This window comes from Cornus florida, unplaced genomic scaffold, assembly GCF_030987335.1.
Source record: "Cornus florida cultivar Cherokee Brave unplaced genomic scaffold, ASM3098733v1 CherokeeBrave_3.0.0_Hap2_Chr05, whole genome shotgun sequence".
NCBI classification, from domain to species: Eukaryota; Viridiplantae; Streptophyta; class Magnoliopsida; order Cornales; family Cornaceae; genus Cornus; species Cornus florida.
The window spans coordinates 96,251,024-96,310,789 of record NW_026775575.1 but is presented as its reverse complement, the minus strand read 5'-3'; the positions used below and the strand labels follow the sequence as shown (position 1 = coordinate 96,310,789).

The 59,766-nt window shown below is 32.6% G+C and overlaps 4 protein-coding genes and 1 pseudogene across 7 annotated transcripts; 3 read left to right on the top strand and 2 right to left on the bottom strand.

The window, feature by feature from the left end:
* The first annotated feature begins 10,451 nt into the window (after positions 1-10,451).
* On the top strand, positions 10,452-16,323 carry LOC132310372 (abietadienol/abietadienal oxidase). The gene is made up of 9 exons (XM_059808551.1): positions 10,452-10,761; positions 11,322-11,646; positions 11,797-11,946; positions 12,153-12,413; positions 12,558-12,644; positions 13,636-13,714; positions 15,105-15,226; positions 15,480-15,607; positions 15,933-16,323. Exons 1-9 carry the CDS (start codon positions 10,547-10,549, stop codon positions 16,039-16,041), a joined length of 1,476 nt encoding a protein of 491 aa, XP_059664534.1. The 5' UTR covers positions 10,452-10,546; the 3' UTR covers positions 16,042-16,323.
* A 3,707-nt stretch (positions 16,324-20,030) lies between these two features.
* Positions 20,031-28,562, bottom strand: LOC132307780 (uncharacterized). The gene is made up of 6 exons (XM_059805645.1): positions 28,412-28,562; positions 28,208-28,262; positions 26,336-26,495; positions 22,318-22,657; positions 21,046-21,239; positions 20,031-20,394 (listed from the first exon to the last, which is right to left on the bottom strand). The coding sequence occupies exons 2-6, from the start codon at positions 28,212-28,214 to the stop codon at positions 20,292-20,294; spliced, it is 804 nt and encodes a 267-aa protein (XP_059661628.1). The 5' UTR covers positions 28,215-28,262; positions 28,412-28,562; the 3' UTR covers positions 20,031-20,291.
* Positions 28,563-32,691: 4,129 nt separating this feature from the next.
* On the top strand, positions 32,692-37,168 carry LOC132307779 (alpha-galactosidase-like; annotated as a pseudogene).
* A 5,683-nt stretch (positions 37,169-42,851) lies between these two features.
* LOC132309786 (uncharacterized) lies at positions 42,852-43,652 on the bottom strand. The gene has a single exon (XM_059808062.1). It carries the CDS (start codon positions 43,650-43,652, stop codon positions 42,852-42,854), a length of 801 nt encoding a protein of 266 aa, XP_059664045.1.
* A 10,593-nt stretch (positions 43,653-54,245) lies between these two features.
* LOC132307777 (alpha-galactosidase-like) lies at positions 54,246-58,820 on the top strand. Of its 4 annotated transcripts, none has more exons than XM_059805641.1 (16): positions 54,249-54,494; positions 54,659-54,812; positions 54,947-55,005; positions 55,121-55,177; positions 55,274-55,308; positions 55,537-55,640; positions 55,801-55,876; positions 56,006-56,064; positions 56,199-56,264; positions 56,452-56,535; positions 56,717-56,781; positions 56,945-57,027; positions 57,164-57,254; positions 57,466-57,515; positions 58,295-58,435; positions 58,585-58,820. In XM_059805641.1, exons 1-16 carry the CDS (start codon positions 54,464-54,466, stop codon positions 58,669-58,671), a joined length of 1,242 nt encoding a protein of 413 aa, XP_059661624.1. In that variant the 5' UTR covers positions 54,249-54,463; the 3' UTR covers positions 58,672-58,820. The 4 variants fall into 4 exon arrangements, with proteins under 4 accessions (XP_059661626.1, XP_059661624.1, XP_059661623.1 ...); XM_059805640.1 differs by having other exon boundaries at positions 54,635-54,812; XM_059805642.1 differs by having other exon boundaries at positions 54,250-54,571.
* The last annotated feature ends 946 nt before the right edge of the window (positions 58,821-59,766 follow it).

Below are 59,766 nucleotides of genomic sequence, written 5' to 3'. Positions count from 1 at the left end.
AAAAATAATTCAGAATTTCCAATTATGAAAACATTGGCAGCCATGGTTTTATTTCGGAGCACTAAAGTAAATATATCATGTGTCACTAGGGTTACTGGTTGAAAGGAAAAAGACGAAGACGATACTGGTTTGTTTCTGTGTGATCTGTGTTGTATATGTTTTAAGTTTGAATCCAGCAAATCAAGCTTCCATAGGTGTTCTATTTGATCAAATCCAGTAAATTGAGGGCTCAACTTCGATCGGTGATGATGAATTTTTCTGAAATCACCCTTGAATGGCAGAGAGAGTATTGGGAGAAGAGAGAGAAAATTTTGCCCAAAATGACCTAAAATGTTTATATACCTGAAGTAAGTATGTTTTTGGTGTTTCAAGTTTTGAGGCTTTTTACAGAAATGTTTTACAACTGTGCAAAACAAAACATAATCAACCAAACATGTTTTGGGCTTCATTTGGGCTACTGTAGCGGGCCTGAAACAAAAACAACAAAAACAAAATAGATACCAAATAGGCCCGGAATTACTACTTAGTTGTTGTCATAGGGAAGGGGAAGGGGAAGGGAAAAGGGCAAGGTTTGGTACTGGGGCTCCCAAACACAGGCTATAACTCAACCTCCCGGGCAATACACACTTGCAAATGAAATATAATATAATTAAAATAAAGTAATGCTATTATCAGGTCTCCCTCACAAGGTTTCTCATGAGCTTTTTTTTTTTTTTTTTTTTTCGGTCATGATTATGTACAAATTTTGTAGCACGAACACTACTAGTTGAAATAGGACTAAATAAGGATTGTATAGTTAAAATTTCGTTCAAAATTTCATTAATGGTAGATCACACGAGTTGATCAAAATTAATAATGTAATTTAGACAAGAAAAAAGAGTGTAAAATTTTGACCAACTTGTGTGACGTACTGTTAATGAAATTTTGAACGAAATTTTAACTATACAATCCTCATTTAGTCCTCTTTCAAGTAGTAGTGTTCGTGCCTCAAAATTTATACATAATCATAGCCAAAAAAGGGAAAGCTCATAAGAAATCTTATGAGAGAGACCTCATAATAGCATTACTCATTAAAATAATTGACAATTTTGCAATACTTTTATTTATTTAACTCATCTCACTTTTATACATCAACTCACCAAGGGCCTTGTGACCTGGTGACTCTACCTCTCAAAGCGAATGAAGAGAGTTCCAGTTCTCAAAGGGACAAATTGGGTGTGTGACTGTGATTATGTTTTTCGATCTTGCCAATGAAAAAATAAAAATTTCACTAATATACCAAAAAAAAAAAAAAAAGTTATACAAGGATGCTTAAAGATAAAATAAATGTTATAATATATGTTTAAAAGGCAAGAAAGGGATACATTCAATGTGAAAAAAAACTCATAGAAATAGGTAGATGTGTGGTAGTTGAGCGAGTCCCACATCGGTAAGTGAATAAGAAAATTTGGGACTTAAGGGTCACTCTACCTAATAGGTTAACCTTTTAGGTTGGATATTCACAAGCCCAATAACTGGTGTTAAAGCCAGGATCCTAAAGAACCGCATATGGACTCAAGAATGTACCCCTAGTTGGCAACTTGGCATGGTAAGACCAGTGACGTTCTATCCATCGGGGTAAGCCTCGTTCAAGGGGTTACTCCTCCTAATAGGTTCACTTTTTGGGTTAGATACTATAACAAGGGTCATTTGTCCCACATCGAATCCGAATGGGAAAGTGATTAGATATAAATTGGTAGATAAGCAGCACTACCCAATAACTTGAGCTTTTGGGTAAATGGCAAGTACCCACCTGTTACAGTTGGTATCAAAGTCAGACCCAATCCTTAATCCGGTGTCACGCCAAGCGTCCGGCCCGAAGGGCGTCTGGATTTGTAGCCCAAGTAGGCAAGATAGCCCTAGTGGGGGAGAATGTAACAAGGATCATTTGTCCCACATCGGATCCAAATGGGAATGTGATTGGATATAAGTGGGTGTGTATGCAGTAGTACCCAATAACTTAAATTTTTAGATAAATAGACAAGTGCCCACCACTTACAGATAACCACAAACCCAACAAGATGAGATAACTAGAGTTCTTGAATTTTTATATTTTCTCTGAAGTTTATTTTCTGTATAATATGTGGGTAGGCTCCACTTCATAATTATAAATTGGAGGCATATAGATACTAAGGCGATTATAGTTATATGGAAGGCTGGTATTAGCCCAATGATGTGTTTTGAATCCATTGGTATGATGATGTATATGTAATACATCAACTTGCTGTATTAGGCGGTGGGCGCCGAAATCAAGAAGCAATCAATACTGAGGCAGTGCAATTCTTCTATATATATATGTGTGGTAGTATGTTGTAGAGATATTCTTTCCAAGTAATAAAACTTCCTTTTGGGTAGGTGTCTATATATGTTATATTACACTTCTTTCTTTGATAAGTCTCTCAATATATTTATTTATATATTTCTTTATTTATATATATTCATAACATGTTATCAGCACGACGCTCTAACCAAGTGAGAAAAAAAACTCTATTTTTCTTTATCACACCAAAGGGTAAGAAAATAAATTCTATGTCAGAGTGAGAAGAAAATTCTATTTTTCTTTCTCACACCAATGGGTAAGAAAATAAATTATATTTCAGCAATTTAAATATTTTAATAATAATAATAATAATTATTATTATTATTATTATTGTTATATACATGTATATAAAAATGTAATAGTTTTGTCTATTCTCCTTCAGCATTCTCTTTAATAATAAACCATTTTTTCATATTATGATCATTTTAAGATTGGAACATATATAATTTTTTTTAACTATGTTATTTTATCATTTACAGTATCCCGACAAAGCTTGAATTTGTTACCCTTGATATTTTGGGCAAGAATTATTTATCGTGGATCCTTAATGTTGAGATCCACTTGGATGCAATGAATCTCAAAAAATACAATTACAGAAGGAAATGAAGCATCTCTGCAAGATCGGGCAAAATCAATGATTTTCCTTCGGCGTCATATCTATGAGGAGTTGAAAAGTGAGTACCTCACGGTTAAAAACCCACTTACACTCTGAAAAAATTTGAAGGAACGGTATGAGTATCAAATGACTGTAATCCTTCCAAAGGGCAGATATGATTGGATACACCTGCACCTGCAGGATTTCAAAAGTGTGAGCGAATATAATTCTGCCTTATTTAAAATTAGCTTACAATTTATGTTATGTGGAGAAAATATTATTGATGAGGATACGTTGGAACAAACTTACTCCACATTCTATGCTTCAAACATGTTCCTCCAGCAGTAGTATATATCTAGAGCGTCAGTTCACTAAGTATTCAGAGTTGATTTCATGCTTATTGCTGGCCGAACAAAATAATGAACTTTTATTAAACAATTACCAGTCTCGTCCGACCGGATCGGATCCATTACCTGAAATAAATACATCCTCATTTCACGGTCGTGGACATGGTCGTGGACGTAGTAGTGGTCGCGGTAAAAATAATTACCATAACCGTAGTGGTTATTATTCCTCAATGTCTCCTGGAAGGAGCTACTCATTGTACTACTGGGAGGGGAATACAAGTGATAACAAGTAAGAAAAAATGAAAGGCTTACAAGATAAACATTCTAAAAAGTATGAAAATGCTTTTTATATGTGTGGCATGAATGGGCACTAGTCACAAGTCTGTCGAACACCTAAGCATTTAGTCGATCTTTACCAAGCCTCAATAAAAGGAAAAGGGAAAAAAATTGAAATAAATGTTGCAGAAATATGTGAGCCATTGGACATTGCTAATTTTGATGTTTCAGATTTCTTTGAAGATCCAAATGGTAAAATTGATCATTTGAGTGGTGATGGAGATGTCCACAACAATTAATGATCATCATCTTCTTTTTTTCGCTAGTGTGTTATTTTTCTTTTGTTGTATTGTCACTGGTGTGTTAGTTTTCTTTTATTATATTATCGCTGGTGTGTTTCTTTTATTGTATAATAACTAGTGTATTTTTTCAGTGTATTTTCATCTATATTTATTCTAAATTAGTATGTATATTGCATATTTAAAGAGGTATGAATTTGACTAATGCAATGATTGCATGAGCCCAGAAAATAAATGATAAAGATATATTTCTTGCACAATGCACTTGGTTTGGATTTTCTTTATATAACATATCTTGTATCTTTAAAAGATGATATCATTAAGGAAATCTTTGTAATTTTCCCACCATTAGGCGAAGAAATGTCGTAACTAAAAGACTAGATAAAGTCTTTTGAATGTTCAGTGGCATCAAAAAAGTAATTATATGCCAGTTGCAAGGTTTCTAATTAGGATTGATATTCATATAAGACAATCCATCAATATTGCAATAAATACATCTAAAATACGCCTGAAGCGTGATAGACCTGTTAGTGCAAAAGATACTATTCTCGAAGAGGAAGGCATAAGAAAAGTTGCATAAAGGAGTTGGCGCTCCTAGAGAGGCCACTCTAAAGAGAACAACAAAATGAAAAGGTACATAAAGAAATTGACACTCTTAAAAGATGTCACTCTCATAAATAGAGCAACAAAATGATTGATCAATCTAGATTTTCTAAACAAATAGCTCTTAATGGGGCAAAGACCTTTAATGAGGCCTATGTACCTAAAAACGATGAAATAATTGCCTTTAATGAGACACATGCCCTTGAAGAGACATATGTACCTGATGAGAACTTAATAAATTATAGTGAAAAGAAAAATATTGTCGACAATAAATATTTTTAATTGTAAGTTGCTCTTGATATTATGATACTGATAAGGATCTTGAATGTCAAAAACATCGATGTAAAATGATTGGTCAAAATGAAAACAAATAATACAGGCATAATTTTTGGACCTATAGTCCAGACACTTAAAGGTAATAAGCCTGTAAATGAATATTTGTACTATAATGAAACGAGGGATATTAAATTACAAAGCATGACTGGTAGTACAAAGTTTCTCTCAAATACCTGGTATTGACATAAAGAGACATATTTTCCTATAATGGATTTAATCACATTTTTATTTTTAATTTGACAAATTCAATTAGTTGAATATAAAGGTGCAAGTTATCTTTCTGAATCCACTTAAAGCTTGATCACAAACAAGATATTGATTAACTTGTAGCAAAATGTAATACCCCTAATTCTCAAAAGGATATAATTAGAATTTAAATGATATAGTTGGAATTTAAATTCATTTTTCTTTGATTATGTGCTTAGTTGCATATTTGTTAATTGTTTTATTTAATTAAATTCTTTGTTAATTGTTTTATTTAATTAAGTTATTTGTTTTAATTACTTGTTTTATTTAATTGAGATTATTTGTTTTAATTCTTTATTTTCATTCATATTATGCTTGTATGGTAGTGTGTAAATTATGTGCATTATTTTCTTTATTTGTTTAAATGGAATAACAGGTTAATAATTATTTTCGGTGTTAAATTAAAGGTCTTTAATTTTGGTTTTTACGGATGAAGTAACCGATTTATAGTTAGGTTGGAATTAGGGTTAGTATTTATAGAAGCCTATATATACATAAGTTATGTGTCTGCCAAGGGTTTTAGAACCCTATTCACGTATTGTGAGGCAAAGAGAAACAGAGAGGGATTTGGGAGAAAAGAGAGAGAAACTTGAGAGGAAGCAGATAGGCTTAAGGAATAAAGAAAGGGAGTTGCTCGTGGGTGGAACCAAGAGGCAACAGAGGAGGAGAACAGTGAATAGAGGTGGAGAACAGTCTTGGGATTCGTCGGAATTCAAAGACGGTGGTTTAAGGTTTCAAAACTGAAACTGAAGGCAAGTTTTATCCTAACTCCTTCCTTTAAACCTGTGTTCTGTGCATGCTATATAGTCTCCAGGAATTAATTCAAACTTTAAAACGGATGTTTGATGTATGTTATACTAAATTGTAAATTGTCTTTGTGATTAATTAACTGAAATCATTTTTTTGCACAAACTATTTTGGTTATGTTTTGACTTTTTGTCAATCAATTCATATTAGAATTTTAGGAGTTTCTAGGACTGTTGGGACTTAGATTGAACCCTAAGAACTTTAAAAAAAAATTGGAACAGAGGGTTGAACTTCTCCGGAAGCAAAGAAGACAAAAAGAAGAAGCTGAGGGCTCCCTAATGGAGGGAGCTGGCTCCCTAGATGAGAAAGCCAGCTCTGAAGGTGTGAGAGCCGGCTCCCATGAAGGGGGAGCTGGCTCCCTTGTTGGAACCCCTACAGGGGTATATTTTTGGGGTTTTCTGACTGCAGGAGCTAAAACGAAATTTTGGAATTGAATCTGGGGGTTTTTAATTGATGTAAATAACCTACTAAAGACCTAGGAATATTGGTTTATGCTATGGTAATGGACATCATGAAAAATAATTACAAAGTTGTATGCTGTCAAGGAGTATGGAAGTTGTAACTGCTAGTTATTGTTTTAGCAAATTCAACGGACTAGTATGAATGTATTTTTTTTGGATTTTATATAATGTGCTCAATTTATACTTTTGAGTATCATTATATCATGCACTGGATATCTAATTGAGGGTTAAATGGACATCATGAAATTTGTATGTGAATTTGCATGCTGTTAAGGATGGTAAGAGATTTAATTGCTAGTTTTGTTTTAGTGAATTAAATGGTTTAGTCTGGAAGTATTTTTGGAACTCCAGTATAATGTGCTCAGTTCATAATTCTGCTTATCATTATATCGTGCTATCAATGTTAATTGATGAACTGTTATAAATTTTGTTCTGTCAATTATATGGATATGAATAGTTTAAATTGTTTATCATTACTCTAGTAATTTAAACGGAGGTTCTATGGTTATAATCATATATGGATGCATAATATGATCATGTCTATATCTGATTTCTATTATGTTTGTTTCTGGATGTATTTGATGTTCAAATGAGTGTGCATCATTTTTGGATCATATGCATTATATGCATTGGTATGGGACAGTGGCATATTGGGGACGGATTAGATCAAAACGCTAAGTCCTACCTATTCATACATATGGAATGGATTAACTAAAACAGTTAAATCATACATGGATGCATGTCTTGTCAACTAAAACAGTTGAACGACATATCGGATGTTTGTTTATTGTTCTGTATTAGGAAGGATTTATATATATACTTATGGTATCGTGATATAAGCTTGAGTCTCAGGATCATGGTTAGGGTGCGTATATCATCAAGGATGAGTAACTAGATATAACTGATGTTCCCTGGTAGGTCTAGGTGCACATGTACACCGTAATATGTGATTTACTTGTTACCTTCTATTCAGGCTGAACTACACTATATGCTAGTGAGCGTCCTATAATGTGTATTTATATCTATATGGACTATTTTAGTTATTACTGAGCTATTTACGATGTATTTGCATATCGGGTTTCTGTATGGATTGTAATAGGATAGAACTTGCATGTGGGCCTGACTCACTCTTATTTTTCAGGTGTTCGTCAGTTGCAGGCTTAAAAACTTGATCGTGCTGAGCAGATACAGTCACTCACTCCTCCGACTATGTAGGGTTTCCGTTTTGGATTTTGGTTCTGTAATTTATTGTTCATTTGGGATTAGTAGGGGTTCACTGAATAGATTCCCGAGTTGTACGGATTGGAAAGTTTAAATTATATTAATTTATTATTTTCGAGGATTTTTATATTTAGAATTCTTTTCAGTTTATTATTTTATTCTTATTTCAATTTTGTATTCTTACTTGTTTACATATTAATTGTTTGGTATCCCTCGGAGCTATGCTCGGACTTGATTACCCGTGGTTCTAGAATCGAGAGGTATCACACAACACTACTATATCAAGGTGATCAATGGAGTAAACAATAAATTACAAACTTTTTAAAATCACTTCAAGATACTCGCAATTTATGAAGTAAGCCGGGAGTACGTGCATGTAGTTGAGCTCTATGGTACGACATTTGAGAAATTGATGCACGATATTAAAACTCAAAGATTTTCCATGCTGAAGTAATGCAACAAATATACATATAAGGGGGAGTAATGATTAGAAATGTATTGGTATATTGTACTTTTTTTTCCTTCGCTCAGGTTTTGTCCCACTGAATTTTCTTGGTAAGGTTTAATGAGGCAGTTCTAACCCATGCAATACTAATTTCAAACACAAAATATTGTACTCTTTTTTCTTCGCTGAAGTTTTGTCCCAATTGGTTTTCCTGACAAGGTTTTAATGAGGCATGTTCTTAGTGTAACATTGTGAATTTCAGAGGGGAGTGTTATAATATGTGGGTGGGCTCCACTTCATAATTGTAAATTGGAGGTATATAGATACTAAGGCGGTGATAGTTACATGGAAGGCTGATATTGGCCCAACGATGGTATAGTGATGTATATGTAACACATCAACTTGCTGTATTAGGCGATGGGCGTCGAAATCATGAAGCAAGCAACACTAAAACGATGCAATTCTAGGCAGTGTAATTCTTATATACGTGTGTGTGTGTGTGTATTTTGTAGAGATATTCTTTTTAAGTAATAAAACTTTTTGGGTAGGTATTCTTTTTAAGTAATAAAACTTTTAAGTAATAAAATTTTGCAGAGGTTTTCTCTCTCTCTCTCTCGACCTACCCAAAAAGTTTTATTACTTAAAAAGAATCTCTACAAAATACACGCCCACCCAGAGAGAGAGACCTACCCAAAAAGTTTTATTACTTAAAAAGAATATCTCTACAAAATACACACCCACCCATACACACACACATATATATAAGAATTACACTGCCTAGAATTGCACCGTTTTAGTGTTATATATATATATATATATATGCTATATTACACTTGATAGGTCTCTCAATATATTTATTTATATATTTCTTTATTTAAATATATTCACAACATTTTCGATTTTTTTAATTTTTAACTTTCATTTTGATGGTAGTGTGATGCGTTTTTAAACACTGTAATATTGTATCATGGAACACATACCGTGTTACTAAATAATTACTATTTATTTTATTTTATTTCTTTCTAAAAGTGGCTCCTTACGATTCGACCCTGGAGTTGAGTTCTTGCAAATAAGGTCGTAGTTTATGAACATAACAAATTAAGGAGTTTGCATACCTACAAAAATAAATGGAGTATTTACGGCCGAAAAAGAGGGCCTTGTTTCTTGGACCTTGGGCCATATATGCAGAAAAGTAGGGTTCTCTTATTGTCCCTATCTTTGACTGTTTTAGTGGCTCCATAACCCAATTATATACTACTAGACATATATAATTAACCCCAATTCGCAGAGGCACCTTCACGGTTCTGATTCATCATTGCCATTCCTTCTTTGTTTTTATTATAAACATGAGTAATTTTGTACGCAAGATGATGACTGAGAATTATATTTTATCAAATTCAGCAATGAGGACATTATTTGAAAACTAAAATATTTAAAATGTCCTTAAGACAAAATATATATAATTTTTTTAAAAAACACTTATTTACCGATTATTAAGGACATTTTAGAATTTTAATAAAAATTTTGATCAAAATTGACAATCCAGGATGCTCAATTAATTGTATGGGTGTTTTTTTAACACATTTTTTATATATCCGTTTTTTTTTTTTTTTTTGCACTAACATATTTACGTCAAAATTAATTTATAATAACTCTTCACTTTATTAACACGTATATATCCCATCCATATTTCTATTCTTTTTGGGTTTATTTTATCTTCCATTTTTTTCTAGTCTTTAAAGTCCTCCTCTATTAGAGGCAAAGAAGCAAGTGTGAAAGAAAATTAGCATCACCAAAAGACCCGGCCGAGTCTAAACCTCGAGCTTTAAAAAAATAGTCACACACACACTCTCTCTTTCTCTCTCTCTCAAATAATAAATTATATACAGAATTAATTAAACATATAAAAAAAGGAGGTCAAACTTGTACTCACTTTATTTAGTGGAGATATACATCATATATTTCCACAACTTAAAGCTCACTCGCCTAGTTTTATGCTTTCGGAATTCATTACCACGGCATGAGACTTTGAATGCAACCAGCTGTTCCTGTCCTTAACATTCATATATATATATATATATATATAAAGTGCCAGTGAGTTGTTGCATAAAATGTAATGCATGTGGTATATAATGAAAGAGTCTCCATACCGACCTTATATATTAAAAAATTGATTGCAAACAAATGCAACTTGAATGTGAAAAGCTGACAAGTTATATGTTTGGCCTAGTTATACATATATATATAATAGTATGACATTATGGAATAACTTGCATATATATAAAAGTGTTTATAGACGTGGGTCTACTGGGATTCGAATTAAGCTTGAGGGTCAACGAAACTTGTTCTCCAAACATATTACTTTATTTATTTATTTATTATTATTACTCTTTAATTTAGTTATTTATTTAATTGATGTAGAAGCTAAGGTAATCATTATTATATCAGATCCAAGTTATCCAACTTCCTTCCATGATCAATTCTCTTGAAGGCTATCCTCTCCTCTCCTCTCTCTCTCATCTCTTTCTCTCTCTATATATCCAGAAGATCGATGAAAGAAATATATTCAATATGTGGTATTGTTATTGCAACGGTTTTGTTCGTTGTTTTGTTTGCCAATTACTTTCTACAAAATAATAAAAATAAGAAGTCGTCTAAATTGCCGCCTGGAAGCAGAGGTTGGCCGTTAATTGGTGATAGCTTCAACTGGTACAGTGCTGTCGCTAGTTCACATCCCCCTCGTTTTGTCGAACAACAGGTTCAAAGGTACGTACATTCACACATTCTTATATATATATATATATATATATATATATATATTGTGTATGTGTTCTAATTGTCACAACCATTTATTTTGATTGATGATGTATCGTTTAATATATAAAGATATAGGTCACGGATCGAAAATCAATTTAATTAAATTCCATTTTTCTTGTAATTTTTCCCACTTTATTTTGTTTGCTAAATTTACAATGCGAATCCAAGTTTGGCTAATTCAGGTGAAGTGAGTTAGAAATGAATTGATCGAATACTAATTACTCATAATTAATCACATTTAATTTCAGCAGGATTGAACAAGACCTTCAAGTGATCACATATGTAGTTCTATATATTAGTGAATGCATGGGACACCTCTTGATGACTCAAAATTGAATTAGTTATGTTAGTTGGTTATGTATGTGAATATATGTGTGTGTGTGTGTGTGTGTGTGTGTGTGTGGTGCAGCCAAAGGATAATTATATAATTAATTCAACATTAATATATACTATATACACATAGTCGTACTAGTGATGATGATAGATATGGGTGTTGTGTTGATACACAGGTATGGGAAGATATTCTCATGTAGTCTGTTTGGCGAATGGGCAGTTGTATCAGCTGATCCAAGCTTTAACCGATTTGTAATGCAAAACGAAGGGAAACTATTTCAATCCAAATATCCGAAATCGTTCAGAGACTTGGTTGGGAAGAATGGGGTGATCACTGTGCATGGAGACCAACAAAGAAAACTTCATGGGATTGCCTCCAACATGATGCGCTTAGACAAGCTCAACTTCCATTTCTTAAAGGATATTCAATTGGTTATGCTTCAAACCTTGAACAATTTCCACAACCATCAAGTCATTCTCCTCCAGGATGTTTGCAGAAAGGCAAGCTACACACACACACATATATATACATATCTTGTATATAATGTATTTATATAATGTTTTTATGTGAATGGATATTATGACATCACCTCATGTAGAACATTCTGAGTGGTCTAATTGTAGAACTTACATACCATTTTCCATTTTCAGGTAGCTATTAATCTGATGGTTAATCAACTGTTTGGAGTGTCGACTGAGTCGGATGTGAATGAGATGGCTAGCTTGTTCTCCGATTTTGCTGATGGTTGTCTTTCTGTTCCTATCAATTTGCCGGGCTTCACTTATCACACTGCTATGAAGGTAACACACACACATATATATAATAGTGTCAATTATATAGTATTTATTTATATCATTTTATAAGTACTCATCTAGATTACAGTAATTCAAGATGCTGAATCTTTCCTTAAGATATATCATCTTATAATTTATGTCACATAGTTGGCCTAATCACTAAAGCATATAGATTTAATCATGATATATTATTGCTTAATTAAATTTAACAGGCAAGGAAAACCATAATAAGCAAAATCAACAAGACAATAGAAAAGCGCAGACAACAAAAGAGAGAAGAAGAAGGAGCGAGTGCAGTAACTACTGGTAATGGTTTGCTGGGAAGACTGCTCGACGAAGAAAGCCTACCGGATGACTCTATCGCGGACTTCATTATCAATCTTCTCTTCGCCGGAAATGAAACGACAGCTAAAACCATGCTCTTCGCAGTTTATTTCCTCACTCACTGTCCCAAGGCCATGAACCAACTATTGGTATGTCCATACCATCCTAACTAGTTTATATCTGTAAATGCATATATAAAATCATAATGCTTTAACATATATATACTTATATGATTTCACTCACAAATTAATATTTCATCAGTACCTTATATATATATATATACATGTGTGTAGGACGAGCAACAAAGCCTAAGGAGCAGATTTGATGTTGAAGATATGCTTACGTGGCAAGATTACAAATCAATGTCTTTCACTCAATGTGTAAGTTTTCAATATTGCTTATGTTTTCTCTCCACTTTACATTTGTTCAGAATCTTAACCCTTTTAGGTTTTGAATTTATGATACTTTGGTCAATTTCAGGTTTTAACATATATAGTGAACATATATACAATATTTTCATTAATTGCCTTCCATGAACATTTACAATATTGTAAATCAATACTAGTTATAATTTTATTTTTCATATATAAATTTTCTTTTGTGACAGTTTTACACATTTTATCAAGAGTAGTGATTTATGTATATATGAACCGAATTCAGCAAGTGGGATTCGAATGACGAATTCGGCTCACAAATTATTCTTTTTTTTATCAATATTGTTGTTAATAGTAAAAGAAAATTTGGTTTTGAAACATAAATTAAAGTAGATAAATTTTTTGTTTTACTTTTATTTCTTATATAATGAGGAAATAGCCCTCCTCTTCTCATAAACCATAATGGGAATGCAGTACTACTACATATAATCCCCAACTCAGTTGAAGTGAAGATTCTATCATAACCTAATTAGGCCCTTGATATGGACAATTAAGACACTTTACCAATTATATAAATTATGTTTCATTTTTATTATTAGGATATTCTTATTGTTTAATCACCCTTAAAAAAGTTAATGTTTTTTTAATAGATTATCCACTGTAACAATTTTAGTAAATGGACACCCCTCTGTTACAGTTGGAGTTCTTAGGCAGTTCATTGGGCTGCAGTGTATATTTTGTTTGGGCCTAAGTTGGGCTATTTCCCTTTTGGGCTGTATACTTCTTTATTTCTATAAATTGAAATAACCTTTCAAAAAAAACAATTAGTAAACGGACAAGGAATTTAAGGTAATCAAAAAGTGGAGGGAGAAGGTGCACGATCTAGTACTAGTAGTCCCATGAAAGTTACATGTGTATGTCAGCAATCGCTAGAATATTGATACAATATATGATTTGTAAAATTTAAATTAAAAATTTGAAATTACTTTTTACACAGGTCATTGATGAAACACTTCGACTTGGAGGCATTGCAATTTGGTTGATGAGAGAGGCTAAAGAAGACATTGAATACCAAGGTAATACTTTATTTTTTATTTATTTGTTTAGGGTTTAGCAAATAATTCTTAGAATAAACACTTGAACACTTTACTTTTCACTTTAAAATGTAAAAAAATATTACATAATTTTAGGTTTCATGAACAAAGTAACTTAACCTAAAGAATAAACATAAATAAATTTTAGAATATCAAAGGCACGAATTTTTTAGTCTATATCAGACTGACGGGGAGACTCTATTTGTGCTTTTACCAAAGCTTGTAAACTTTTGGGGAGACTCTATTTGTGCTTTTACCAAAGCTTGTAAACTTTTTTGATGCTATGAAATTACATGATCACAAACACTGACCAAACCTAAATCTCATAGCTATTAATAGTCTGAAATTGATTTCAAATTAATTTTAATTTTTATTCTACTTCACTTTTTTTCACGAATCACGGAAAATAACAATTTAAAAATAAATCAAATATTATTTATACATTACATTCGACTTAGATTGACTTTTCATTTTCCTGTGGTGTTTTTTATTTCATTTTAATTGTAAAACGTAATTACTTACTAAATTGGATTATAAATTTTCCTCCATAAGACTAAAAAATTTGTATATGTAACCAGTTTATATAAAAATACACTCACTCCTTTCAATTTGATAGTCATAAAGCTGGCGAAAAATAGAGAAAATTAAAAATAAAACCTCAACCACAATAACTTTTTTTTTTTTCTTTCTATTTTGCTCTACCCACTCAGTTGTTGATTTAAACTCTAATTTTTACTCTTTGTTACTTATTGATGACAACTCCCACTCCTTATATAAGCATTTTTTTTCCCTCGTCGATTATGATGTATCACAATTAATGGCTAAGACCTGACATCTGGAATCTACACCTAAATATCTTTATATTTACCACCTCCACAAAACATTATATTCTTTTCAAGTTCACTTTACAAACATTAATCAGGCTAGAACACTCATTACTCTCTATAACACTTTACAAATCCCTACACAAATGTAAAAGACTCTAATAAAATTCAATTCTTTCACATGTATCATTCAAATGTCGTACATAATCTTAATAAAGATATTTTGGGGCCAATAATAAAATTTAAACTCTAAACCCCTCTTTCTTATTGACTTTTGTACCGGCAGGCACGTACAACACTTTTATAATTTCTTTGTTGACTTTTAGTATATACTATTTTAAGATGTGTACCTGACTAACAGAGATCCATCTCATTGGTTTGTAGATTTTGCATTTTATAAGTAATATACTTATAGTATGTGGTCTTATTTTATTTTTTAAATATATATATATTTTTAGGAATTGTGTGAGAGACACTTCTAAATGCGAATTAAGCTTTATTTACTGTCAGGATAAGATTTTTATTTTTTTATTTATGTTGTTTGGCAGATTATGTTATTCCCAAAGGATGCTTTGTTGTTCCATTTCTTTCGGCAGTTCATTTAGATGAAAATTTGTACAAGGAAGCTCTCACCTTCAATCCATGGAGATGGATGGACCCTGTAGATCAGGTTAGCAAAGTTTAAACATCTTAATTAACTTAAGAAATTATCAGCAGTCTGACTTTGACTAAAACGAACACTTGTAAAAGGACTATGGACTCCATATTTTCCTGGGTGGTTGGCCTATTTCGAATCGGATTGACCATCACTAATCTTAACTTAATTCATGTAAAAATAATATTCATGTTTCATATTAATTTTTTCATATTACGACTTTTTTATTTTTTGTATTTGTATTTTAATGTTAAACTTTTGAATGAAGGAAAAGAGAAATTGGAGAAGCAGTCCATTCTATGCTCCGTTTGGAGGAGGAGCCCGTTTTTGTCCAGGGGCAGAGTTGGCTCGCCTTCAAATTGCTCTCTTTCTTCACTACTTTCTGACTACATACAGGTTTTTCATCTATAAATCTCTCCTTTTACTTTTATTTTTATTTTTATTTTTTATTTTTAGTATATACTACTTAAAGTTCCAAATTAATGATGTTGAACTCTCTATTGTAACATATTAAATTAAGTTTAAAACAATTATTTTTAGCCAAAAAGCGTAGAGTAAAAGATTCGGACTTGTAATAAGCCAATAGCTACCTTGGTTACATAATGTTAAAATTAGGATTTTTATCATTTTTCATGATTATATGATAATATTTACTTGAATAAAAGATGAGGCATTGATTTTATGTTCCCATCAGTATTTATCTTTTGAGTGAATTTGTCAGGTGGACTCAACTCAAGGAGGATCGAATGTCTTTCTTTCCCTCAGCTCGATTGTTGAATGGCTTTCAAATTCAAATGACTAGACTGCATGATGGATTGGCAATGAAGTGAAAGAAAACTTTATACTTTTTCGTACTATTTTTAGGACTTTCATTGCTTTTTATAATCATCTGTAAATTATTTGAAAATCAAAACTTGAAATTATTAGTCGGGGGTATGAAATTTGGAGACGTGAACGAGGAAGAAAAAAAAAAAAATGTTTGAGATGTGTTCAAGAACGGCTTATGTTTTTGTATACATACGCTTGGTGTGGAATTGTGTTCAAAGACCGGCTTATGTCTTTGTATACAAAACATTATCAAATTGTAAAAATTCTTAATTTTTTTGATTCTACCATCACCATGTCAGTTTCATGCTCTGACAAACTGATAGGAGCCCAATCACTAATTTGGTTTTGCGCCAAACTCAAAGAAGGGAGTTGTTGTTGTTTGCCCTAATTCTTGCTTTGAAAAACCGATAATAGCATTGGAGAGAGAAACACTTTCAACATCATAGAGTATGATTCCGTTGTTATTGTGAGATTTTTCTCATTTTTATTTTTTTCTAAGTTGTGAGAATTTTCATTATATATATAAATTTGTATATATATCGACTATCTTCTGGGTATCTTCTTTTTCTATCCATGATCATCGAGTAGGCTTTTTTCTTTTTCTTTTTCTTTTTTTCCCTCGTGTGAGATAGGGAGTTTGGCTGTGTTTTGGGGAGCTTCCCAACACCAAAAGTCCTTGATAATTTCTTCTGCGATTCTGCTAAAAGAAATTTACAACAAAAAGAAGTTAAAAGTCATTTAGGTATTAAGTAATTTTTATCTGGCAATTTTACCCATCTCCTTTGTACCATTTCCATTCAACCCATCTCCTTTATGCCCCATTCAAACCCATCTCCATCGTCACTGTTTGACAAAGGTTGAAGAATACAGTAAACACGAAATGAAACTCTTCCCTCATCCTTTAAACCCATGAACCCCGCATCTCCTCCAAATTAATTATTTTTCTCTCTAAACCAACAACGGCAAGAAGAACCATGGATGCATATATATATATATATATATATATATAGATGAGTATTTATTTTTCATCAACCGGAAGTTATTAAGTTCAAAGTAGTCCACTGTTAAAGTCATATTACTCACTGGCGTGCTAGAATACACCGTTCCGGTGATCGTCTCTGAAGTTATCTCGACGGAAAATTTGTGGTCTTTTTCCTTCCTCAACAACTCTGACAGCTTTTACTACCAATTTTGAATTCCCGATTCAATCTCTACAAGAATCCACAATCTGTAAATTTCATCTTGATACCTATCCAATCAATTACAATGAACTAGACAGACCCATCGAAACACCCTCACCGGTGAAATTATTCCAAGTCGCTCTCAGCAATTGTCAGTGTTCTCTTTCGCCTCATCGAAACACACTTTTAAACCACCAGAGTTTTTTAGAAAGCCCCTTTTAGAAATCTCACCAAACACTCACTATTATTGGTAAAGGGCTTCCTGAGCTTGGGAGCCCGTTTTGAGGCTACAGAGTCCAGGCAAACAGGCCCTTTATCTCTTCTTAGACTTCGCTTTTATAGGGTCTGACGTGGCCAAACTCTGTCACAATTAAGCGTTCTAATACATGATAAACCACATTGCCAAAAAAAATATTAATTAATTTTTATATCAAATGCACACGAATTCACTTCAGGTTTGTTATTTAACAAATTGTTAATAGGTGATTATGGGATTAAATACTTCCAATCATTTCCAAGTAATCAAACTAGATTCAAATCTTGAAAAAAAAAAAAAAAAAAAAAACCAAACAAACTAGATTCAAATTGAATTCGAATAAAAATCTAACGCATGGATCTACATTCTTATGAACTAGTAATTTAATGGTCGAGTCCAGTTACCCAAATTTGATAGATTCATTTCATTTAAATCGAACAAAAAATTTGAGGGTAAAAAGACATGCACTCCCTCGGTTAAAAATTGTAAAATAGACAAATTTGGAAGTGGTGGCTAAGTCACACAGAGCGGGCGAAAGTGAGTGCAGGAGCGGAAGCGAGAATGCGAAACCGTCAAAGCCTAAAATTTTTTAGAGCAAGAACGTCTATATTAGGTTTAAATAAAATTATATCAAGTCATGACCTATATATTTTATATTTTTTTATTTATTTAAAATCATATGCAAATATATTCATGATTATTTATTCCATTAATGATATATGTAATAAATAAGCTAATTTTTATCACTAATAGATGCGTAATTTATTTGTAATATTCTCTAATTGGGAAGTTTTTTAATAATATATTTTCAAATATGTATATATATATATATATATATGATAGTATAGCAATGCCATACTACTTGGCCACACTGAAATTTAAGTAATTAATGTGTATATTGAGTAATAGTATAAGTAATAAATACATATATGATAATATAGATGTTTCATATCATGGGACTCTAACAAATTTAGCTATTTAACGTAAATTCGTATGGAAATCATGAGTTAGGAAAACAAATTCGCCAATTGCAAAAATTGAATTAGCTTCGCATGCAGAGCTTGAGAGCAGGGTCTCTTTGAATGAATTGTGTGACTTAGAGCTCTTTGAACGAATTGTGTGACTTAGGGTGGTGGTGCATTTTTAACCAACCTCAACAGGGAATGTCATTTGTGACATCTTTTTTATAATGTTGTATTTGAAAGTACAGAATGAACAATTTGAATGAGAATTAAAAGAAGTTTAATTAAAATTTTGAATTAAATTTCGTCAAACTTCAAATCCAAAACACCGATACTCCCATTATGTGGTCACCGTTTGCTAGGGCTAGCGCCTACGATAAGAAAGCTCCAAAGATTTGCATTTCTTTATATATTATAATTTTGCAAAAAAAAAAATACTATTGTAGAATAAAGAGACTTGATAGTGAGTCTAAAAAGTTTTTATCATTTCTCACCTTCTTTATTTTGGAAGACCCCAGTTTTATTTATTTATTTATTTTCTTTATATATTATAACTTATCTAGACCTAAATCAGTGGGCCAAAAATATTTCTATCTCACTATCATCCTCAATTCATCAACCGTACATATATATATTTCTCATCATATTAAATATGGTTAGAATTGGTGAAACTTACTCTAAATTAACTTATATCTTCCCTCTTTTTCTTATTCCTCACATAGTTTCCCTCCTCTCTCATTGTAGTATTTATTTTTATTTTTTTACAATTTGTTGAAAGATTTTGAATACAGTTTATTCTATAGAAGAATTTGTTAGAGCATTAGACCAATTTTTTCTCTATGGTTTTATAACTTAAATTATTTTATAATTTTATTAATTTTTGTTATCATAAATTATATATTTTGTTTGTGAGTTGCCATCATTTTTATTTATGTTATTGAATATGTCTACTAGAAAATATGAATCAGGATATGAAAAACTTAAACATGAGAAGAATAGATAAACTAATCCAATCTAAAAAAATGAACTACAAATAAATTTGTTACAACTAATAATTAAAACATACCAAAAAAATTTAAATGAAAATTCAACAAATGAACAATTAAGTTAAAAACAAACAAATGAAAAAATAAAATAAAATAAAATAAAAAATAAAAATAGCACTAACCAATTAACTAATGATTGAAAAAATCTTAGTGCTAAATCCCAAAACAACTAATGAGCATAATACAAATATGAACACATGGTAGATTCTATTGATAAAAGGCCACATTAATTTTTTTTTGCCTAAAATTATATTGAGCCACTCCTGTCACTTTAACTTTCAAGTACACCCCACAAAGAGAATAAATACACACACTTCACCATGAGAAATGATAAATACATACGTACAACTGAGCTTTATAAAAGTTGAATTTCTTGCTATTTATTTGATTGATTGCACTACAAGCAAGATGAATAAAGAATTTACCATGCCACATTCTGTTTCAAATTTAGAAGCAATGATCTGAGTGCAGTGAATTTACGCACATAATCCAAGTGAAACTTTGATATAAATAATTTACCCAGATTCTCATCTCAATCCTTCATAATGGTCCAGGCCACAAATAACTGACCTTGTTATGTCATCAAGTAATAGGGTTGACGGTCCTTACTACATGCTTCAAATAAGATGCAGTCGTTAAACATAAGAAGAAGAAAAAAATACACAATGAGGGATATTTCATGTAAAACTAAGACCAACAGGATTAAGTTAACTATAAAGGCGATTTACAAAAATAGTAAATGCGCAATTCCAGTGTCATGCCAAAATTCAACTATGCCATAGTTCTAAAAACTACCTCAACAACAATTTACAGCTTTCTCCACATGTTGAAAATGCCATTTGCAAAAGACTTTAAATTTCCCCACACTGATGAATCCTTTGGGAGCTGTTGGTCACCAGTCTGCTTTTCCCTGGATAAGAAATAATTTGCACAATGCCTTCAGGTCCAATTCTTAAAAAGCAAGGGTAAACAACATGTCATAGTCATAGAAGGATACCCCAGGAAAAACAAAAGACGGAAAAACTAATTCAGAAAATTTAAGTAGCCCAGAGTCAATTCACATTCTATGAATCGAAATTCTGTGTTTCAGTTCATTTAGTTCAACGTCTCATTCCCAAGCACCTAGCATCCATGACTTTCCAAGATATGGCAAAACCACCATGCTGAAATTGCTTAATAAACAAGGTCTCTTCCATAAAAAAAATTCTTCTCTTTTACCATATCAAATTCTTCCACTAAGCTCAAGTTTGATTTACATATTCATATAATACACATGCATACATATATAAGCCTAGAGGAGTATCATCTTTGACAACCATCATTCATTCAATTTACTAATTTTGCTCAGCACGACAGCAGCAAAGAATTTAAGATGAGAGACGATGGTTCAGCTACATGATCATTTGCCATTAAAAGAAAATGAATAACAATTATTGCAGACAACTTCTAGGAATTTTTTTTTTTTTTTTTTTTAATTAAAAAAAAGGAGTCGTCAAGCCTTTGAAAACGCCTTTAGTAAGGTAAACATAAGAAATAAAAATGTGTCGTGAGAAAAAATTACCCCACAAACATATCCAATTCAGGAGACTGTTGATGCTGCTTAGTATTCAGATTTGGACCCTCAAGCTCCAGCATATCATTGGATGTTTTCTCGTTTACATCTTCCTCAGCTTTTTCAGGACATGGATGATATTCTTCCTTAGCTTCTTCTTTTAGCAGTTGACTTTTTGTTGCAACAAAATTAGAATAATCACCCTGGAGAAAATATATACTGAGTAAATTTTTCTTAAAAAAAATATGCAACCGCAATCTACATGGTAGACAACATAAACTGTTGTTCCACCCAAAAATTTATTAAAAAGGGTGGTCGTGAGGAGCGAGGACGATGAGAAGAAGTAACCAATCCATCCTACGCAATATATGGCACAACATGAAGAACCATTCCTAAGAATAAAGTTAAATTTGATTTCATGTAAGAAGACGAGGCAAATAAATGATAATATGGTATAAAAACTCTGATAGCATATATAGAATGCTAGACCTTTTTTATTTTAATTTTTTTTGATAAATGTAGAGCATGTTAGACTTTAACTCAAGTGAGGTCGTAGGTTCAGGAAGCTGTGAGAGCTTTGGTTCTGATTATCCTATTTTGTTTGTTTGTTTGTTTATTCACACTCTTTTCTGTTTATCAATCTCTCCTTCAATTTGCCTATCTCTTCGTGTGGTTATCTAATATGGAATAAAAACATTGGTTTTGAGTTCAAGTGTCTGTCCATCAAAATTTCTTCCCCACTTTGTCTATTTGTTTGTACTCTATTATGTGAGAGAATCCATTCTGCCTGTGTATGTCTCTGTCTGCCTCTCCACGTGCAAGAGGGGTTTGCAACTTTGCATTTGAGGGAAGGTGAGAGAACCAGATCATATTATTAGGTCTATTCCTTAATAGTTGACACTTTTGGGACAACTAGTGTTTTAACAGCACCGAAGGCATTTTTTTAATTAAATTTTTGGAATACCAGCAAAAAAAATAAAAAAAGAAAAAATAATATAAAAAATAAAAAATAAAAAATAAAATAAAACAGCTATTCAATACAACCACATCCAACATTGATGCCACAACCACAATATCAAGAATAAAATATAAGAAATGAGTTTAGCTTGATTTCATCATCAAGCTCCCAACTTCTGAAATGTGCCGGAATCCTGATAAATGTGCTTCAGATCTGTGAATTATGTCCCCCAAATCTAACTTGGGTTCGAGTAATTCCTCATCCACATGAATTATAAAATGATATAAAATACTGTCACAAAATGTGAAAGATAAGATACTTACAGTCCTCGTATCCAGAACCTCTTCGGACAATGTTTCCTCTACCATGACAGAAGTTTGTGACCCTTTCTTTGGTTCAGAATGCTTTAAACTGTAATCACAAACATCCACATCATTGACAGCAAATTCCTGAGCATCTTTACGAATTCCTTCATCCATTGATGATTTATTCTCTTTGGCTACTTCTTTTCCTACAATATCCTCATTCCCTGTTTTTATAGGAGATACCAAAGATTGGTATTCTAGCTCTTGAACAATCTTCCTAATTACATAGTAACTACCACCCAAATTTTTCCGAGCTAGAGAGACAGATGGGAATTTTCCTGCATTTACCTCTCTGTACCTGCAAAGAAATAGCAAATTATATTCTAAATTCAAACATTCTGATACAGAAAAACCTAGATGGTGCAAAAAAACCTTCAAAAGCTCACTTATACCAAAAAAAAAAAAAAAAAATCATTAAAGCTGAACAGTTTCAGCTTTTGTTCTCAATCCAATCCATAGTCTAAAATGAAATAAAATAACGATCGCGAAGATCAATCACATCCTTAAGAAATTTGTGGTATCTGATAACCAAAAAAAAAAAAAAAAATTGAAAAAAAAAAAAAAGAAAGAAAAAAGGCTTATGATGCACAAGATTAACAGTTGCAATCATTTAATCACAACCATTAAACAAGAACAACTAATACTGATACAAAAAGCTCATATGTGAGTAATGAGGGCTAGGTTAATTGGAAAAAATAGCAAAAGAATAAGAGAGCCTCATATGGCATAACTTTTCAAAGAAAATGACTCAAAACTGATCAGAAATCATATATTCTAACCATAAAAACTTGTCATAAAACTATTATTAGAATTCCAAAAATATCCTTTTTACAAGTGTGGATGTTCCCAGGAGAGGCCCCCACTAAATAGAAAGAACACAACTTAAACATATTGAATCCGACTTGAATGCCTCTTCACTTTATAAATAAAAGAAATAAACTAATCACTGACTGACTGAGTCCGGAGCCTTAAATGGAGAACTGGTCTACTGTCACACTGCATGGAAGTCATTGGCTAACAGTGTCCTGGAGTGGGCCAAACAGGAAAAGCTATGGGTGAACTAACAATTGGCGTAGTAGGGGTAACAACAGATTAGTTTGATTATTATGAAGGGTATTTAGAACGACTGCGGGAAAAGAGGATTGGTGCTTTACCAGGCCAGTCCCAGAGGAATTCCACCACCTCCTGAGTTGATTTAATTTTGTTCATTATTGCACAAGTTGTGAGTGAACTTTGAGAATGGATTCATGGGTAGCACAGTGATCCAGTATTTGCGCCAGGGGGTACATCCACGATCTACACATGGGACCAACGCTTTGTGAGACAGTGATCAACTGGTTAGGAAGATGGTGATTCCCAGGCTCCACCATAACAAGAGAATACCTCCTTAGTAGACTCACCTCGCCACTAAATGTGGCTCAGAAATGTTGGTGGAAGTATAACCTGAAATGTAATGGGTATCCTCAAATCCCACTGAATAACCCTTCATGACCTGCGCAAACACACTGTGGATGGTTTGTACAACAACATATACTAAGCCCTAATTCGAGACCAAATCATCAGTGCACGAGGTAGCTTTATGTTCTCAATAAAGTTTACCAAAGGAGAACTTCTTGCTGAAGTGTTAGAGCATTGTCTCAACAAAGTTTACCTAAGAAGAACTTCTTGCTGAAGTGTTAAGAGCATTGTCTCAACAAAGTTTACCTAGGGAGAACTTTTTGCTAAGGTCTTCAGTTGAAGCTTGAATGAGGAGAAGAGATCCTCATAGTCACGGAAAGACTTATCTGGGAAGAAGTTCTGTCCTTTTTCTTAGCAAGACTTAACTAAGGAGAAGAGATCCTTGCAAGCATGTGATAGTGATACCTTTTAGAAGGCTAAATGCTTGCACTTAAAATGGAACGGTTTTACCCTGAGATCTAATCTGTTCCAAAGTCCATTCTACAGGTTTGGATTTTAATTCTGAATCCAAATTCAGAAAGGTTATGACATGGATCTTCATTGAAAGATCCATCGTGGATATAGATCTGGGTAATTCTATGGATTGAGTTTTACCAAGATTCAAGCTAGATCAATAATATTTTACTCTATTTGGATCTTGTGTAAATTACATGGGTCGGGCATTACACATGCCGATAAGATTCAATCCAGATATGAATCTGGCCTTGGATTCACATGAATCTACTTCATTTCAAGAGATCTCCTGTGGAGTTTCTTTAAGGTACCCAAGTAGGTGGCACTAGTTAAAGATAAACAGTTTTGGTATAAAAAATAAAAGTATTTTAAAGACCAATATATATATATATATATATATATATATATATATATTGCAAATACCAAATGCCATTTATCTTAGGTAAGTTTTGTAACGCCTCGAACTCCCATTACCCAAATCATACAAATGTTAACTGGACATCGAAGAGTATGACACTAAGAATCCTCCAAAACATTCATTCACAATGATATTCTTCAGAAATAAATAATTTCTTTCTAAAGAATCCTGTCAACAAGCTTTTTAAAGTTTACACACTAAATTTCCTTGCATATCAAATCTCAACAAAAATTCATAGTTCATTTAAATTTTAAACTTGCAACTACATTAGTACTTAGCTATAAATAAATTCCTAATTCCCTATACAATAAGATCTCAAGCCTATGATGTCTTTAAATTCTCAACTTTGTCCAACGCAGTCCTTGTTCAACCATTCATACAAGTTTTTATAATAAAATAGATTTTCATAACATAAATTGAATAAAGTAGTACCATAATATAATAGAATTGCAACACCACTTTACTTACTAAAAAACATTTTTTTAAGTAAGAACCATTCTTTCCATCAAAACAATCATTCATTTTCAAGTGTCATCTTATCCTGGAAGGCATTCGTTCTACAGGAGGTATTGCTCCTATGAATCCCACATGGTTGTATTTCGCATATAACTGGCGCTCAGCCATCCACCATCAAAATCTATCGCGTACCCACATAGATAAAGATTGGATTTCCATAAATCAATGTAAATTCAGCTAATCAAAGTTCCAAAACAATAATATACATAATTCAAATATTTCCTAGCCAAATTGAAAGCTCATATAAGCAATTTCACTAAACAGATATTTATTTTAAAAAAAATATGTTGACATGCTTTCAAGATCTATCATATAGCCTTAAAAATAATACGAACGTACAAAGATTAGGAGAATGAGATCCCTCCCTCCCCCACCCCCCCTTCCCTCTCTCCGTGTATTCTGTTTCCAACTTAGAGATGGTGCATTGGATAAATAAGACTGCAATATTATTTTTATCATAATAATTTTCCTTTAATTGCTTTTATACATAAGAAATTTAAACCTCAAAATTTTGATTGACAAGCTAGAAATCAATCAAAGACATACTTGATATTATTTTTATCATAATTGTTTTCCTTTATTGTTTTTAGGGTAAAGTGCAAAAAGAAAAAACCCTGCTATATAAAAAATGTGAAAGAAACACCCCTACTATTTTGTATGTACATATAAATCCCTATAATTTGAAATTTTATAGCAAATTGCCCCCTAATCGTCAATCTTGACCATTTTTTTTATACATAAAAACCACAAAATACCCTTAATAAAATTTGAGCATACAAGTGTTTTTTATTATTATTATTTTTCTTTAAGGGCATTTTAGGTATTTTAGTTTTTAAATTGAGAAAATGTCCTCATTTGCTCAGTTTGAAAATGTAGGGGGGTTTTCTAAACCACCAGGGGTTTTTTTCCAACACATTCTGTATATAGCAGCAGGGGATACCCTTGTTTTTATACATAAGAAATTTAAACCTCAAAATTTTGAAAGTTACAAGACAAGCTACAAGTCATATAAATCGTTTAAAAAGTTAGTAAGCACTTGCCTCTCAGCAAGTCAAGTTACAACACAAATTACACGTGAAAATCAGACGTAATATAGCAACTTCAGTAAGGATAAAGCAATCAAAGACATACTTGTTAACAAACGACACCACCATAGCTCTCCGTTCATCCCTTGACAGCTTCTTCTGAACTTTTTGGACTTGTGGCATAGCAGAAGGTACAGAGGCAGCAAACGACCTTGCATGCCACCGAATATTTGAGCGACGGACAACATTGGATATTTTAGTGAATACTGTAAACCGCACAGATTGATATGATTATATATATGAAGTAAAATGACGAACCAAACACTTTTAAACACAGTACTGAGAAGGGAATGTTTTCAATAAAGTAAAACAGATAATAAGAAAATATGCAGTTCAATCAATTTTCAATTATCAAATAAGAAAAAAATATTTTTCCGAGGAAAAAAAAAAAAAAAAAACCAAATCAAGAACCTTAGACACTCATTTCCAAACAGCTAGAAATTTACAAATATTTCTCAGAAAAAGAGGAATTATGACAGGGGACACTACATATGTGCACAATTGCACATGCTTAGCTAGGCCATTTATAAATAGTCTCGGATAAGAAAAAAGAAAAGGTCAGAAATCCCAACTGCTAAGAACTTCATACATTCCCCAAGTTTCACTCTCCCAATCAATGAAGACACTGAATAATCTTCAATGCATCTCCCCTATCAAAAAATAAAAAAAGGCCACATAGATCCCTGAGGGTTATTCTCTTGGTGAATTCAATTATACTCTTTTTCCTTTCCCAGGGATCCAAGGATTCTTATCTCCATCTCTCTCCCAATCTATGTAAATCAACTTTGAAGGCATGCATAGATATGGTGTTTTTGACACCTTCAAGCAAGGTGCACCTACTAAATAGTAAACCTTTTCCATCCCAGCAGCATTCAGATGCAACTCAAGAACCAGTCAAGCACTCTGTAATGCCTACACTGTCCCATTAATAACAGGGTTTCTTCCATTGCATCCTTGATACTAGTTTTAAATATACGTTTTTATGCCAGATATTCACTCATCAAAATAAAGAAGTCCTATAGTAGGCTTTCACAAGTTTTTGGGTAAACATTCATATTTGTTGTTTATTAAAATTTCGAAAAAGTTACATTTTCAAGTTTATCAAATTCTCATGGTTGAACAATTCTGCAAAGAAACAGGTTTAACATAAAACTGATAAAAGAAATAACCCACAATTACAACTCTAAGACCTGCAGTAGAAAACATTCAGTAGACACATACAGCCAGGCACGTAGCTTGGAAGGGCCCAGTGGGGGTGGATGCCCCCACTAATTCTATTTTTTATTTTTTCACTTTGTACCCATAATTTCCACTAAAATTTTAAAAATACCACAGTATATAAGTATGCCCCCACAAATTTTATTGACCTAGTCTCTCTTTTTATTTGTTCACGATTCATCGAATCACGTTCTTCTTTTTTTTTTCTTTTTTCACATAATTGTGTTTGTTCGTTACTTGTTAGCCTAGAACATTGCACATTGTTCTTGTTACTTGTTAGCATGATTTTTTTTTTTAATTTTTTATTAGTCCCTTGGTCTAGTAGCTTAGCTCTTGAAGGGGGAAGCAAATAATGGAATAGTATGAAGAGTTATTTATTCCATTTGATGCCCCTGCCTTCCACTTGAACAGACATCTAAGGAGTTGTAGACCCTTAAGATCCCAATTTCTTACCCGAGTACACTGTATATAAGATGATATTAAAAATGAAAACTCATCAGGCACAATGTAAATGTACTCAATGGAATTATCAATGAATATTAAAGTTCTTTAGTCTATTACGCCAGTTTCAAAAAAATTATTCAAAAAACAGCACTATTATCACTATTTCACTCGATAAGACTTGTAGATATCACTATAATCGGCATAAAAACTCCAGTGGACAAAGGTTTATCAAAGTGCAGTCAAGAAATGGTCTTACCCGCCATATCTCAGAGATCTTACAAGGCCCGACCAAAAATCTGATGATCGCAAGTCTATACACAACCACAAAGCTTAATTAGTGAGACATTTGATCAAATATTTTGTAGACAGAAAAACTAAGGAGGTATACCAAATATGTATTATAGACCGAAAAAACTAGGAGGTATACCAAATATGTATTAGATATGAACCCTAAACTCACCGACGACGAGAAACTAGTTGTTCTATAGAACCGCTAAACCGACGTTGAAAGCCGTCGTTGTAATCGCCGGCATCGGACTGAAATAGAAGGGCACTTTCTGATTCTGTGACCGCCTCCTTACGGCCTTCTGGGCTTTATACAGGGCCTAAAACAAGTACAAAAAAAAAAAATAGTTTTGATGCTTGGGTTGTGGGCCTTGTGGTCTCATTTTCGGGGTGGAACTTGGACAACGTTAGTGTACTTCTATTTGGTGCCCGAACCAGACAAACCAGACCCTAATCTCACTATTGTACTATTGAATTTGCCGTGTTTGAAAAAAAAAATCTACGCCCCAATTTAATAGCCTCTTATGAAAAATACATGCCTTTTAAGGATTTGTTTCTTTGTTTGGATGAAAAAACATATGTAGCATGATGTAGCATGATATTATTAGGTCATATCAATGTCACTTGATATTAGTTGATCACCAAAATGTACACACACACACACACATATATATTATTTTAACAGTATAAAAAAGATATGTAGTTCTTTCTATATTATAACTTTTCAAGATAATATGCATTATGCTTACCCAAAAAAGAGATAACATGTGTTATTAGTTTTGTCTTCTTTTTTTTTTTTTAATTTCTAATTTACTGTAATAATCATTTATAAAATATAGTTATATAGATTTATTTTTATAAAGATGTATTGTATAAATGAGGAAGAACTTTACAAGTCATGCCAAAATAAAAGGGCCAGCCCACGAATAGTGGACAGAGCCCAACAAAATACCAACAATGAAATCGGATCACTGGGCCAAGCCCAACAAAAGCAAAGACAATGTAGTCTAGGGCAGAACGAAGACTATTCCTGCCTGTCAAAGCTTACAATCATTCCGGTGTAAGTTCAAGGGCTAACCCTTGCCGAAGACATAGCCCTAAGATGCTCGGTCTGGAGGCTCCGCCGGTGGCCTCAGGATCAACGCTGGCAGATCCTAATTGAGAGTTGTTCCTGGAGTTTCTGTTATCTCATTGCCACCCAAAAAAAATATAATAATAAAAAAAGAAGGATAATACATAGGTCCTCGTTAGTAAGAATCTATAACATATTCACCGCGCTGATGTGGACCAATAATAAAATGACATGTGATGTTTAATTACCAAATCAAAGATGGTGAGTAAATCAGAAATAATGATTTGATTATCATCTATGATTTGATAATTAAAATAGGACGTATATATTTATTATTGATTCCAATTAACGAGAGTATATTGTAGATTCTCACTAGTGAGAACCTAATCCGTGTCCATAATAAAAATTGAGACAAAATAATTGTAAAAGTGTAAGAGCTGATCGTTTTTTAATGTTCATGTGCACAAGAGAACTTAAACTAAAATAAGCATTACCTTTCATTTCCAAAAAAATCTTAAAGTGATTGATTACACATAGCATGTAGACCTAAATGCATCAATTCATCAAAGAACTAAGAATTAAAAGTCAACTGATCTTGTCTATTGTAGTGATTGATCTAATTCACACTCCCAAAACGTTAACTCTCAAGTGCAAATATGATTTTATCAAGGCCATGGACAAAAAATGCTGCAATTATTGCAGGGAAGCACCAAAATGAGATGGAGGTATGCAACTTTAAACTATAAAATTCACTGAATCATAGGCGTTATCCAAACTGCAGTAGCGTAACGCTATTGGGAATGATTTAAGTTGTAATGCTTCCAAAACTTTACTCCTCTAAACTGATGATGTAGAACTTGGAAAAATCAGAAATTAATAGGCATATGGCATAACCAGGAAAAAAAAAATCATCTTCATTTACTCTCTCGCTGGATTGGTCCAGTAAGGGATAAAAAAATTGACTTGGCACTTGAGTTAAATTCGTATTATTTACCAAGTTATCAATTTATACATACAACTTTCGTGTATATATATATATATATATATATATATATATATATATATTATAATATTTAATGAATTTAATTTTTACTTTATGAGTCCCACAATTTATACATACAGCTTCCGTATAAAACATATATATATTATAATATTTAATAAATTAAATTTTCACTTTATGGGTCCCACTTAACAAAAAAAAGTGGCCAAAAAAAGTTGAAAATTAAACTTTCTCAAAAAAAAAAAAAACGAAACCTTCCTCACTAAAAGTCAGCATTGCATCCAAACGAAATGAAAACTTCCCCTCATCAAAATTAAGTCTGAAAGAAGCAAAATCAGACCAAATGTAGCAAATCCAGAAAACATTGCATAAAGTGATGCTTTGTGATTAACGAGCTCTCTCTTCAAAGAAACAAAATTAGACCGATTTCGAAAAGAAGATTCTGGTCATTTGGCAATTGTGAGTGAGAGGATGTGATTTTTAATTTTTTTTAATTATTTTCAAAATGAGAAAACAACTATTATCTTATTTAGAGGTGACCCAGGGGAGACTTTGGTTATCCAAATAATTTAAAGTCTGAATTATTAGGTCTGACGAATATAAAAAATCTGTAAAACCAGATTTTGGAACGTATTTTACATTATTTGGAGGCAACCCGAAATTCAGTTTATTTATTCTTATGCATTTACATTATTTGGGACGGAAAAAGAATAAGCAATATATAAACAGAATTTCGATACAGAAGAAAAAAAATAAAAAGGTATTTTAATTTAAATAAAAAGGTAAAGTTGAATGGTATTTTTTTAGTAGTACAATATATCATATAAAATATAACTGTATAAATCAATATTCGTATATATAGTAAAATAAAGTGTAAATAAGTAAATTTTACTTACCTTACGTACCTTACTGACTTGACGATGACAAAACTATGTTAGAAATGCGGCGTTAATTATCATTGTTAGATGCTCACCGAACATTCTCTAGGTGAAAGAGTAAATGTAGAAAAAAATTCTGTATAGTTATCGTGTCCAAGCTAATCTGGATAATTAATTAGGGCTGGCATTTTTGTTAAAAAAAAATGTCACTTACCAATTCAAGAATTTAAATATATTAGTGGAGTTGTCATATTTAATTGGATACCTTGACTGAGTATGTGAGAGCATTTAAAGTCAATGAAAAATAAAAATAAAAAACAAAAAACATAACAAAACCTAGTGTGGAAAAATTTACATGGCCAATTTTAGAGTAATAAACTGCCGTAACCTAAACAGTTGGGTTGTTCGCCTTATCTTTGGGAGTCTAATTTTGTGTCTTCACACTCCTCTTCACTAATCACTGCACTAACATTCTTGTCATGAAAATAAAAATAAAAAAAAAAAAAAAAATTAGAGCATTAAAAACTACTTATCAAAAAAAAAAAATTCCAATTGCTTATCAAAAATTGTCACCCGAAATCTGGTGCAATCTATTGCACTGATCTGTATTGTAACTTGCTAAGGACTTGGTCGCTTTAGTTACTGATCAAATACAGCTAATTTCTGGTTGTCACTTGGCTCATGAACTTATGCTTATTTTAAATTTATGTTTTTCAAATAAAAAGTTTGACTGTTCAAGACCATAGCACAAATTGAGTGTGTAAATTTATTTGTTAGGACAAAAGAAACAAATATTAATATCACCGACAAATCATGTAATTACAGTCCACATATTGATTATTATTTTAATTTGATGGTGTATATATATATATATATATAGATTAGACAAGGTATGTGTTTGATTTAATTAGGCGAAGACAGTGAAAAGTGTGAAAAAATATTATAAAATTTCAGTTGCTCCAAAACTGTACGAATGAAGGAACCTGAGAGAGTGTGTATGTTTGGGAAGTGGTTTTCAATAATAATAATAATAATAAAAATGTTTACCAAATCGAAAGCTAAAAATGAAATGAATTATTTGACATAAAATACAATTATTCTATTATATTAAATGAATCTCAGTTCTTGCACGTATGATAGTATATCTAACTGTTTTTTCTTTACACGTGAACAAGAATCAAGGTTCGTTAAATGTAATAAATTATATATCTCCCCCACGCACTTTTAGATTGGTTTTGTGGATTGGTTTAGGATTATTCTAAAAACGAACTTATTTAGTAACATTTTTCAACCATCTGGTATCAAATTAAAGGTAAGAAACTGTACTACCTAACAAGAAAAAAATTCCAAAAGGACAATTATAGACGAGAAAAATAACCATAAGGCTAAGGCAAGACAAGGGACAGCTAGATAGATAGCGAAGAAGACAATTGACGTCGCCCACCTGTGATGTGCGCTACCCACCTTACATTAAAAAACAAAATATATACACACACACACACACACACACACATGGTGGAGTAATAAGTAGCTAGTCGATGAAATCCATTCAGAAACCCACTCATGAAAACTGTACATGCCGTGCCGGCTCCTTAACAAAAGAGAAGACCACGCATGCTGACTATGATGACAATTAAACGCTATATAGATATATCCTAAGCATATATATATAGTCGCAGACACACATCTATATATATATATATATATATAGAAGTGGATCCATCGATATACTGATCTGATCAGCTAGCAGTTGAGGTTTCATTTGTTGGGAGTACTGATAGATATTATGGGTACTGTGAAGAATGGGTTATTTTGCAGCTTCTTCATATTGTTCGCAACGTCGATTACTACTAGTGAAGGTGCGAGGCAGATGATTAGTCCATCTGATGATTCCAGCTTAAGCTTGGGTACTCTGATCCGGAGGAACCTTGTGGCAAATGGACTGGGTCTAACTCCCCAGATGGGGTAAGCTGCCCTACCTAGTAACTGGATTTTATATATATATATGTGTGTGTGTGTGTGTGTGTGTGTGTGTGTGTGTGTTTGTGTAAGCCTATATCTATCTATATATATGATGATCAGTTTGCTTCTTTTCTATCTATTTGTTAATCTATTTCTTCTGAAAAAAAAAAAAAAGAAAAAAAAAAAATTTGTTCCTCGCATATTCCATGGAAAAATGGAAGCTTATCTAGACCGTCGTTTTCGTGTGTTTGATTTGTTATAATGACATTATTGACAGTGAAAGTAAATATTTTTGTATTGTAATGTAATTTTAAATGCCAAGGGTGAGGAAGACAGGTTTGGCGTGTATGCAGCGAAACGGAATATAAATATAAATAAATAAATTAAAGCAGCAGAGACAAGTGCAACATAAAATTATGTGTCTTGTGTGACAGCTTGGTCCAATTAAGCACGGATTTAATAAATAACAAGGACTTCTTCCTCTCTAATGTCAAATATATTTCAAATAACATGAAATTCGATAAAGTTTAATCTTAAGAAAAGTAATTTATTGAAGTTGTGCGTTAACTATGTATTTTTTGTGGTGATCTCAGATGGAATAGCTGGAACCACTTCCATTGCAAAATTGAAGAGAAACTAATTAGGGAAACAGGTGACTACAATTTATTGTTGTTTCTTGAAATTATTATTATACACCAAAAAATAGTGTTAATCTACAAATTTGTACAAAAAAAAAATTTGTTACCACAAATTTGCATTAAAATTTATTATTATTCTTTTGTGACAGCGGATGTCATGGTTTCATCGGGACTTGCTGCTGCTGGATATGAATATATAAATTTAGGTAAGATCTTAATATAAAAAAAAAAAATTCACTATTTGAAGATTGTACATTTACATATTTCTGAACACTTCTCTCATTTTATATGTTTTAGATGATTGTTGGGCAGAGCTTAATAGAGATTCTAAGGTATAGTGCTTTACATTTTCTTTTATAAATTCTAATTTATTTCTTATGATGACCTTAATTATCTGCAATAAAAGGCCAAAGCCAGAATAAAAAACATTATAGTTCTGCAACTGTGGGTTTAAATTTAAATAATTTATAAATCAACTTTTATTTTATTTTTTTTGTTGGTAAATGAGGTTTAAGGCCATAAAAAACAGAGTATAGTTTGATTATAATTTGAATTGTGTAGTGATTTCTGTTGGAAATTCTAATGTTGGCAGGGGAATTTGGTTCCTAAAGCTTCGACGTTTCCTTCCGGAATCAAAGCTCTAGCAGATTATGTTCATGGCAAAGGATTGAAGCTTGGAATTTATTCTGATGCCGGGTATCATTCCTGTGTAACATTGATTTTACTTTCGAGTTTCGATCTCACGGCGTATACAAAATATTTGAAGAAAATATAGTATGATGGAAAATAAATTATTTTTGTACAAATTACAATCAATTTTGTACATTTTTCGTTACTCATTTTCTGTGTGAACAGGACTCAAACATGCAGCAAAACCATGCCCGGGTCACTAGGACATGAGGAACAAGATGCAAAGACTTTTGCCTCCTGGGTATGTTTGCTGCAATAATTTAAGTAATTAATATATTTACACACATTTACACACACACACACACATATATATATTTATGTTATCATTGTATCTGTTTTGACTCATACAAGAGATTATAGTTCCTCATTTTAGTTGTCTGCGTATATATAGGGAATTGATTATTTGAAGTATGATAACTGTAACAACGAGAATATAGACCCTAAGGACAGGTACTCTCTAATATATGGACATTTTCATTTTAAGATTGATATTTGTACTTCTACAATTATAATTTACATGCATATATATGGCAAAGAAATATTCATAATATTTAAAATTAACAAAGTTGTTGTTCTTCTTCCTTTTCTTTCCTTTTGGTTGGTAAAAAAATTAATAATTTCAGTTTACAACAATGATTAATTTTATTTTATTTTAATTATTAGTATTATTGTTTTGGAATAGGTATCCTAAAATGAGTAAAGCTTTACAAAGCTCCGGAAGGCCCATCTTTTTTTCTCTATGTGAATGGTGAGTTAATTAATCTTTCTTTTACAGATTTCAATGTTTTATTTGTTATCAATAATATTAAATAAATCAAAATACTGAAAAAAAAACCATTTTCAACGTTTTATTTATTTATTTTTTATTATTATTTTCTTTTTCTGAATTTTAGGGGACAAGAAGATCCTGCAACTTGGGCTGGAAAAATTGGAAATAGTTGGAGAACCACTGGAGACATTGAAGATAATTGGAACAGGTAAATAAGTTAATTAGAAATATCTAACTTGAATTGATTTCATAATTTAAATATAATGAAAGTTTCTCGTATAAAATTTTGATTTATTTTTTTCAATATTTGAGAAAAGTAATTTTTATTGTGAAAAACTCTTATCTGTTTTTTTTCTTTTCTTGCTAGTATGATTTCTCGTGCAGATCAGAATGACAAATGGGCATCTTATGCTGGGCCTGGCGGATGGAACGGTAATAAAATTTTGAACTACCTCGAGCTCAATCTATTATATGTAGCATGAAAATGAGAAAAAATTAAATAAATTATAAAATTGTTTTAATAAAAGTTATCATGAATATATAATGCAGAATGTCACCTACTGTTTACAAATTATACTCACATATTTAATATTTATAATCATTAATTTAATTACATGATGATACGATTGTATCAATCTCTCATATTTCAATGCCAGATCCAGACATGTTGGAAGTTGGAAATGGTGGCATGACGAAAGCAGAATACCGTTCTCATTTCAGTATATGGGCATTAGCTAAGGTATTTTTTACCGAGTGAAAAAAAAAATTATAATAATCATAATTACAACACGTTGAAAATGTTAGTATTTGAAAATATTTATTAATTAGATTTATACATGATTTTTTTTTAAAAAAAACATAAATGTAGGCTCCTTTGTTGATTGGGTGTGACATTCGATCAATTGACCATGTGACTTATGAACTACTTAGCAACAAGGAAGTTATTGCAGTTAATCAAGGTATGTCACTATAAATATATGAACGCAAACATAATCTAGCTAGCATTTTAAATAAATTTACCCAAGAAACTTTCGCATGTGCTTCGAGTTTTTTTGACCGATAGAGTGTGTGTGCAGATAAAGTTGGGGTTCAAGGGAAAAAGGTTAATCAGACTGGAGATTTAGAGGTATCATTTATCGCACTTCAATCCTTTAAAACCTTCTTTAGCACTCTGTATTCTTTGGTTAAATTGATCTTTCTTGTGTTCATAGTAGCATAGAACAATTTCCGTTACATTTGAAGCACTAAATTGACACTTTGAAATTGGTATTAGACCAATTCCAATTGCCAATCACTAATTCAATGTTTCCATACAAAGCTTTAATTTTAATATTTTTCTGATACACACACACACACACACATATATATATATATATATATATATATATATATATATATATATATTTGCAGGTTTGGGCAGGTCCACTTACTGGCAAAAGAGTAGCATTGGTCCTATGGAACAGGGGAGCTTCTAAAGCTAAGATTACTGCTTCTGGCCTAATATTGGTTTCAAACCAACAGCCATTGTGAAAGCACGGGATTTGTGGGCGGTTAGTTTAACAAATTTTACATTCATACATTTTATATATATATATATATATATATACATATATTTGTTGATGTACTTTATACATAAATGTTATTGAAATATTGTACATGCAGCATTCGACTAAAAATTCAGTGAAGGGCCAACTATCAGCTGATGTGGATTCCCATGATTGTAAAATGTATGTTTTAACTCCACAGTCAAAAAAGAAGGCTACGTATGTAGTCCTGTAGCATCCAAACGTACAAGACAGGACAGTGACGATGTGATTTAGAGCAAATTAAAATGCATATACAATGGAATAATGTACTGTGAAGGTCTATACGTATCTGTATTCTGTATGTTACCACTTGCGAATGAAGAAAATTTTACTTGAACATGTGTCTTTTATTAGTTTATGATTTGTACGCCTAGATTTGAAAAAGAAAAGAGAACTTATTTGACCTTTCTTTTTTCTTGAACTCTTGACCTTGAAGTATTAGGTTTCGTTTGGATACATAATAGAGAAAAGAAAGGAAAAGATATTTATAATTTATATTTATGTTTAGATAGATAGAAATGAAAAGAAAAGAATTAATAATATTGTTATTTGGATAACACAAAAGAGAGAAAAAAAACGAAATTGATAATAATAAAATTATTATCTTATCTTTTTGGTAGAGTTAATACGTATCAATACGATTGCGCCTGAAATTGATCTGTTGCTGGTAGTACAGGAGCTTAATTCTTTGAACTAATATGAAATACTGTTATGTATGTTGTAAAATATATATATATATATACTCATCAATAAGAAGACAAACCATATGTAGTCCGTTGCTGCAGAAAACCTATGACCCTAGCTAGCACATAAGTTGTCTCTGCATGAGTTGGTAATGTATTTGCTTGGCCAAGCCGCACGGATGTATCAAGTATTAATTCCAACAAACACTGCTATTACGTAAAAGTTTTTGTTTTTTCTTTTGATATTTGAGATGAATCTATTATTTTCATTTGTTAATTGATTTATTTATTTTTTTGCTTCAGTCTTTTGGGCAAGGAACTTGCTTTCAAATAGAATTCAAATGACGTATAAAGTAGAATTTGTTGACAAAAAGAGTTTGGTTTTATGGTATTGTTCCGGTCCTATGTGTCTATTCGATGGCGGAGCCACGTTGAGTTCAATGGAGCACTAAAATTTTCTATCATTTGTCCCCACTTGAGTTCATCTCCCTCTTCGCCTGAAGCCCCCTCAGAATCCCTAGCCCCCATCTCATCTCTCCCATTTGTTCAACCCCATCACCACCGCGAGCCACACCCTCTCTCTTTCTCTGTATTTTCTGGCACCATCTCAAGCAGTTGCGCCTTCAGCAACTCCAGCGAGCTCTTGGCCTCATCAGCTGAGCCTCCTTCTCCATCGTAGGTCTCGTTCTCCATCTCGGTCTCTCTCTCTTCTCAAGTCGTTTTACGGCCAAGGAGAACTCGCCACTGCAAGTGCCGACGATCGCTACAACTTCCGGCGACTTTTCCGTATGGGTTTTATTTTATTTTATTTTTCTAAAATCAACTAATCAAGGTCGGTAAACAACTTCCGTTGACTTTTCCGACGATCTCTGCAACTTCCGGCGGCTTTTCCGTATGGGATACTTTTGTCATTAGCTCCCTTTCTCTCCAAATCCCTCCATATCTTGTCAATTTTGGAGGGATTCCAAATGAGGGATTTGGAGGGATAGCTATCCCTCCAAATCCTTCCAAATCATTTCTTTCCCCTTCAAATCATCTCATCCAAACACAACACTCCTTATCATTTTCTTTCCAAATCCCCCCATATCTTTCCATCCAAACAAAGCCTTAGGGAACTAATGCAGTGTACACCCACAAAGCATATTGTTATGAGATTTATATGTACCACTCGCAAGTACACGAAGATAGGGTTTACTTGTAAGGTTGTCGTACCCAAGGAACTTATGTAAATTAAGTTTGTCAACATATTTCTTAAATTCCAAAATTAACTTGAAAGTAGGATAATCGAATTTCTCTTATTAATTCTGAATTAACTAAGTAGAAAAATAAACTAAAGAACAATGATTGAACATGATGTAGAAAATAGAGAGAGGACTAGGGGTATGATTTCACCATTAACGTCGCACCACCAGTCAATTGCATCAATTTATTGGAGATATATCATATAACATGCATAGGGAATTAATCATTGCTACAAGCACATATTCATTCAGCTAGAAAATAATATAATTTAAAGCTAAGCATGGACTATCTTCGATTGGTATAAACCATCTACCTAACTTCTTTACTCTAGGGTGTAACATGGTCGATTTTTTCTATGCATAATTCATCAAATCTCTAACATTATATTCAGATAAGAACCATTGTGTAATCATCTCATTCATAATTACAAGAAGCGAATGAGTTGTGTTCAATTACAAGATTAAAATATCTAAGACAAGATAGAAAAATATTTGTAATTGAATTAAAACTCTAAAATCGATTCTTATTGAAAATTCAATTAAAAACCTTATAGATTACACAATCATGCATGATAAAAATTATTCTCCAATAATTAAATGCAATCAAACCAGGGCGCTAAGCTAGGGCTACATCACAACCCTAGCAAAGCGTTTAGCCAAGCATGATTGGAGTGAAATTCTTCATGGTTGAGGAAGACATCTTCACCGCCATGGATCGATCCCTTCCTTCTTCTGAATGCTCCTCTCTGATCTCAGCCTCAAGCTCCTCTGTATCCTCCTTCAATGTTGTAGAGGACCCCCTTTAAATAATAAAAGATCAGCCCTAAAGTTCCCTTTTTCATATAGGAGACATACATAGAAATTCTGGCAAATAAGGACTCCAAAATTCGTACAGACTTTTAGGCCAATTTTGACAAGGTAAACAGCTATTTTAGGGAAAGCTCATGAACACAAAATTGTAGCTCTTCGAATTTCTTATCAACCTACGTGAGAATTTAGCTGTTTTGACGCTCGAGGAGAGAGATACAGCCAGATTACTAAAACGGGTTTAAGTTACCAACTTTGGCGACAAATCCTCTTTGGAGAATGATTTTTCATTTTCTTCTTCTTTCCATTCTCATCAACTTGTAGCTTCTTTTGGACTATTTTCTAAGTATAATTAGACTTGGATCTTCAACATTGCTCGGTCCCACGGAATGTCATCTTTTAAAGCTCAGAATTACTGGTCTTGACTGATTTTACAATTAAAGCCCTGAAATAAATAAAAACAATAAAACAATGTAAATTCACAAATAAACTATTATTAAGAGAATAAAACATACGAATAGAGAGGCTAAAATGTATAACATTCAGCACCTAACACACCCCCAAACTTACGTATTGCTAGTCTCATAGTAATGAAACTAAAGAAAACATAAATGCCGCTTTTGTGGGAATCACGATTGCATTTAGCATATGCAACAAGCCTTTTAAACCCCTAAGTTACCCCTAGTGGACGAGTGAAGTCTCGAGAGGGTTTCCAGAGATGATACCCACAAACATACAACACAATTCAATCCTCTGACAATCAACTTATTCTCATATCATCATAATAATCAAGGGAAAGACTACATGAAAGTACTTTAAAAATTATCATCTGACTATACTCTTTTGTCCCTATTTTCATATTTCATCCCAATGTTTCTCACACACTTATATAACAAGAAAAATAGCAAAATCAATCCCCAATGTTGTGAAATTTGTGAACTAGCAAATCACCTATGTAGTAATGTCTTTTCAATTGAACCCAAAGCCCCGATTACTCCATGAAAGGGTTACGAAATATATAAATATATATATTTTTTCTTTTTTTTTCTTTTCTTTTTTTTTTTTTTTTTCAATATTTCTGCCATAGTAATAACCTTCAAAGTTCACCGATTCATATTCATCCATAATCATCAGAATATAATAAAAAAATATAAATACCTATAGATAAAATTCTAGTGTGCGTGTGAAATCCATCAGGGACCGACAATTACTAAAATTCCTATCATACTAGATAATAGAACCCACATAAAATAAAGCACGAAAATTAGGGATTCAAGACGATCTCAAAAAAAAAAAAAAATTAAAAAGTACTTAAGTGTCTTAATACCCCCAACAATTCTCAAATACTTGAATTAAAGTCAATATGCCAAATTATTTTTTTATTTTTTTTATTTTTAATTTAAGTACTAGAGTATTGTAATACAACTAAAGTAGACGCTATACCCTCGAACTGAATTGGACAGTGTCCTCACTGGGCAAAAATCAAAAGCAAGAAAATAACAATAAAAAATAAATAATAAAATAAATATAAAATACTAAGAAAAACGAAGAACAAAAGCACCTAGCAGGATATCGAGAATTGAGGCGACGGAGCATCGGGATTAAGCCCGTAGTGAATCATAAGAGCGCACATCTTGTCCATCATCGATCTTTGATCCTGACGAATCATCCTTTGGTCCTCAAGAATTTCTTGAACTTCAACTCGGAGTTGGGTTACCTTACCAACCAAGTAATCAGGTGTTCATCAATGTCATCAGCGGCAGCTTGATGAATAATCATTCATAACCCAACAATCAAGGAATAAACAATCACCCAAATAATGCCTGTTAACAAAATCCCAAACTTACTCAGTTGCAATACCACCCACAAATTATAATTCACTATTCAACCAAGTGCAACAACCCAATCAACCACTAAAAAACAACCAAACTCCCAGTCACCACAAATATCAGCCCCAAACTTTTGTAATTAACAATCTAAATCCAAACACTCCAGTCACAATTTTGGATCATTGTGCTCACAACCCAAAAGTTCATAAAACACTCACAAGCCATCACCTCTCTGTAATGAATCAATCAATATTAACACCCATAGAAAATTATGCGGATCATTTGTAAAACACCAAATTCACAATCCCAATTCAGCCACTATAATTGACGCTGTAATCAACAACCAAACCATTCCGGTCGGAGAAAAAACCAACTACCGCTGCTACCTATTGTTGTCGCATTGTCATGAGCGACTGTTGCTATGTGGAGCCGGGTGATGGTCTATAGTTATCGCCGAAAGAAATTTTCGACCGATGGTCCAGGATGCTGGTTGTAGCCAGATATTTGTGTGGCTGAGCGATGGTCGCCTCCTCGCCGGGCGATCATTCACCCAGCAGCCACTATCCTATTCGTCGCTGAGTCGCCAAGGGCGACTATCACCTCCAAGTCGGGCGATCTTGCGCCCGGCACTGCTACTTTCCCGAAAAAAATCCTACCCGGGCGATCATTCGCCCGGGCCTGCTGCTAATCCGAATTTTTTTTTTTTATTTTTTTATTTTTAAGGAAAATTTCAAACGGCCATAACTTTAGCATCGGTGGTCCGTTTTGGACGAATTTTTTTTTTTCATTTTGGGTATTTTTTCGAGATTTATGCGATGCAACCTGCCATAGGCGGTTTGGTTGATGTTGAGGCCCAAAAAATGCTTTGTTCTGCTCCAAACAAACTTTTTTTTCTTTTTATGCCATGGAAATTTTTTTATTTTCTTCGAAACAAGCATGACTTGTAATCCTGCATAAGTAACTAAAAATCCTACGAAACACATTAAATCTTCTTCCTAATATACTAAAACAAAAGATAAAATTAAGAGCAAAAGAGAAAAATAAAATAAAATAAATACATAGATGAAAAATCCTATATACAATTCCTACATTTAACGTCGGTAGGCGACGTGATACCTGGATGATTAGGTGGAGTAAATGAGATCCGTTAAAGTGACGGATTCAACTCCTTTTGTAGGCACAGAATCGTCAATATACCAATCCTTCCAATCCGGTCGAACGGTCTTCTTTCTTGACGCCTTCCAATTCATAAAATCAGCATACCATGGTGGAGTCTCCTTCTGAAGTTGAAATAGCTGCATATCCGAGAATAAATTATGCAATGGAAAAGTGTTTTCTGGCCCAAGATATGCATACTTCAAATGAGAGGGTAACGACTTCAGCTCTAACTCTGGTGGAGACTTCAAAGATGCCATAGGTGGTTCACTTAACAATGGTAGAAGTGGCTCAATAGGAATTTTTCATAGTGGAATGTTATGCATATTGGCTCCATCAAGAATGACATTTACTTCTTCAATGCTTTTGTCGACATCAAAAGACTCGGTATCAAAGTAAGATAGGCATGCTTCCAGTGGATCTTTTGTCAAGACAAATGGGACCATCTCTTCAACACATTCATCGATAGAATCGACAAGAAAACAATCCTTATCATCTAAAGGGCAATTACTGGCATTGAAAATATTTAAGTGCACCTTCATATTACCAAAAGATACGTCCATGACGTCTGTCCTATAATTTATGCTCGCATTTGCTATTGTAAGGAAAGGACGACCAAGGATCACATGAGTGTGCCTCCTTGGTTCTGAAACGGGCTCGGTATCTAGCACAATAAAGTCAACTGGGAAATAGAATTTATCTACTTTGATAATAACATCTTCGATGACACCACGAGGTTGTTTGGTTGACCTATCTGCTAATTGGAAAATAATTGAGGTAGATTTTAATTCTCTTAATCCGAGTTGTAAGTAAACCGAATAAGGAAGAAGGTTTACACTTGCACCCAAATCTAGAAGAGCTCGCTCTACTTGATGATTCCCTATTGTGCATGAAATTGTTGGAGCGCCTGGATCTTTGAATTTTGGAACAGTGCAGTGCTGGATTATGGAACTGACTTGCTCAGTTAATAGTACCTTCTTAGGAATATGGCTACTTGAACGCCTCTTCTGAGTACACATATCTTTCAAAAATTTGGCGTAAGCTGGAATTTGCTGAATTGCATCAAATAATAGGAGATTAATCTTCACCTGTTTGAACATCTCCATTATGTCATGAAGTTTGCTTTGCTGCCTTTGATGTTTCTTGTAGTCTCTGAGGGAATGGCACAACAACATACCTTTGTTCTGGAGATGGCTCAGTAGTTGGAGGTATTTCTTGTGCTTTTTCATTTTGCTCCTTTTTCTCTTTAAGTCTTTTCTTCCAATTTTCATCTTTCTTCGCTTCCTCTTCTTCCACTTTATTTTCAATTCTCTTATCACTTCTCAGAGTAGTAATTGCTTGCACTTGTTCATGGTGAACTTCTTGGCCAGTAATGCCATCAATTATACACACACCTCTTGGATTAGCTACTGATTGACTAGGAAGTTTGCCATCCTTTCTTCTGTTCAAGGCTTGAGCTAGTTGGCCAACTTGAGTCTCGCAAAGGATGGAGAATGAGACTGCACAAGTTGATTAGTTGGCTCTAACTGCTTTGCCATCATTGCCTCGAGCATTAATAAGAATTGTTGAGGTTGACTGAAGGCATTCATAGGAGTGAATCCTTGAGAATTTGAAGTCTGAACTGGAGATTGAAAATTGCCTTGCACTTAAGGTACTTGAGGTGAAGGAGCTGATGTCCCTGTGGCTGGATTTCTCCATGAGAAGTTAAGATGGTTTCTCCAAGCCGGATTGTAAGTGTTTGAATACATATTATTCCCTCCGGGCCTTCCATATGTAGCATTAACTTGCTCTTGTTGAATTTCTGAATATTGAGATGCACTTGGACAAATGGACACATGGTGAGTTGGACTGGAACAGAAAGAACACACTTCAAAGCCTTGAATATTAGTCGCAGGAGGAATAAAATTTGACTGTGAAGTCATCAATTGATCAACCTTCTTGGTTAATGCCTCAATTTGGCTCACTAGCCTTTGATTTATCCTACTTCATTCACACATTCTGCTCTCCTCAATATGGTAGGAGGTCTTGCTACTGGAGGTAAGACATGTTATGTAGAATTATCAGATATATTTTCGAAGAGCTGTCATGTTTCCTCTACACTTTTCAACATAAAATTTCCACCACAAGAGGCATCCACCATATACCTTTGTGCCTCATTAAGCCCCTTATGAAAGAAGTTGACAAGCTGCCATTTTGGCATGTCATAATGAGGACACTTCCGAAGGAGGTCTCTGAATCTTTCCCAAGCCTCATGAAAAGGCTCGTCAGGCCCTTGAGCAAAACGAGTAATAACATCTCGATATTGAGTAGTTCTCACCATGGGAAAGTACTTGTTTAAAAACTTTTGTTGCAATTCAGCCCATGTAGTGATGGTGTCGGCTGGCCATGAATTAAACCAGTCCTTGGCCTTGTCCTTTAATGAAAGGAGAAAAGGTGTAGCTTGAGCACATTATCGTCAAAACTCTGGATTTTTATTGTTCTGCATACCTCTGCAAAGTCATCCAAGTGCCGATATGAATCCTCTTTTGATAGGTCGTAAAAAAAAGGTAGTAACTGAAGAGTACTGGCTTTAATTTCGTAGTGAGGGGCCCTCACTTGAGGATACCGAACTGCAGATGAAGAGTTATATGCACCTGGTTCGTAGTGATCCTTTAAACAACGAACTACTTCTGCAATTGGTAAATCATCCGCCATCTTTTCTTTCTTCAAGTTTCTGAGAGTTCTTTCAATTTTTAGGTCTAATGGAAGCCAAGGAAGTGACAAAGAACGTCTACCAAGCATATAATGTCACCTACAATAATTAAAACAAAATAATATGAAAATAAAGAAATAAATTAAATTAAATTAAAATCCTAAACTAAGATCCTAATTGAAATTAATTGTAGAATTTAATATTATCTGTCAAGAACTAAAACAAATCCCCGGCAACGGCGCCAAAAACTTGTTGTGAGATTTATAGTACCACTCGCAAGTACACGAATCTTTGCAGATAGGGTTTATTTGTAAGAGTGTCGTACCCAAGAAACTTGTGTAAATTAAGTTTGTCAACAGATTTTTTAAATTCCAAAATTAACTTGAAAGTAGAATAATCGAATTTCTCTGATTAATTCTGAATTAACTAAGTAGAAAAATAACTAAAGAACAATGATTAAATATGATGTAGAAAATAGAGAGGACTAGGGGTATGATTTCACCACTAACGTCGCACCACCAGTCAATTGCATCAATTTATTGGAGATATATCATATAGCATGCATAGGAAATTAATCATGGTTACAAGCACATATTAATTCAGCTAGAAAATAATATAATTTAAAACTAAGCATGGACTATCTTCGATTGGTATAAACCATCTACCTAACTACTTTACTCTAGGGTGTAGCATGGTCTATCTTTTCTATGCATAATCCGTCAAATCTCTAACATTATATTCAGATAAGAACCATTGTGTATCATCTCATTCACAACTACAAGAAGCGAATGAGTTGTTTTCAATCACAAGATTAAAATATCTAAGATAAGATAGAAAAATATTTGTAATTGAATTAAAACTCTAAAACCGATTCTTATTGAAAATTCAATTAAAAACCCTATAGATTACATAATCATGCATGATAAAAATTATTTTTCAATAATTAAATACAATCAAACCAGGGCGCTAAGCTAGGGCTACATCATAACCCTAGCAAAGCGTTTAGCCAAGCATGATTGGAGTGAAATTCTTCATGGTTGAGGAAGACATCTTCACCGCCATGGATTAATCCCTTCCTTCTTCTGAATGCTCCTCTCTGATCTCAGTCTCAAGCTCCTTTGTATCCTTCTTCAATGTTGTAGAGGACCCCCTTTAAATAATAAAGATCAGCCCTAAAGTTCCCTTTTTCATATAAGAGACATACATAGAAATTCTGGCAAATAAGGACTCCAAAATTCGTACAGACTTCGAGGCCGATTTTGATAAGGTAAACAGCTGTTTTAGGGAAAGCTCATTAAACACAAAATTGTAGCTCTTTGAATTTCCTATCAACATATGCAAGAATTTAGTTGTTTTGACACTCCAGGAGAGAGATACAGTTAGATTACCAAAATGGGTTTAAGTTACCAACTTTGGCGACAAATCCTTTTTGGAGAAGGATTTTTCATTTTCTTTTTCTTTCCATTCTCATCAACTTGTAACTTCTTTTGGACTATTTTCTAAGTATAATTAGACTTGGATCTTCAACATTGCTCGGTCCCACGGAATGTCATTTTTTAAAGCTCAGAATTACTGGTCTTGACTGATTTTACAATTAAAGTCCTGAAATAAATAAAAACAATAAAACAATGTAAAATCACAAATAAACTATTATTAAGAGAATAAAACATACGAATAGAGGGGGCTAAAATGTATAACATTCAGCGCCTAACACATATATAAGGTATTACAAGAATCGTCTACATCGAATCTATCACGACCTAAAAATTCTAATAAAAGCCTCAATTCATTCAAATCCAAATACATCAAAATACACCATGATCATATAAAAATGTCCTCTTTTATACAAAATCAATTTCCTCAAATATACACAAAAAATCTCCAAATAAATAAATTAAATCCTGCAACACCAACTCTTCAGCTTAAGCTCGAATCTAGCAATCCCCGTTCATATTCAGTACTTAAAACTGGAAGGTAGTGAGACAAAAAGTCCTAGTAGGAAAAACCATAACAAGAATTTTATAGAGGTGTAATAAAATAGTTTCACAAAATATACATATTCATGTGAGTATATAAATAAAAATACATATGCATTTAATTAAAACATTTAATAAAAACCATTGAAGCAAGACTACCCCATGCCATTCAAAGTATAGAGAATCCTACATTGAAAAAGAAATATTCATCACTGAATCATCAAAACCTCAAGCTCCGGTATCCTCTGCAAACTTTCGGCTCACCCTGTCTCTCTCTCTGTGTGAGCTCTCGACTCACTGTTTCTCATCTCAACTCTCTCTAATTTCTCTATCTTCTTTGCTCTCTTTCTTTCAATACCCATCAATGCGCAAAACACTAGTTATATAGATACTTCCACCGACACCATATCCCAATATAGCTCAGCACCTTATCTCTTACTTTCCCTTGTCATTTCATTCCTTTTTATACAATAATACACTCTTTCCAAACACATCAAACCAAAGCCCACGTGAAGGCAAAACAACCCATAATTGGGCCTGCCAAAAAGCATCATCACACAATGCTTTCTCTCTTTCCCACTTCGACTACTCCCTTTTATCTCATTAGATGACAAACATACTATATATATAAAAAATCAAAGGAACACTTTAAACATCATTTAAGTAGGACCCACCAAAACCACATTTCCATATTTCTTTCACTCATCATTTCGGCCACTGCACCCTCACTCCATCAGATTGCATAAATATATATACATATATATATACAATGAAACAAAACAAAATCCCCATTAAATATCCATTCCTTGTGGGCCCCACGTACACATTTCCATCTCAATTTCTTTCTTTCTTTTCGGCACCACCTGCTCACTTTCTTTCAGACAAAAATAATATTCAACAACAAACTTAACCCATTAAATCTTTCTATTAGTAAATTACCAACAAAAATTAAATACTCAATCTTGATAATTATAAATCATGAAATTAATATAAATTAAAATCCTGAAAATTCGGGTTGTCACATAATCTGAATGGGGAAGTAATCGAATCTGAATGGGGGGAAGTAATCGAATCTGAATGGAAAAGTAATTGAGTATATATGAGTTGAATGTTAAAACTACCTAATAATTTATATTTTTGGATCGAACTGCGAAACTTTAACCAAGATTATAGCTATTTCTCAATGTAAGAGAAAAAAACATTGAACTGGCTTAGACCTCATGAAGCCACGGGCAGACTGTACCATTTGCTTATCAAGCAACAGCAAATCGGAAAAGTTTACCACATTTCAAGACAATACAATTAAGCCTCTACAGATGACCAAGAGCATAGCTTAGTGAGATTCCTGGAGATCACTTGCAATTTTACGAACTTCCAAGTCTCTATGCAAATTTCAATGTTGTATCTCTCAACTTTCAATGATAGACAATAAACAATATGTTGTTGCTTTTGTGAGATATATATATATATATATATATATATATATATATATATATATATATATATTAAAGAGATTGTGAAAAATATATATTTTGTAATTGGCTAATTTCATTGTCAAAATAAGTCCAATCGAGTTGTAATATTTCAGTTCAAAAATTTCAAGATTGAAGATCGGAAGCGAATTTGAAGAAGTTCAAGTGTTCATACTTTAACACACTCCGGGATGATGAGAACAAAGCTTTATAAAAGTATGTGAGTGTGTGAGAACACTTAGGAAGTTTTGGATGTTCAAAATTAGGCTATTGGGAAGTTTTACATTCTGCCCAACTTGCACTGATTCAAGTTTCTTGGAACAGGTTCAAGTGTAAAGCTGAATTTTATTTTTAGCTTCTGACCTACTTGAACTGGTTCAAGAATTCTTGAACCGATTCAAGTCCTTCAGACCTTTTTTGATGTGTTTGGTCAGAGACGACAACATCGATTTGAGTTTTTGTCACCGGCGTTTGCATAAGCTTTATGAATGATTATAGATGTGTTTGGTCTGTGAGTGTTGAAGTGTTACAGAGCATAGACATGATGACGATTTGCAGAGCATAGACAGAGAAAGTGGGTTCGGGTTAACAAATTGATTAGGCCAATTTGGGGTGATTTGCAGAGCATAGAGAGAGAGAAAGTGTGGAGTCAGGGTTAACAATTTGATAAGGCTAATTTGGGGCGATTTGCAGAGCATAGTGAGATAGAGTAGAGTTAGGGTTAACGATTTAATTAGGCCATTTTTTATTTTTTTTTAAGAGGGGGGGGGGGGGATTAATGAGATCTTCGATTCCTGTCCTTTCAATTGCAGAAGCTCCAGCCACTGTATCAGGATCTTTTCCTTGCATGGTTATTATGATTCTAGCCGCTGTTCGACCATTCCGATAAATTTTTCTATAAGATGATCATCCAGCGATTGCTGATATTTTGGTTGTTGAATTAGCTTTCTCTACCCTTTAACTACAAGTGTTGTCACTTTGACACGTTTTTCCCCTGGTTGGGGGGCTTCCCAAGTTTGTAACAGAGAGGTTGCTAACTCTGCTCCGACAACGAACGATTATATATATATATATAACGGTAAGGAGAAGGGTATTATCGGTATTTTACTTAATTTAGTATATGACGTCAGTACAATCTGTCAATGATGTTGACTCTAATAGAAGAGAGGTCCATATAAGTTAATTTCATTTTTAGAAGAGGTTCGTGTAAATTTCTAAACCACAGGAGAGATCTCTGTAATTATGACAAATCATAGGAAAGGTCCGTATAAATTACCCTTTTTTATCTTAAAATATTTAGAAGTATTTGAAAATGTTTTGTTTAGAAGCAAATTCGAATTAAAAAGAATTTGATCATAATTGAAATGAAATACCATGTGTTTGCAATAAATTGAAATTTAAATAAAATGAAATATCTTTGAATGACCGACCACTCATTAGAATTTAAATAAAACGAATTATTTTTGAATAAATTACACTAATCTTCCTCTTGAATGTGAAAATAGCAAAGCTTTGTTTTTTTTTAACCTCTTATGTAGTTCTGATGAAAGTACATATTTACCATTTTATCACTTAAAATAACGAAAGTAGCCTCAGTCAATATACACACATCATATGTATACTTCTTTTCTCTCTCCACTCACTCCACAACCACCACTCACCAGTCACCACCACCGTAACCTCCACAACCACCCCAACTTAGGCCCACCGCCACCCATCTTCCCTTCCACCACCACTACCCCAAATTAGACCTTATTTACGGTGTTCACTCCACCAAGCCTCTTAGTAATCTACCGATACAACATCAAGTGTCAAATTCCTTACACTCGCTATGTATACTCTCAAGAAATAAAAAATCATGGAAGATCTTCCCGACTTCGCTAATGCGTTGAACACAACACACTATTTCTTGGTCAGTCTTTTCAGCTACCACCCAACTTTCGTCTTTGAACTGATGATGGGTCAGGGTTAGATGACGGCGACGGAGGCAGCGAGAAAGATGAAAGGGAGTGGTCTGGAAAGAGAGGAGTGCTTTGTCGGTGGCGAGGGGTTTCCATCGATTCCAGCAGCGATCTGTCGTACCCCTGGACAGGTTCTTCTCTGAGTAGCACCGTTGAGTCCTCGGGCTTTACACCACCAATCGCCGCCGCTGCTCTTCCTCTAGACGACGACGAGCCAGAACTGATAATGAAACCCACGATGCCGAGCTAGAACTGAGAAATTGGTGATTAAGAGAGATTCAAAAACTGTAAGATGAACGTCTTCACCGGTGACGTCCCCAGCAACCAATCCACCACAATCGCTGACGCATCAGACATGAACTCGAAGTATAGCCCTTCGAAATTGCCGTTGACGTTAGTGAATCCAGCGAACCGAGCTATTGAATACTTGGGCGACGTAGGTGTTGGGGAACCACGACACGACGATGAGAGATATCAGAGAACAATGAGAGAATGGAGAGTTGAAAGATCGAGGAGAGTGTGGCCGGACTGTGAATCTGGTGAACGGCACTGTTAGACTTACCTGGACCGGTAACTGGCACGTGTGCCACTGCCAGGCGACGGTGGAGACCATCCTCTATGGCGGTGTTCTGAGGCCGACGTCACCGATCCTCCGCCGCAAGAAAGGAAAGGGAGAGGATGATAAGATTGAAATAAAAGAGATGAGAGAGTAAAGTTGTGCCTCTGGAGAGCATACAAAATGTATGCATGTATATTAGTGAGGATAGTTTGGTCATTTTAAGTGAGGATGAAAATCTATTGCAAGGATATTAAGGATTTCATGTCACTTAATGTTGGGAATGTGAGTACAATTTTTCCTAATATTAAATATGTCATACTTAAACACAAATATTATTGTGTGTGGTTTATTATACCTATATGAATGTATAAACATTCCATTAACTAATATATTTAACTTGAACACAAATATTATCAACCAAATTCGCACCATTCTCATGAGTGATCAATATTTAGAACCTTATGTTGGGGAATTTACATATAATTATAAAAACACTACGAATAAATTAACAAATTTTAATCATAAATAACACATCAGCAAATAATATATCAATGAACAATAATGATTTTTAATAAAATGAATATAAGAATACATCAATTTGAATACACATGAATATAACAATAAGTAATAGAATTTCAATATAACAAATAACTTAATAATAGAATATGAATTCAGTAATAACAATCAAGAAAACGAGAATAATAAACTAAGTAGAAAATAACTGACCTAGATAATCAGAGTCATACAAGTACTGTCTTAAAGTCATATGGTCTTCTTGCGTGCAGGTGCAAGTGGACGATTATAACTTCAAGATACAATCTATATTCGCCAATGGTCTTTTATGAACACGTCCACAAAAACTAGTGAATACCAATTTTGTGTCGAAGTCACCCTAAACTCGATATGAAAATACTAATAAAGAATCAAAGAAGAATGAATTCTCAAAACAAGCTTACAGCCACACCCCACTATATCACGTTTATCATTCTCACGTAAGTATGGTAACCCTTTTTATAGAGTCAAAATTGTACTTCTTTGCACCATAAATATAGAATTAAAATATAATAGTAAGGGGAATAAATATAATAATAATTATATTTAATAATATTTAGTATTTATAATAATGAAACTTTAATTATAGTCATAATTTTTATTAAATATTCCCAACACCTTATTCAATTGGTTAACTAATCAACAACTTTTTGTTTACAAATTAAAAGTACCTTAAAATTCCATTATTTTTTAGGGAGAGAAATTGGGCAATGTAACCAAATTTTTTAAAACATCATATTAAAACTTTATTTGAGATATAAAGTCAGATGAATCTCAAAAAAAAAAAAAAAAAAAAAAAAGAACCTAACTGAATCTCCCAATGGTTTAAGACCAAGAAAATCATAAGCAGCAAATAAAAAGCTATTCAACCTCTGCTATGGATGAATTCTACTAAAAGATATATGTATATATCTTAACAACTATTAAGGTAATAATTTTTTAGGGATTTATTTATTTGGACATATACATGATCAATCGACTGAAGGTAGTCATAACTTGTTAAAGAATCATCCATTCAACTAATTGTATCAGAATTATCTAGATTTCAATAAAATTTTAAGATATGTTAAATCAGATTCTGACACAAGCTAAAATATATATATGTATGAGTTATGAACTACTAGGTTCTGTACATGAACAAACTGGGAATATTGTGACATTAAATTTGTTAGTTACATGATCTGTATTCATTAATATGATATTTAAATCTTTGGATAACTTGCTTTGAACTTTGAACAAGACACCACCAAATATGTGGCTTCAAGTCAATTACAAAAACCGCCTTTGAACAAGTCTTAGTAATGTAAGTGTTATATATATATATAGAGAGAGAGAGTATGTTCTGATCTCTTGCTTCTCGTGGACGGTCAATTTTCAAACCCACCTATATCATTTTAATACAATCACTCTCATCTTATTTTTAGTTTTTATATATATATATATATAGAGAGAGAGAGAGAGTGTGTTCTGATCTCTTGCTTTCTGTGGACGGTCATTTTTCAAACCCACTTATATTCTTTCATTTTAATATAATCACTCTTATCTTATTTTTAGTTTATATATTTAATTTTACTATTACTACTAGCAATAAAAAGTAATTATCAAAATAAAAATAGAAACCAAAAATAATACCAATATATATTACTAAAATTTTGTTTTTCTTTAGATGTTTCTTTGAAAGAAAAATAATATACGTATGTTTCAATTTTACAACAACAGTATTATATTAGAGCATTTTCCTAAGAAATATCTTGTTGTTCTCGGTGTTCAATATTGTTGTTCTCAATGTTCAATAGTATGTGGTCTTTTTGCATGTGCACATACTAAAATTCAAATAAATATATTTCTCTAATATAAGTAAATTTACCAACAAAATACTGTAATGCTGCATTTTGAAATATCGAATTGATACATTGAAATTGAAATTTGAAAAAATTTCATTTAAAGTTTGAACAAGTTTTATGTATTATCGTGTACATGGGTTTAGGAAAGATAATCCAATATCAAGTTTTTTCTAATAAGATTGATTTATTATTATCATATTTGTCTTTTGACTTTCTTTAAATTATTTTTATATACTTATAAAACAAGTCTTTACTATTCTTTATTTACAACTCTTTTCTAACTCATCTATAAATAGAAGTGGGTAGTTGTAAATACAATGAAGAGAGTTCGTAATAAAAAGTGACGTAGATTTTGTGTGTTATATTCAAGTTTTGTTCAGTTTTATTTCTTTCTTCAATTTTATATATATATATATATATATATATATATATATATATATATATTGTATGGGATCCACCTTTTAAATGCTCACTAGAAATTGATCTATCCTACAATTATAGTCATGTGCATTGCCACGACTTGTATGCATTGCCGTGTACATGGTATATATATATATATTGTATGGGATCCACCTTTTAAATGCTCACTAGAAATTGATCTATCCTACAATTATAGTCATGTGCATTGCCACGACTTGTATGCATTGCCGTGTACATGGGTTTAGAAAAGATGAATCTCAGTACATTGCCATGACTTGTATGCGTTGCCGTGTACATGGGCTTAGAAAATATGAATCTCAAGTGCATTGTCATGACTTTTATGTATTAAGTCTATATATAGGGTTAGAGAAGAAGAATTAGCGAAGCAATTGCAGTGCAGGGACAACTACTATATATGTGTGTGTGTGTGTGTGTGCGCTGATGTGTGAAGTATCAATTACACATTTGAGAAGTAAAAGAGAATTGCTTCCTACATTTCTCTAAATAGTTATAATAGTCTTTGCACTTTATAATCTCTCATAATTCTAAGTAATATTTCTTTACATTTCATAGTATAAACTTGGTATTATAGTGTTTCACTCTGATGTATAGTGTTTCACTTGGTGTTACACACAGTCCGGGAGAGATTATTCAAGACATACGAAGCAACCATGCGGTCATTCATGTTATTATCTTTCTTCATGTTACTGCTCTCACCATCGATTGCTACTACTGAAGCTGATCGGAGGAACCTTTTGGAAAATGGTCTGGCTCTAACACCCCAATTGGGGTAAGCTACCCTACCCCCAGTCGCTTCATTTTACATATACATATACATATATGTATTACTTTGGTGCATCAACTATATATTAGAGTTGCTTTGTGGTAAGATCATCACGTATATCTTTTATGTGGTGTTCTCAGATGGAATAGCTGGAACCACTTCCGCTGCAAAATCGACGAGAAACTAATTAGGGAAACAGGTTTTTATTTATTTATTTATTATTATATATACACTTGTTCAAATTGTTCAAATTTGTACAGTCAAATTGTTGTCACATATTTACATTAAAATTGATTATTATTCTTTTATAATAGCGGATGCGATGGTGTCGTCGGGACTTGCAGCAGTTGGATACGAATATATAAATTTAGGTATGATATATATTAAGTATGAATATTTTTCAGTATTTGAGGATGCACATTTTACATATTAATTTCTAAACACTACTCTCATTTTATATGTTTTAGATGATTGTTGGGCAGAGCTTAATAGAGATTCTCAGGTACGTACTGCTTTACTTTTTCTTTCATAAATTCTCATTTACTATTTCTTATATATGATGACCTCAATGATATATCTGTCCAAACTAAATTTAATACTTTTTATAAATTCAATTTAATTTCTTTTTTGTTGGAAAAGGCTACAAAAAAATGGAGAATTAGTGAACAAGTTGTTTAATTATACTTCGAATTTGTGTAGTGATTTATGTTGAAAAGTCTAATTTTGGCAGGGGAATTTGGTTCCTAAAGCTTCAACATTTCCTTCGGGAATCAAAGCTCTAGCAGATTATGTTCATAGCAAAGGATTAAAGCTTGGAATTTATTCTGATGCTGGGTATTGTTTCTCTTGATTTTACTTTACATCTCATGGTAAATACAAAATATTTGAAGAAAAATATAGTGTGTATATATATATGCTGGAAAATAAACTATTGTTGTACACATTTCAATCACTTTTGAAGTACTTTTCCATTACTGAATTTCTGTGTGAACAGGAATCTAACATGTAGCAACACTATGCCCGGGTCACTAGGATATGAAGAACAGGATGCAAAGACTTTTGCCTCATGGGTGTGTTTACACACATTTACACACACACACACATATATATATGTTATCACTTTATTGTTTGACAAAAAGTTTTAAACTCACAACATATTAATTTGGTTAATTCCTCATTTTAATTGTCTGCATATATAGGGAATTGATTACTTGAAGTATGATAACTGTAACAGCAATAATATGGGCCCCAAGGAAAGGTACTCACTCTTTAATATAAATATATTTTTTTGAATGGCAAAGAAATATTCATATTATGTAAATTTATAAATGTTCTTTTTCATATTATATAATTTTATTCTATTTCAATTAATGCTAATTTTTTTTGGAATAGGTATCATAAAATGAGTAAAGCTTTATTAAGCTCCGGAAGGCCTATCTTTTTTTCTCTGTGTGAATGGTGAGTTAATTAATCTTTCTTTTACATTGTTCAATATTTTATTTGTTATCAATAATATTAGATAAATCAAAATACTGAAAAGGAAACCAATATCAGTTGCTAATACTGCTTTCTTTTCTTTTTTATTTATTTATTATTATTTTTTTATAAATACTTTTTTTTTTTCTTTTCTTTTTCTGAATCACAGGGGAGAAGAAGATCCAGCAACTTGGGCTGTAAAGATTGGAAATAGTTGGAGAACCACTGGAGACATTGAAGCTAATTGGGGAAGGTCAGTAAAGTTAATTAGAAAGATGTGACTTGATTTAATTTCACAATTTAATTATCATGAAAGTTTAGAGTATTAAATTTAGTTTTAATTGTAACGTTTCATAAACTGCATGTTAATTAATTGCACAAATTAAATTCTCAATGAATATTTTATTATGAAAATTGAACTTTTTTGTTGCTAGTATCACTTCTCGCGCAGATCAGAATGACAAATGGGCATCTTATGCTGGGCCTGGCGGATGGAACGGTAATAAAATTTTAAAGTACATTAATCTTGATCTAATTTATATAGCATGAAAATGAGAAAAAAATTAAAAAATTAAAAAATGGTTTGAATAAAAGTTATTGTTTAGAAATTATGCTTATACATTTAATATTTATAATCATGAATTAATTAATTATAATGACAGATCCCGACATGTTGGAAGTTGGAAACGGTCGTATGACAGAAGCAGAATATCGTTCTCATTTTAGCATATGGGCATTAGCTAAGGTACATTCTATACGGTGAAAATGAATTTTATGATAATCTTACAAGATATAATGAGTGATTACAACACGTTGAAAATGTCTGTATATAAAATTATTTATTAATTAGATTTATATATATAAATTTTAAATAAATGTAGGCTCCTTTATTGATTGGGTGTGATATTCGATCCCTCGATAGTGTGACTTACAAACTACTGAGCAATAAGAAAGTTATTGCAGTTAATCAAGGTATGTAATTATGTATATATATATATTTTTTTTAGAGTACGTGTATCGATCTTATAACATACGCACAATTTAAATCAAAAGTGCAATTAAAAAATGAGACCTCAAAAACTTACCTCAGGATCTTTACCAACGCTATTATGCCATGAGGCAAACATAATATAGTTGGCTTTTAAAAATAAATTTACGTAACAAACTATGGATATGTGTGCAGATAAACTTGGAGTTCAAGGGAAAAAGGTTAAAAAGAATGGAAATTTAGAGGTATAATTTATTGCACTTCAATCCTTTAAAATTTTCTTTATTACTTTGCTGTATCTTTGGTTAAATTGATCATCCTTGTCAACTTATACATATGCTTAGCATCCATCGTGGCATAAAAAAAATTGCATTGCATTTGAAGTACTGAATCCGTAATTTGCAATTGGTAAATTGGAATCAGAACAATTCCAATTGCAAAGCACTGTTTCAATGTTCCTATACATAAGTGGTGATCACGAATCGGATCGGATTAGACTTTAAATTTAATTCGATTCGTTCCCTACGAATTGGTGAAAATTGAATTCAATTCGATCCGTTGCATTATGAATTGGATCGGATCGAATCAAGCCATTTTACGGATCGAATTGATTTCACATATTGGCCTTTTTCTAAGTAGTCTAATATTATTATTTTGGCCTAATCAATGAATTTTCAACTTTTAGTAGAACTTAAAAGTGAGTAGATAAAAGCTAGTAAAACTTAAAATAATAAAAGAATAAAGAAAATATAAATAGTGTATATATATATTTATATATATATATATTTGAACAGATAGGATCGATTTTTAAGACCCTAATTCGTTAATCAATCCCTGGACTACGAATTCTTTATCTATCAATCTGTAATTGAACCATGAGACTAAAAAACCGAACCAATCCGCACGTATCGGATCGATTTCACAAATTGACAGATTAAATTAACACCCTACTGTACATAGCTTGAATTTTAGTAATATTTTTCCTGATATGTATATATATATATATACACATACATATTTGCAGGTATGGGCAGGTCCACTTAGTCGCAACAGAGTGGCATTAGTCCTATGGAACAGGGGAGCTTCTAAAGCTACAATTACTGCTCATTGGTCTGATATTGGTTTCAAGCCAACTACCATTGTGAAAGCACGAGATTTGTGGGCGGTTAGTTTAATAAGTTTTATATATATATATTAATTTCGTTGATGTACTTTATACGTAATCTTACATTATTATTTTTTTTTTTGTCTTTTTTTTTTTATTTAAAAAAAATACATTTTGTTTTAAATGTTATTGGAATATTGTATATGCAGCATTCGACTCAAAGTCCAGTCAAGGGCCAACTATCAGCTGACGTGGATTCTCATGATTGTAAAATGTATGTCCTAAATCCACAATAAAAAAAAAAGGAGGCGGCTATGTATGTGGTATTGTAGCATCCAACCGAACAAGAGAAGATTGTGAATTTGTGATTTTGAACAAATTCAATGCATATAAAATGCAATAATGTATTGTTGAGGTCTACGTGGATCTGTATTTTTTTATGTTACCACATGCGAATGAAATATATATATATATATATATTAATACTATAAATTAGTAGGTGAAATAATAGGAGTTTAGTTCAAATATTATCTCCTCTTCCTCTTAAATTAAGGGGTATGCTATTGGTTAGGGCCCTCATGCGAGCTATATGTGCTCCTCGGTTGCTTCTCTTATACAACTTGACAGGTCGTGCAATGATATTTGTTGAAAATGATAGCACTTCAAGTTACGGGGAAAAAAAAAAAAAAATGTTACCAATAAAACTTAGATTTTGTTCCTTCTATGAGATTCTCATGATCTTGTCATGTTTATAAAATGATTCAAATAGAGATCCAGCAAACAAGAAATCCAAGCAAAAACCATCTTTTAAGCCTCTTTTATACAAGTAATTAACTTCATACTATAAGTTTCTATAAAGGGAAATTATAAGAAAATATGGCTATGCTTTACAATTTCAGTTGTATTGGGTTACTTGTATAGGCCCAGTCTACAAGTTTCAATGGGCCGATGGGCCACTTTGTATCTTTTGACCCAAAATGGATATGTACAGTTTTTTCACATATATATATATACACACACACTTGAACTTACCATTCCAAAAATAAATAAATAAATAAATACCATGAAAGGAACACTTAAAACAGATTCAGATTCAGTAACATAGAAAGCAAAGATTCAATTGAGTTGGTAACTGTAAGAAATGAGACTAGGACTATTTTGATTCTTGACTTTCCAATTGAAGAGAATTGGGCAGGTGGTTTTGGACTTTCTTAAGAGAAAATCTTCCAATAGAAAGATGGTCTTGGAGAGGAGTAGATATTGATTGCACAAGCTATGCCACGTTATAAGTATATTCATCCCGTCAAATATGACATTATAGAAGATACGTGTCAATGTAGGGATGTCTCTCTAGTATAAGTAAACTGTAAGGAATATAAGTGCAATTTATC

Bases quoted from the DNA above. Each gene is read 5' to 3' on its own strand.
- LOC132310372 (XM_059808551.1), top strand. From the start codon at position 10,547: ATGAAAGAAATATATTCAATATGTGGTATTGTTATTGCAACGGTTTTG. The intron at 10,762-11,321 runs GTACGTACATTC...GTTGATACACAG, and splicing joins GTCGAACAACAGGTTCAAAG to GTATGGGAAGATATTCTCAT. The intron at 11,647-11,796 runs GCAAGCTACACA...TTCCATTTTCAG, and splicing joins TCCAGGATGTTTGCAGAAAG to GTAGCTATTAATCTGATGGT.
- LOC132307780 (XM_059805645.1), bottom strand. The intron at 22,658-26,335 runs GTATGTCTTTGA...ATTTCTTTGCAG, and splicing joins GTGGTGTCGTTTGTTAACAA to GTACAGAGAGGTAAATGCAG. The intron at 21,240-22,317 runs GTAAGTATCTTA...TATTTTCTCCAG, and splicing joins AGGTTCTGGATACGAGGACT to GGTGATTATTCTAATTTTGT.
- LOC132309786 (XM_059808062.1), bottom strand. From the start codon at position 43,652: ATGGAGATGTTCAAACAGGTGAAGATTAATCTCCTATTATTTGATGCA.
- LOC132307777 (XM_059805640.1), top strand. From the start codon at position 54,464: ATGTGTGAAGTATCAATTACACATTTGAGAA. The intron at 55,309-55,536 runs GTACGTACTGCT...TAATTTTGGCAG, and splicing joins AGCTTAATAGAGATTCTCAG to GGGAATTTGGTTCCTAAAGC. The intron at 57,255-57,465 runs GTATGTAATTAT...ATATGTGTGCAG, and splicing joins AGTTATTGCAGTTAATCAAG to ATAAACTTGGAGTTCAAGGG.